The sequence below is a fragment of the Aplosporella prunicola genome (genome assembly GCF_010093885.1).
Source record: "Aplosporella prunicola CBS 121167 unplaced genomic scaffold K452scaffold_54, whole genome shotgun sequence".
Lineage (NCBI taxonomy): Eukaryota > Fungi > Ascomycota > Dothideomycetes > Botryosphaeriales > Aplosporellaceae > Aplosporella > Aplosporella prunicola.
This window is the reverse complement of record NW_022983582.1, coordinates 1-62,084: the sequence shown is the minus strand read 5'-3', so window position 1 is coordinate 62,084 and position 62,084 is coordinate 1. Positions and strand designations below refer to the sequence as shown.

The 62,084-nt window shown below is 56.5% G+C and overlaps 25 protein-coding genes across 25 annotated transcripts in view; 13 read left to right on the top strand and 12 right to left on the bottom strand.

The window, feature by feature from the left end:
* K452DRAFT_237806 (uncharacterized protein) overlaps positions 1-1,749 on the top strand; it is a gene marked incomplete at both ends in the record, with an annotated part of 2,652 nt that extends 903 nt beyond the window's left edge. Inside the window, 3 exons of the mRNA XM_033537620.1 lie at positions 1-1,208; positions 1,261-1,595; positions 1,645-1,749. The exon at positions 1-1,208 is cut by the window's left edge and continues 98 nt beyond it. Of these exons, the coding sequence (XP_033391988.1) occupies positions 1-1,208; positions 1,261-1,595; positions 1,645-1,749 (1,648 nt within the window). The remainder of the gene's footprint in view (positions 1,209-1,260; positions 1,596-1,644) is intronic.
* An 820-nt stretch (positions 1,750-2,569) lies between these two features.
* Positions 2,570-3,592, bottom strand: K452DRAFT_139074 (uncharacterized protein). The gene has a single exon (XM_033535385.1). The coding sequence runs from the start codon at positions 3,132-3,134 to the stop codon at positions 2,622-2,624; it is 513 nt and encodes a 170-aa protein (XP_033391987.1). The 5' UTR covers positions 3,135-3,592; the 3' UTR covers positions 2,570-2,621.
* Positions 3,593-9,009: 5,417 nt separating this feature from the next.
* On the bottom strand, positions 9,010-10,469 carry K452DRAFT_139090 (uncharacterized protein). Its single transcript, XM_033535386.1, has 2 exons — positions 9,656-10,469; positions 9,010-9,588 (listed from the first exon to the last, which is right to left on the bottom strand). The coding sequence occupies exons 1-2, from the start codon at positions 10,288-10,290 to the stop codon at positions 9,315-9,317; spliced, it is 909 nt and encodes a 302-aa protein (XP_033391986.1). The 5' UTR covers positions 10,291-10,469; the 3' UTR covers positions 9,010-9,314.
* Positions 10,470-10,472: 3 nt separating this feature from the next.
* Positions 10,473-12,986, bottom strand: K452DRAFT_259365 (carbohydrate-binding module family 20 protein). Its single transcript, XM_033538494.1, has 3 exons — positions 12,488-12,986; positions 12,024-12,414; positions 10,473-11,945 (listed from the first exon to the last, which is right to left on the bottom strand). Exons 1-3 carry the CDS (start codon positions 12,723-12,725, stop codon positions 10,649-10,651), a joined length of 1,926 nt encoding a protein of 641 aa, XP_033391985.1. The 5' UTR covers positions 12,726-12,986; the 3' UTR covers positions 10,473-10,648.
* Positions 12,987-13,236: 250 nt separating this feature from the next.
* K452DRAFT_139065 (uncharacterized protein) lies at positions 13,237-13,822 on the top strand. Its single transcript, XM_033535383.1, has one exon. The coding sequence runs from the start codon at positions 13,285-13,287 to the stop codon at positions 13,723-13,725; it is 441 nt and encodes a 146-aa protein (XP_033391984.1). The 5' UTR covers positions 13,237-13,284; the 3' UTR covers positions 13,726-13,822.
* A 98-nt stretch (positions 13,823-13,920) lies between these two features.
* K452DRAFT_237802 (uncharacterized protein) lies at positions 13,921-16,411 on the bottom strand (the record flags this gene model as incomplete). The annotated part of the gene is made up of 5 exons (XM_033537619.1): positions 13,921-15,408; positions 15,458-15,569; positions 15,615-15,661; positions 15,713-15,997; positions 16,136-16,411. 5 exons carry the CDS (start codon positions 16,409-16,411, stop codon positions 13,921-13,923), a joined length of 2,208 nt encoding a protein of 735 aa, XP_033391983.1.
* A 567-nt stretch (positions 16,412-16,978) lies between these two features.
* Positions 16,979-17,547, top strand: K452DRAFT_139066 (uncharacterized protein). Its single transcript, XM_033535384.1, has one exon. It carries the CDS (start codon positions 17,033-17,035, stop codon positions 17,369-17,371), a length of 339 nt encoding a protein of 112 aa, XP_033391982.1. The 5' UTR covers positions 16,979-17,032; the 3' UTR covers positions 17,372-17,547.
* A 99-nt stretch (positions 17,548-17,646) lies between these two features.
* K452DRAFT_322537 (uncharacterized protein) lies at positions 17,647-19,026 on the bottom strand. Its single transcript, XM_033544519.1, has 5 exons — positions 18,779-19,026; positions 18,593-18,726; positions 18,066-18,540; positions 17,959-18,015; positions 17,647-17,910 (listed from the first exon to the last, which is right to left on the bottom strand). Exons 1-5 carry the CDS (start codon positions 18,932-18,934, stop codon positions 17,854-17,856), a joined length of 879 nt encoding a protein of 292 aa, XP_033391981.1. The 5' UTR covers positions 18,935-19,026; the 3' UTR covers positions 17,647-17,853.
* A 297-nt stretch (positions 19,027-19,323) lies between these two features.
* On the top strand, positions 19,324-21,897 carry K452DRAFT_237813 (uncharacterized protein; the record flags this gene model as incomplete). The annotated part of the gene is made up of 4 exons (XM_033537622.1): positions 19,324-19,443; positions 19,493-19,605; positions 19,657-20,031; positions 20,079-21,897. 4 exons carry the CDS (start codon positions 19,324-19,326, stop codon positions 21,895-21,897), a joined length of 2,427 nt encoding a protein of 808 aa, XP_033391980.1.
* Positions 21,898-22,140: 243 nt separating this feature from the next.
* Positions 22,141-25,087, top strand: K452DRAFT_139030 (uncharacterized protein). The gene is made up of 3 exons (XM_033535382.1): positions 22,141-22,224; positions 22,283-22,384; positions 22,435-25,087. Exon 3 carries the CDS (start codon positions 22,491-22,493, stop codon positions 24,816-24,818), a length of 2,328 nt encoding a protein of 775 aa, XP_033391979.1. The 5' UTR covers positions 22,141-22,224; positions 22,283-22,384; positions 22,435-22,490; the 3' UTR covers positions 24,819-25,087.
* Positions 25,088-26,013: 926 nt separating this feature from the next.
* K452DRAFT_139003 (uncharacterized protein) lies at positions 26,014-27,275 on the top strand. Its single transcript, XM_033535381.1, has 2 exons — positions 26,014-26,171; positions 26,237-27,275. Coding segments are annotated over exons 1-2 (621 nt in total). The 5' UTR covers positions 26,014-26,170; the 3' UTR covers positions 26,857-27,275.
* A 192-nt stretch (positions 27,276-27,467) lies between these two features.
* Positions 27,468-29,838, bottom strand: K452DRAFT_280232 (uncharacterized protein; the record flags this gene model as incomplete). The annotated part of the gene is made up of 5 exons (XM_033539448.1): positions 27,468-28,487; positions 28,534-29,117; positions 29,165-29,533; positions 29,579-29,691; positions 29,740-29,838. The coding sequence occupies 5 exons, from the start codon at positions 29,836-29,838 to the stop codon at positions 27,694-27,696; spliced, it is 1,959 nt and encodes a 652-aa protein (XP_033391977.1). The 3' UTR covers positions 27,468-27,693.
* A 1,487-nt stretch (positions 29,839-31,325) lies between these two features.
* K452DRAFT_237810 (uncharacterized protein) lies at positions 31,326-33,161 on the top strand (the record flags this gene model as incomplete). Its single annotated transcript, XM_033537621.1, has 2 exons — positions 31,326-31,404; positions 31,537-33,161. The coding sequence occupies 2 exons, from the start codon at positions 31,326-31,328 to the stop codon at positions 33,159-33,161; spliced, it is 1,704 nt and encodes a 567-aa protein (XP_033391976.1).
* Positions 33,162-33,259: 98 nt separating this feature from the next.
* Positions 33,260-33,851, bottom strand: K452DRAFT_138947 (uncharacterized protein). Its single transcript, XM_033535378.1, has one exon. The coding sequence runs from the start codon at positions 33,814-33,816 to the stop codon at positions 33,358-33,360; it is 459 nt and encodes a 152-aa protein (XP_033391975.1). The 5' UTR covers positions 33,817-33,851; the 3' UTR covers positions 33,260-33,357.
* Positions 33,852-34,466: 615 nt separating this feature from the next.
* On the bottom strand, positions 34,467-35,018 carry K452DRAFT_292535 (uncharacterized protein). The gene has a single exon (XM_033541394.1). It carries the CDS (start codon positions 34,704-34,706, stop codon positions 34,539-34,541), a length of 168 nt encoding a protein of 55 aa, XP_033391974.1. The 5' UTR covers positions 34,707-35,018; the 3' UTR covers positions 34,467-34,538.
* Positions 34,858-35,567, bottom strand: K452DRAFT_138920 (uncharacterized protein). The gene has a single exon (XM_033535377.1). The coding sequence runs from the start codon at positions 35,352-35,354 to the stop codon at positions 34,944-34,946; it is 411 nt and encodes a 136-aa protein (XP_033391973.1). The 5' UTR covers positions 35,355-35,567; the 3' UTR covers positions 34,858-34,943.
* A 4,001-nt stretch (positions 35,568-39,568) lies between these two features.
* Positions 39,569-40,368, top strand: K452DRAFT_237799 (uncharacterized protein; the record flags this gene model as incomplete). Its single annotated transcript, XM_033537618.1, has 5 exons — positions 39,569-39,589; positions 39,646-39,728; positions 39,779-39,861; positions 39,908-40,278; positions 40,333-40,368. The coding sequence occupies 5 exons, from the start codon at positions 39,569-39,571 to the stop codon at positions 40,366-40,368; spliced, it is 594 nt and encodes a 197-aa protein (XP_033391972.1).
* Positions 40,369-40,428: 60 nt separating this feature from the next.
* On the bottom strand, positions 40,429-41,855 carry K452DRAFT_292531 (uncharacterized protein). The gene has a single exon (XM_033541393.1). It carries the CDS (start codon positions 41,809-41,811, stop codon positions 40,702-40,704), a length of 1,110 nt encoding a protein of 369 aa, XP_033391971.1. The 5' UTR covers positions 41,812-41,855; the 3' UTR covers positions 40,429-40,701.
* A 308-nt stretch (positions 41,856-42,163) lies between these two features.
* K452DRAFT_138884 (uncharacterized protein) lies at positions 42,164-42,653 on the bottom strand. Its single transcript, XM_033535376.1, has 3 exons — positions 42,423-42,653; positions 42,336-42,367; positions 42,164-42,272 (listed from the first exon to the last, which is right to left on the bottom strand). Exons 1-3 carry the CDS (start codon positions 42,592-42,594, stop codon positions 42,195-42,197), a joined length of 282 nt encoding a protein of 93 aa, XP_033391970.1. The 5' UTR covers positions 42,595-42,653; the 3' UTR covers positions 42,164-42,194.
* Positions 42,654-43,948: 1,295 nt separating this feature from the next.
* K452DRAFT_322531 (uncharacterized protein) lies at positions 43,949-46,214 on the top strand (the record flags this gene model as incomplete). The annotated part of the gene is made up of 6 exons (XM_033544518.1): positions 43,949-44,133; positions 44,177-44,386; positions 44,437-44,695; positions 44,906-45,430; positions 45,475-45,628; positions 45,679-46,214. The coding sequence occupies 6 exons, from the start codon at positions 43,949-43,951 to the stop codon at positions 46,197-46,199; spliced, it is 1,854 nt and encodes a 617-aa protein (XP_033391969.1). The 3' UTR covers positions 46,200-46,214.
* A 643-nt stretch (positions 46,215-46,857) lies between these two features.
* Positions 46,858-47,608, bottom strand: K452DRAFT_302897 (uncharacterized protein; the record flags this gene model as incomplete). The annotated part of the gene is made up of 2 exons (XM_033542652.1): positions 46,858-47,146; positions 47,193-47,608. 2 exons carry the CDS (start codon positions 47,606-47,608, stop codon positions 46,858-46,860), a joined length of 705 nt encoding a protein of 234 aa, XP_033391968.1.
* A 1,407-nt stretch (positions 47,609-49,015) lies between these two features.
* Positions 49,016-51,614, top strand: K452DRAFT_302896 (uncharacterized protein; the record flags this gene model as incomplete). Its single annotated transcript, XM_033542651.1, has 7 exons — positions 49,016-49,061; positions 49,120-49,155; positions 49,219-49,710; positions 49,803-50,280; positions 50,387-50,466; positions 51,197-51,232; positions 51,295-51,614. 7 exons carry the CDS (start codon positions 49,016-49,018, stop codon positions 51,612-51,614), a joined length of 1,488 nt encoding a protein of 495 aa, XP_033391967.1.
* Positions 51,615-53,021: 1,407 nt separating this feature from the next.
* K452DRAFT_313332 (uncharacterized protein) lies at positions 53,022-54,068 on the top strand (the record flags this gene model as incomplete). The annotated part of the gene is made up of 1 exon (XM_033543654.1): positions 53,022-54,068. The coding sequence occupies one exon, from the start codon at positions 53,022-53,024 to the stop codon at positions 54,066-54,068; it is 1,047 nt and encodes a 348-aa protein (XP_033391966.1).
* Positions 54,069-55,417: 1,349 nt separating this feature from the next.
* K452DRAFT_362644 (uncharacterized protein) lies at positions 55,418-56,601 on the top strand. Its single transcript, XM_033546520.1, has 2 exons — positions 55,418-56,228; positions 56,404-56,601. The coding sequence occupies exon 1, from the start codon at positions 55,547-55,549 to the stop codon at positions 56,147-56,149; it is 603 nt and encodes a 200-aa protein (XP_033391965.1). The 5' UTR covers positions 55,418-55,546; the 3' UTR covers positions 56,150-56,228; positions 56,404-56,601.
* Positions 56,602-57,090: 489 nt separating this feature from the next.
* Positions 57,091-58,599, top strand: K452DRAFT_302893 (uncharacterized protein; the record flags this gene model as incomplete). Its single annotated transcript, XM_033542650.1, has 1 exon — positions 57,091-58,599. The coding sequence occupies one exon, from the start codon at positions 57,091-57,093 to the stop codon at positions 58,597-58,599; it is 1,509 nt and encodes a 502-aa protein (XP_033391964.1).
* Between the last annotated feature and the right edge of the window lie 3,485 nt (positions 58,600-62,084).

The window sequence follows — 62,084 nt, the reverse complement described above, 5'->3', positions numbered from 1 at the left end:
CTACCAGGAAAACACGTCGAGTCGCTCCGACGACCACATCTGGGACAAGATCGGTCACGCTCAGCCTAGCAACTATGTGACGACTCCAGGCCACTCGGCCGGCGGGGGAACGCCGCTGTTGAGCCCGCCCGTCAGCCCGCGTTTCCCTCGTAGCACTGAGGACTCGTTCGAGAACCCTCGGGCGCCGCCTCCGGTCCCTCGCGGCGGCGCCGGCGCCTCGCCCGTCACCTCGCCCTCGTCGAGCAGCAGCAACGGCATGGTCCCACACCGTCCCGCGCCCCGCCCTCCGCAGGCGCAATCCAACGTCGTACCGATGCGCCCCGCCCCGCCCGCGCCTGGCGTCGAGCGCATCCCCGAGGACCTCCCTGCCACCACCTACACTCCTCCTGCCACCGACGCAGCAGCAGGCCACCGCAGCCGCGCCAACACCAACGACGCCGCCGCCGGCCCCGCTCACCACGGCGCCCCGGCCACCGGCACCGTCCAGCAGTACCAGGACCAGCAGCAGCAGGCCATGCTCGCCGCGCAGCAGTCCATCGCTCGCCAGCAACAGCAGCAGCTGGAACGCTCGCGCAGCCAGCGCCACTACCAGCAACACCCGTATCAGTCGGCGCAACCCCCGCAGCCGCAGTTTGCGCATGCCGATCCGCACAACGTCCCTATGCCTCAGCAGCCGGCACGCGTTGGCCCTGCGCCGCCTGGTGGTCGGCCTCGCCAGCGCCCGCGCGAGAGCGCGCAGGGCAGCAACATCATCGAGCGCCTCAACGCGATCTGCAATCCTTCTGATCCCACCAAGATGTACCGCAATTTCAACAAGATCGGTCAGGGTGCTTCGGGCGGTGTCTTCACCGCTTACCAGATGGGCACGAACCGCTGCGTCGCCATCAAGCAGATGAACCTCGACCAGCAGCCCAAGAAGGACCTGATCATCAACGAGATTCTCGTCATGCGCGAGTCGAAGCATCGCAACATTGTCAACTTTATCGATTCCTTCCTCGTCAAGGCCGACCTCTGGGTCGTCATGGAGTACATGGAGGGCGGTTCGCTGACCGACGTTGTGACGTTCAACATCATGAGCGAGGGCCAGATTGCTGCCGTTTCGCGCGAGGTGCTGTGCGGTCTGCAGCACCTACACTCCAAGGGCGTCATCCACCGTGACATCAAGTCGGACAACATTCTGCTCTCCATGGAGGGTAACATCAAGCTGAGTAAGTGCTGCGCCCCCTTCCCTTCACCGGTTTAGTACCTGACCACGCGTAGCCGATTTCGGTTTCTGCGCCCAGATCAACGAGTCTGAGCGCAAGCGCACGACCATGGTTGGCACGCCCTACTGGATGGCCCCCGAGGTCGTCACCCGCAAGGAGTACGGCCGGAAGGTTGACATCTGGTCATTGGGCATCATGGCCATCGAAATGATCGAGGGCGAGCCTCCGTACCTGAACGAGTCGCCTCTCCGCGCGCTTTGGCTCATCGCGACCAATGGCACGCCAACGATCAAGGAAGAGCACAACTTGACGGCCATCTTCAAGGACTTCCTTGGCTTCGCGCTCAAGGTCGACCCCGACAAGCGCGCGAGCGCCCATGACCTGTTGACTGTAAGGACGACTCCTTTCACATTGCGCGCCAGTACTGACCAAATCGCAGCACCCGTTCATCCAAACCGCTGAGCCGCTGGCCACTCTGGCGCCGCTTGTCAAGGCTGCACGTCAGGCGCGTGCCGAGGAGCGCAAGAAGAAAGGTGGTGCTTAGTGCTCCATATCCCTTTTTGAGAAACAGCTGATCTACCGCCGCTTTAGTCGAAGCGAGTTTTTTCAAGTGGTATTATTTTATATGAAAAATGTGGCTCTACGACCGGCGCGAACGATGCGAGGGCGAAACAAGGCAGCAGAACGGAACGCCAAGAGGTGCTACCGAGTGCTTCATCAGACCGAGCTGCCGTGCTCTCGCGCCGCAACCCGTACGCTGGAGCCTGCGACCCCGACCTCATCTCAGCATTTGCATCGGAATCTCCGTTCAGATACCCAATCACTGCGAAGCTTTGGCAGCATAGCTAAGTCAATTTGACTCGCACAACATTCCGGAGCGTTTTCGGCTGTAGCCAGTTCAATATACACTGGTGTTGGATGCTTGCCGACATGAAACGACGCATGGGATTCGATCGACTGTCTGGCTATCTCTCCGTTTCCCTTGAGCTTTTCCCCCGCGCCCCCCTTTTGACTTGCGTTGTTGCGTTTTTTTTTTCACGAAAGATATCCTGGCTCACGCTGTTCGAGCGAGCCACGGCGAGGCATGCGTGGCGTTTTACTTCATGAGCACAAACTTGCTTTCGTCGACACACTCCGGGCTAGGGATAGCGGTTTCAGAGAGAGAGAGAGAGAGAGAGAGAGAGAAAGAGAGAGCGGAGACGAGCCATGGGGGCGGTTCGGCAGTTTCTCCCTGATTTTTTTTGGTTTAGTGTTTCACTCTGAAGGCCCCGTCTTTTTTTTTTTCCCCCTTCGATCCCCTTTTTCCCTTTAGACTGTAGCGTTCGGCCGAACAAAGGGGGACTGACTGCGACGGGCTCGCTGGTCGAGGGCCTGTGGGGGGAGGGGGAGGGTGGGATAAGGGAAAATGGTTCATGGTCACGGTTGGGTTCGTCGCTCTGGCGTGGTGCACGGTGTGTGAGTGAGTGAGTGACGTATGTGATGTGATGCGAGCAGCCCGCGAGTCCGGTGAAAGTTTGTCATCAGAGTAGCCCGCGCGGCGGCTCGGCTCATGGTAGGCGAGAGGGAGAGAGTCGGTCGGATCAACATGGCACGGCTGGGGAGAGGGGTGGTGTTGCAGCAGGACTTGGGACAGGCCGACAGGGAAGGGCTGCCGGCGTAGGGACGGGAGGGGCGTGGCGCGCGGAGGCGGTCAGGGGCGGCAACGGCAACGGCAGCGGGGAGAGGCATCCCATCCACCATTGTGCCTGGAAGCTTCACTGCCTCACCGGGCTGTCGATCAATTGCCAGCGGCGAAGGAGAGTCGCGAGCTGTCAGTCGACACACGCACTGGCACGGCTTTTTTTCGCGAAGCTTTGGCAGTGCAGCGCGGGGCGACGGGCGGTCTGGGGGCCCCTGAGGGTGTTGCCCCGTGCTCCGCGAACACCACATCGCGCCTGCCGAAGGAACAATCCATCTTTTTCTCAACGACTCCAGCTGCCAGTCCCGACAAGTCCCCGCCTGCGAGTCGTGTTTTTTCCCTTCTCCTTTTTTCCTGCTCCCTTTTCTTCTGCCTTCTCTTTTCCTCGTCGTGCCCCGCCGTTGTGTGTCGTTGTCTGGTCCCGAGTCCTTGTTACTTCCCTTGACCGCATCTTCACCGAACCCACAAAATGCCAGACTCGGAGCATCAAGAGACCACGTCGACCGCTCCGGCTGACTCGAACCCCTCCAGACCGGCAGCCCCCGCTCATAAGAAGAGCTCCTCCGTCGCCAGCACTTCGAGCTCTGCAGCAAAGAGCGGCGTCACCGGTGCCCCTCGTCGCCCGGCCTCGACCATCATGTCGTCAACTTCTCGCACGCCTGCCACAACGCGTGCCTCGGCCACGAGGCCCACGGCTGCCTCGTCGGCCGCGCGCACCTCCTCTACCAATGTGAACAAACCGCCCACCCGCCCTACATCGACGGCCTCGTCGGCCGCCAAGGCCCGCCCTGGCTCCGTCGCCAGGATGGTGTCGGACGTCGAGCAAGGCTCGGGAGAGGAGAACAAGCGGCCCGGCTCGGTGGCCTCGAAGCGCCTTTCTTCGACCGGCACGGCCACCTCCCGCGCTACCGCCCCGACGGCCTCGACGGCTCGCCGCACGCCCTCCACTACCACCACTTCCGCCACTCCTAGGCGGCCTCCCGTTCCTACCCGCACATCTACAACCGACTCCGCCTCGAAGCGGTCTTCATTGACCTCTTCCAAGCCCTCGACGACGTCGACCACGCGTGCCCGGACAGGCACCGTCTCGACGGCTCGTGGCACCGCCGAGAAGAGGGCGTCGACCTCTGGCACTCCGGCTTCTGTTGGTGACGGGCTCAAGAGGTATGTACTTTGACCCATTTTACCCCGCTCTCGTAGGGCTTTTGCTGACTGTCGATCGCAGCCCCACCATTCCCGAAACTCCTGTCGAGGAGGAAGCTCCCGCTGCTCCGGATGCTGAGGCTGAGACGGCCGACGCGGCCGAGCCGGCCGAGCCAGCTGCCCCGGCTGAGCCCGAGGCTGAAGAAGAGCCGGCCCTCCCCAGCAACGCCGAGTCGATGGATGAATCTGTGAGGAGTCCTGATGCGTCCCACGTTTCCCATGCTTCTCGCGATCAAAATGAAATTATGCACGACCTCACCGCCGAATTTGACCAGCGCAAGGCTCTTGAGACTAAAATCCAAGAGCTTGAATCCCAAATTGAAGAGATGCAAGCTGACAAGTCCTCTTCGGATTCAAAGACTTCGGATGCGTTGAGTGACCTAGAGCGCGAGCGCGAGGAGCACGCCAGTGCTTTGGAGACTGCTCAGCGCGATTGGGAGGCTCAGACCGAAGACATTCGTCGCCGGAACGATGAGCTCAAGCTCAAGGCCGTCGAGCTCGAGGACGTCAAGAACCGTCTTGAGCAGTCCAAGGGCGAGACCACCGAGGTCAATGAGCAGAACAAGGAGCTCGTCGAGACTCTCGCCAAGCTTCAGGCTGAGATTGACCGCGCGTCGGACGAACTCGACGAGCGCGAGCGCGAGAAGGAGGAGGAAAAGCGCATTGCCGCCGAAAAGACCGCGCAGCTCGAGGCCGACCTCGAGGCTGAGCGCAAGTCGTCGGCCGAGAAGCTCGCCGGTATGGAGGCTGAGCTGTCTGAGGCCAAGAAGCTTCAGGCGGAGCTCGATGCCGAGAGGAAGTCTTCGGAGGAGCGTATTGCTCGCCTCGAGTCGGAGCTGTCATCTGCGTCTGGCAACACCAGCGACGAGGTCAGCCGTCTCAACGATGAACTCGAGACCGAGAGGAAGGCCTCTGCCGATAAGATCAGCGAGCTCGAGGAACAGCTTTCGCAGGCCAAGAGCGGCGTCGAGGAGCAGCTCAAGGCTCTGCACGAAGAGATGGACTTTGAGAAGAAGGCGTCCGCGGAGAAGATCAGCCAGCTCGAAGGCGAGCTGTCGGCTGCCAAGGAGGGCTCGAGCGACGACGCTGCTCGCCTCAACGAGGAACTCCAGATGGAGAAGACCAAGTCGGCCGAGCGCATTGCTCTGCTCGAGGCCGAACTCTCCACCGCCAAGGAGGGCGGCAACGACGAGGTCAAGCGTCTCGCCGAAGAGCTCGAGACTGAGAAGAACCGCTCCGCCGACACCATCAGCCAGCTCAAGATCGACTTGGCCGCCGTCAGGGAAGACTCGGAGCACGAGGTCAACCGTCTCAAGGCCAACATTGAAGGCTACGAGCAGAGGCTTCAGGGCGAGCGCAACAGCCTCACCAGCAAGATCGAGGAGCTCGAGGGCAAGGTCTTTGACCTCGCTGCCGAATCCAACATGCACAAGCGCTCTCTCGACGAGGCTGCTGCCGCCCACAAGGAGAAGCTCGACAACGAGCGGACCGCTGCGGCTTCGGCCATCGAGGCTCTCGAGGCTAAGCTCTCGTCGGCCGAGATGGAAGACAGCGCCGCTACTGGCCGCCTTGAGGAGGAACTCAAGAAGGCCCGCGGCGAGCTTGAGGCTTCGACCGAAAAGATGGCTCTTCTCGAGAAGGAACTTGCTGCCGCCAAGGAGGGTAGCAGCGAGGAGGCGAACTTGCTCAGGGCAGAGCTCGACCAGCACCTGAAGCAGCTTGAGGAGGAACGCGCTGCTGCGTCTTCTCTCCAAGAGAAGCTGGCCAGCCTCGAGAAGGAGAACTCTGAGAGGATTGCTGCTCTGGAGGCTGAGCTTGCTGCTGCCAAGGAGGGTAGCGGTGAGGAGGCTTCCGCTCTTAAGGTTGAGCTTGAGCAGTCCCAGAAGCAGCTCGAAGAGGAGCGCGCAACTGCTCAGGCTGAGATTGAAAAGTCTCACAAGCAGCTCGAGGAGGAGCGTCTTTCGACCCAATCCTTCCAGGACAAGTTCGCTACCGCCGAGAAGGAGCACACCGAGAGGATTGCTCTTCTGGAGAGGGACCTTACCGCTGCCATGGAGGGCAGTGGCGAGGAAACCGTCGTCCTCAGGGCTGAGCTTGAGAAGTACCAGAAGCAGCTGGAAGAGGAGCGCACCGCTATGCAGTCTCTCAAGGATACGTTCGCTGCCGCCGAGAAGGAGCACGTCGAGAAGGCTGCCAGCTTCGAGGAGGCCCTGAAGCAGCACGTTGACCAGCTCGAGCAAGAAAAGGCTGCTGCCAAGGCTCACCAGGACAAGGCCGAGGAGCTTACTGCCTCGTTCGAGAGCGTCGTCGCCGACAAGACTCGCGCTCTGGAGGAGAACCTCAAGGTCCGCTCCACTGAGCTTGAGCAGGCTTTGGCTTCCCACCAGACTCTCGAGACGAAGCTTGCCACTTTCGAGCAGGAGGCGGCCGAGAAGGCGCGTGCCCTGGAGGAGAGTCTGGCTAAGCGCGCCGAGGAGCTCGAGCAGCACAAGGCCGAGTCCAAGGCTCTCGAGGAGAAGCTTACTGCCATGCGCGAGGATGCTGCCGACAAGACGCTCGAGGCTGGTGACCAGCTCAAGAAGCAGCTGGATGAGCTCGAGCAGGAGAAGGCCGACGCCATTGCCAAGGTCGACACTCTGCAGGAGAGGATCATTGCTCTTGAGCAGGAATCGACCGACAAGGTCACCCGCTCCGAGGGAGAGCTCAAGGCTCTGACCGGTGTCTTTGAGCAGGAGAAGTCTTCCATGGATGCCACCATTTCGGCTCTCCAGGAGAAGATTGCCTCTCTTGAGCAGGACAAGGCCGATGTTTCTCGCAGCCAGGAGGATGACTCTGGCGCTCAGGCCGAGCTCAAGGCCGCTCACGAGCAGCTCGAGCAGGACAAGGCTGCTCTGGACGCTACCGTCACCTCTCTCCAGGAGAAGGTCTCTGTTCTCGAGCAAGAGAAGGGTGACCTCACTCGTCACTTTGAGGCCGAGAACGGTGTCCTTGAGGATCTGCGCAACGAGATTGCCGAGCTCCGCAGCGGCAGCGACAACTTCAACGACGAGAAGGCTGTCCTCGAGGCCAAGCTCTACGACCTTACTAACCGCATCGAGGCTGCTAGCAACGAGATTGCGGCCAAGGATGCCCAGATCGCTACCATGTTCGCCGACCACTACGAGCACCAGCAGACCATCACCGAGCTGTCGACCAGGGCCGACGAGGTCGAGCAGGCCCACGCGCGCGTTGCCGCTCTTGAGCTTGAGCTTAGCACTGCCCACGGCCAGACTTCCGATGTTGAGGTTGTCGAGAGCCTGCAGAACCGCATTGCCGAGCTCGAGCAGCAGCACGCCGATGCTGTCCGCTCCCACAAGGAAGCCCTGAACAGCAAGAGCCTCGAGGGCGCCGAGGAGGTGTCTGACGTCAAGACCAAGTTCCAAGAGGAGCTCGCCCGCTCCCTCGAGGACTTCAGCACCCGCATCAATGAGGCCAACGACATGCTCGAGGCTGAGAAGAAGAACTCGGCGTTCATCAAGTCGTCCATGGAGAAGTCCATGACTGAGACGGCCACGAAGCTCGAGGACCTGCAGGTCAAGTTCACCAACCAGTTCGCCCGCGGCTCTGAGCTTCAGAAGAGGGTCGACGAGCTGCTCTCTCGCGAGGCCGAGCTTGGCTCCGAGGTCCGCACTCTGACCGAGGCCAAGAGCGAGTTCGAGAACGAGCGCGCCAAGCACGTCGCCGAGCTCAAGGCTCTTGCCGAGGAGAGGGAGAACCTCGAGAAGCAGCTCACCGGCACCGACAAGAGCGCCGACATCGCCGCCCTCACCGAGGAGAAGGAGGCGTTGGCCAACCAGATTGCCGAGCTGCAGATTCAGCTCAAGGCCGAGCGCCGCAAGTCGCAGGAGGAGAGCGACGTCATTGCCGCCAGCCTCCAGGCGAACATTGAGAAGCTCAACACCGACATCCAGACGTTCGCCGCCGACAAGGACGCTCTTCAGCAGCAGCTTGCCGAGGCCGAGGATGCCCTCAAGGCCGAGCGTCGCAAGTCCCAGGCCGACAACGAGGCCGCTGTCGCCACGCTCCAGGAGAGCATCATCAGCCTCCAGCAGAGTTTGTCGGACGCCGACTCGAAGCTTTCTGACAGCGAGACCGAGTACAAGGCCACGATCGACGCCCTCCAGGGTGAGATTGAGAAGCTCAAGAGCTCCGAGTCAGACGCACGCAAGTCGTTCCACGAGGAGAACCAGGGCCTCGTCAGCGCCCTCCAGGAGAGCATCGCCAACCTGCAGGACAAGCTCGAGACTGCTGACAGGAAGTTGTCCGAGACCGAGGCGGACCACAAGGGCGTCATTGAGGCGCTGCAGGGCGAGATTGAGAAGCTGCGCCGCCGCGCTAGCGACACCGTCAAGGACAAGGATGCGGAGATTTCGCATCTCCAGCTCGAGTTTAACTCGATCCAGGCCAAGCTCGCTGACGCGCAGCCCAAGCTCGAGGACTACGAGGACAAGTGTCGCCAGGTTGATGGCCTGATGATGACGCTTGACACGCTGAACCAGACGCACGAGGAGAGGGACGGTCACTACGTGGCCAACTCTGCTCGTCTGAAGCAGGAGCACGAGTTCGAGGTTGCCCGCGTCAGGCACGAACTCGAATCTGAGATCGACAGGCTCAAGGCCCGGCACCAGGAGCTGTTGGAAGTTGCTGGAAAGGTAACAGTCACACCTCCGCGTCCGACATTCCAATTTAGACGCTGATGATCTGTGTCAGTCCGAGCGCGATATCAAGGAGATGAAGGAGGAATTCAGCACGGAGAAGGAGAAGCTCATGGAGCACTTTGCCACCGAGATGGAGTCGCTCCGCCAGGAGTACGACGATAAGTACGAAGCCTGCCCTCTGATCGCTGACAATGCTTGCGCGCCAGATTTTCAAATTCATCCGCTGACCCGCAACAGGTACGAGGAGGAGCGCGACGAGAACGTCAAGAAGGTCTCGGAGCTGAAGGAGGCCCACCTATCGGCCATGCAGGCGCTGCAGGGCGAGCTCGACCGTGTCAAGCTTGAGCACGACGACGCCGACCACATGTACGCCAAGGCCATGGAGCAGGCTCTCGAGGAGGAGAGGATGAAGCTCCGCGCCGAGGCCGCCTCCAAGGAGACGGAGATTACGGAGGAGTTTAAGAAGAACAAGGAGGCCGCGATTGCCAAGATGGTGGACCTGCTCAACGAGTCTCACGAGGAGCAGAACGGCTACCTGATTGAGCTGAAGAACCTCCGCAACCAGTACGCGCAGATGGAGGCGCAGCTGGCCAGCACCAAGGAGAGCCCGCGCATTGCCGACCTGATCAAGGAGTGCGAGCACTGGAAGGCGCGCGTGGCGCAGCTCGAGGCGGAGCTGTACTCGTTCCGGCACAGCGGGGGCAACGCGCCGCCGCCGTACGAGCGCGCCGACGGGCCCGAGGGCACGGAGCGCGGCGGCCAGGTGCGCAGCATTGACGAGAGAAGGCCGAGCGTTGCAGCCAGGGTAAGTGAAGCTAGAAACCCTCCTTGTTGAAACATAAGAAATATTGACACCGAGCTGACGATGGAACGACAGATGGCCGGCCTGAACGAGCAGATTCGCCAGCTCGAGGAGCTTAACGACGAGGTCATCAGCCAGAACTCGGGCGTCGCCGACTATATCCGCAACGGCAACATTACCAAGGGCCATGCTGTCACGGCGGTGCAGCCGGTTAACTCTGCGTAGATGCGCTGATGTTGCTACTACTGTTTTGAGTGACGTGTTGGTGGTGGTTTCTTGTGTTGTTGGTGACGGTGATGACTCTCTCGGTTCGGCTCTCTCTCGGATACTTCCTCCTTCTCTCCGTTTAGGATACCCCTCGGGCGGCGGGCGCCTTTGTCGTGCTTCCTTCACTGGCTTCTTCTTGCACGCATGGCTACTGGCTTTTGCGGCTTGTGCTAGGCTAGCTGTGGTTGTGGGCGGGTGCGCGGCGGTTGCTTCGTTTTTCGTTTCTTTCATCGTTTCGTTGTTGTGTGTGGATGGATGGGGTGCGTTTAGGATTGGGTTGGGTTGGGCCTTTTTTTCGTTTTCGTTTCGTTTCTCTTTGTTGTTGAGTGCTATGCGCATGGCTTGTGCATTGCATCGCATCGCATGGGCATGGTCTGGCATGGTTTGGTTGGTACGGTATGATTGATGATGGATTGATTGATTGATGGGGCTATGCATGCATGCATGTTTGCTGGGTGTGCATGGCTGGGTGGGTGGGTATGTATATATTTACAGACAGACAGACTTACGGACTTATACATACGGACTATGGACTATGCATATATGAGTATGGCTTGCCTATGGACTTGGACTTGGTCTTGGTCTTGGTCTCAGTGAAGAAATTGAGTGGAAAATATAGAGGAAGATCAAATCAATTCGGGTTTTCTGCCTGCCTGCCTGCCTGGCTAGGTTGGTTTGGTTTGTATGTACGAAACGAACGTGGTCGTCGGCCTGCTTGCCTGCTTGCCTGCTTGGCGGACTGATGAACTAATAAAAAACAGCAAAAAAGGCTCCCCTCACCCACCCCCTCACCACCCTACCGCCAAGTATCCGACACAGTCGCCTGCGCACTACACCCCCGCGGGACAGCATAACTGCGGTTCGGATCGCTCTCCCATGTCACCGCTCCGCCAGTCTTCTTGATATACTTGTACGCGACGCTGCTCCCTGCGCCCAGCTGCACAGAGCCCTCCCACACGGGGTTGGCGTCCGTGTACTTGGCTGCTGACAACTTGACGGCGTTGGCCGGCGCCCAGCTGCCGAGTGCTGCGTTGTCGCCGACGACGTAGACGTCGGTGCCGACGGTGGTTTTTACTTTGACGGAAAAGGTTACGGCCACGCTGGAAGCGGTCGCGCAGGCTGCTGTGCTGCTGGACGTCGTGCGCGACGTCGTGGTCGTGGGCCTGGCTGTTGTGGAAGTCGAGGGGATGGGCCCCCCGCCTCCGCCTGTCTGGCCCGGCGGGAAGACCGTGTTCGTCGCGGGGCTGTAGGTGCCGCTCGCGGCGCTGGCGGCGCACACGTCGGGGACCGTGTTAGCGGACTCTTCGCCCCAGGAAGCAGGGACGACGGCGTTGCGCCGCGATACCGCGGTCAGCACTGCCGCGTAGCTCCAGGTCAGCTTCGCGGCCGAGAGGGGCGTGCCGTCGCTGCGCGAGTATTGCTCGGCCAGTGCGCCATCGCTGGGCGTGTACTTTTGCACGATGGCGACGAAGCCGTCGGCGAATGTCTTTACGGCGTTGGTGAGGGAGGTGTATTCGGCGCTGCCCGAGGCGTAGGTCCCGACGGCGGCGCTGCTGCTGAGGGACGTGAAGAAGGGCAGCGACACGGCGTCGATGCTGAGGCTGCCCACCTGCTCCCACTGGTACAGCGCGTCGTACAGCTGCTCGGCGCACGCCAGCGTCGTCAGGTACCACGGGTTGCCGCCCATGTACGAGTCCTCGGCGTAGCGGCCGACGGCGGCGGCCTGGCCCTCGCCCAGCCCGCTGTTGATGCTGTAGATGGAGCGGAACGAGTCGACGACGGCTTTGAGGTTGGCTAGTGCCCGCGACGAGCACGGCTGGAACGTCGTGTCATCGCACGCGGCGGCTGGGTCGAACGTGTGGATCGATGCGAGGACGGAGTTGGTGTCTTTGCCCGAGCGCCCGCCGCCGAAGTTCGACACGACGTAGTTGCCTTGGCTGTTCCAGAACGACTGCAGGAAACACAGCGTCTGCGGCGCTTGCGAGTCGCAGTACGCACATGTCTCGCCGAGTTGGGCGGCGAGGGCGCTGCCTTCGACTAGGGCGCGGTGCTGGACGGCGATGGTGAAGAAGGACGAGCCTTGCACTTCTTCCCTGAGTGTGTGTTAGAAGAAGAAGAAGAAGATGATGATGATGATGAAGATGAAGAAGAAGCACACGAGGGCGTCCTACCAGAGATCAAAGCCCGTCTGGTTCCAGTACTGCGCGACGTACGACAAGTCATTGCGAATGACCGGCCACAGGACATCATGAGCCGTGTCCGTATAGCCATTAGCCACAAGCCAGCGAGCGTAGGCAATGACGGCCGTGGCGCGGAGGGCGGGCCCGTCGCGCTGGGGGCGGCCCCACGCGCCCGTGAACTGCGTCTTGTCGACGTTGAACTTGGGCTCGCCCAGCCCGAGCCCGTTGGACAGGTCGCCCGACGGGTTCGACACCTGCTGGAGCTGCGCCTGCGAGATGATGAAGTTCTGGATGTCGGCCTGCAGCGACGTGTCCCCCGCGATGAAGAGGTCCACTATCGCCTTGAACACGAGCGACGCGTCGCGCGTCCAGGTGTAGAAGTCTGCGGGGTGCGGGTTAGATTGGAGTGATTGGCTTGCGGGACCGCGTCGTGTGCTGTGTATGTATGTACTTACAGTCGGGGTCGCTCTTGGACGGGCTGGCCACGACGATGCCCTCGGCCGCGCCTTGGGCTCCGGACCCGTCCGCCCCAATGTTGTCTAGCAGGCTCTGGTACGCAATGGGGCTCTCCGAGGCAAGGTAGCCCTCGACGCCATCCTGTCTCTTGTGGGCGGCTGTGGGCACGCTCGCACCTCCCTGGAAGAGGAGACTGCCCACCAGTCCCGCAAGCGCGAGGACCTTGGACGCGATCATCTTGGGGGAGTGCTCACAGACGAGAGGGGAACGAAGGAAGCTCTCAATTGATCAGAGAACGAGAGCGTGGTGTTGTTTGACTGCGCAGGCTCCCGGGGTCAAGCTTGCTACCGAGCTCAAGACGCTGGCCATGGGCGTGCTTTTTATACCCTTTCTTTCCGTCTCTCCTAGACGCCAGTAGCTATAGCTTTTCTCTCAAGACCTGGCCGTGCATACATACAGACGGACGTCGGGCACAGAGGCGCATCGTGGGTGTCGTCGCGGAGGCAGAGCTGAAGGCGGAAGGTCGACACATGAGCAAGGTGGTGATTGGACGCGCGGGTGAACGACATTGCGCTTGTGACGATCAGGATTTTTCCCCTAGAAGCAGGCCATGGCGATGCGGGGAATGGGTACCTTGCAGGGGCTGTGGGGACGAGGCGTATATTCGGGCGACTCGAAACATAGCACCAGACGGCAGAGCTGCTCTGTCGGGACACGGCGTCACATGCCCACCAAAGCACCGAGGCTTGGAGCTTGCACTTTGCTTTTCGCCTAGCGCGAATTTGTTCTCTGTTCGATGTATTTCTCGTCCAATCACGCCTCGCCCCGCTGCACCTTTCCGTGGATTTTTGCCTCAATGGTGCCTGTTCCTCCGTCTACGCGTCTTCTAGAAGCCCGCACTAGCCATCGTCATGCGGCTGCCTTGGCTTCGCTATACACTTCTTCTTTTTCCCTCTCTGCCTGGCAAGCCGCGGCTCTCCCAACGGCCGCAAGCCTCTGCAGAATCCCCACAACGGATAGTCCTCCGTCGACTGACCCCACACTGCAACCTCATAGCGTGCCGATCACGCTTCCGTCCTGCCATTGTGGCATGAAGAGGCCTTGGCCAGGCGCGCCGTCCGAGGTCGAAATGTCCAGGCACACCACTGACCACTGCTGCCCGTGTGATGTGTATTCTCGACGCCGCCGCCAGACGCCACGCCTTCCAGAAGCATTCGACGGGGGCGCCATGCCGTGATGGAGCCTTTTTTTCCTGCATTCTACCCGCTGCACGCTGACATTGGCGGCAGCCTCCTGCTTCTTCCAGCTCCTTCCTCGCTCCTGTGCGGTATGTCCAGGTGACGGCGGCGGCGACGACATCAGCTTGCTGTCACCCTTGTCAGAACGTCCAGGACGAAGCGAGCAAAGAATTCATCAGCGGCCATCCCGGGTGCTATACAACCTGCGTCACCCGCGTCTGGCTGTCCAATCTATTATGCCCCTGCATCCTGCGGTGGATCCCCCGTAGCGGGCCAGTGTGCCACCACCCCTTCTTCGGCCGGGCTCCGTTTTGTGATTCGCCGTCTCCCTGCCCGCTGCTGCTCTCCTTCTCCATCTCGATGCCCGGCGTCGACACGTCCCCCAGCTCGTCAAAGTTGCTGAGCACCGTGTTGGTCCGCTCAAAGGGGAACTCCCGGTATGCTGTATCTTCCGGGTCCTCGGTCGTTTCCGTGTGCTTTTCGGCCGCTGCCGCTGCCGCTGCCTCTGCTTCCTTGGCCGCTTTTTTCCTGTCCTTTCGCCGCCCGAGAAAGCCAGACATGAACCGTATGAACCATCCAATCGTCTTGAAGAGCGCCTTGCACCTTGTTTTCCAAAACTCGTAGCCTTTCGTCGTGTTCAGCGAGCCGATCAGCAGGAGGAAGGGCACGCAGACGCAGACCATGGTAATGCCAAACGGCCAGAAATGCGGCTCCGTCGGCATGTTGGTCATGCCAAACACGGACGTGACAAACGTCAGTGGCAGGAAGAAGATGTTGACCAGCGTCAGCAGCTTGACGTTGTGCCCTTGCAGAATCGTGATTTCTGCAAGTTCAACCGACTTCCTGCTTTCCAGCACCGACGTGCCGCTGAAAAGCTGGTCACGCAGATCCCTAATCTCCCCGCGCCGCGCGTTGTTCTCCTCAATCTGCGTCCGGAGCTTCCGCATCTCGCGCTCCAGCTCCTTGCGTAGTAAGTACGCCTTTCGTCTAAAGTGGTCGTTGCGCGGCATTTCCTCATCCATTAGTGGCCAGAGGGTCTTGTGTTTTCCCTCCCAAACCTCTTCCGTAAACGTGTCTTCGTAAGCGTCAATCATTGCCTTGATGCTGTCGTTAATGGACCCCAGCGTCTGGTGGGCCCAGAAGTATCCTCGTGTGAAAGTGAAATTCGAATCTTCAAAAAGCCGCCTGTCCCTGAGCTCCTCGTCAAAAATAAAGTCCGGCGGCGGGGTTATCAGCTTGGTGATCCGCCTGTATATCTCTTCGTAGCGTCGCCGCGCGTCACGAAACTCCATCAACACCGTCTGAAGGAACGCCTCGGGTCCGTTGACGTAGTGTTTCGACGAGTCGTGCACGTCCGCACTGCTTTCCCAATCGGGACAGGCCTGAACGTTGAGAACAATCCATGGCGAAAAAGGATCGTATACTTGGCCATGTTTGGTTTTTGCGTTTGTTCTCCTCGACGTGTTGCGAACCTTCTTTATGGGGTCGCCGAGCAGAGCAAGAGCCACGACGGAGCTGCAGCGCGTAAGGGGAATGTGACTCTGAGACTCTCCGACCTGCTTGTCGGAACTCTGCCATGGCATCGGCTTGCGTTCGTCACCAATAATGGTAAAATACTCGAAACAGAATGTAAATGTACGTTGCCTCCGGGGGTCTTCGTCAAAAGCCCGGTGAGGGAAGGCCTGCAAGGTTAGTATGTTGGCTTGGATTTAGCTGGCATCGGCAACTTACCGAGGTGATCTCAGACTCAACGAGATGGCGATATATCTCGTCCATGTCAAAGTGCTCGTTCATGGCGAAGTGTAGGGCGCCGAATATGATCGGACTGGGCTCCTGAGCCACACTAAAGAGGTCAGTTTGATTCACATGACAGACATTGTAGACGTACATGATCCGACCTACGGTGGTACTTTTTTCCTCATCCTGGTTTACTTCCTGGGAACAGTTAGAGTGGTGTTAAGTGTTAAAGTAACAATGCAAACATACCCTAAACGCGTTCCAAAAGCCGGCTGATTTCGAGATGGATTCTTCATCATCACCGGTGATGCTCAGCGGACTGCCGTCCGTGCTCACATCAAAGACTTCATAATGTGCGTAGTGGGCTTTGTCGTTTGCCCGGCTCGGCTTGTGAAACAGCACAGGGTGTTTCAACCGGCCGTTGTGTATGATGTTTTCGAGTATCTTTTGACCTGCCGGAGACCAATCATAGGTTCTGAGGTACTCGCGTAGTTTATCTTCGGCAAGGGTCCTTTTCGGCAACGGCGTTTGGACCTTTATACAAATTCGTTAGCAAGTGGAGTCGTACAAGAGAAAGTGAGGGGACGGGAGCATCTACTGCCGCCAGACGGTGGCTGTGTAGACATCCCGACTGGCCCAAGCGCCTGTACAAAGGAACCTCTGTAAACGTACATAGTAAGATTCATCATCTTCATCATCGCTATCCACGGAGAGCGCCGAGCCCGTCTGCATCAACGAGGCGATGCCAGACGTAGCCTTGCGCAGTGGTTCGGCGATGGAGACGGTCGACTGCCTGCCAATGGCGGCCAAATTCGGTGTCCCTGGACAAGCGTCGTTGCCCTCGGCATCCTGCTTCTCTTGCTTGAGAGCATCGTGCACGCGCTGCTCCAGGGCCAGGAAGGCGGCACGCTGCTCTTCAAGCTGCTGCAAGAGTTCGTCGGCGCTCATCGTGACCGGCAACGCTGTCCCAGGTAGACCGGCTGTCAGAGCAGAGTCTTCAGGAACCCCAAGACCAAGTCCAAGATGCAGGGCCGTTGCTGGTCTATCCTCGGGCTCGGGAAGACCACCCCGAAGGATCGTGCCGCGCGTGGTGTGCACTGAGCCGCAATCGCCGCACTGGGGATACATGATTCAGGTGGGTTTGCGGTAGCCCCATCTGGGCCGTGGAGAAGCGGTGAGAATTTTCGGCCAAACAAAACGCGACATGTACCTCCAGCGGATACGGGCTGGACCGGTGAGGAGCGACTGGCTCGAGATAGCCAAACTTTTTGGAATGCCAAGCTGCTCACACAATACGAAGGGCGAATGGGAATAAGGCAAACGGCTCGGTTATAGGCGACCTGAAGCTGCCCGACGGTCATGATCGTCGCCATTGAGTTGGAAAAGCACCTGCACGTAACCGCCACTGCGACCCGACTGCTTGTCACGAAGTGGGTGGCGACGATAATGAGAGAGATGGTGGGACGTTGAGACGTGAAGTGCGGGCGTGCCTGGCCGTGACGTCAGCCTATAGGGCATGGATGTTGACATTTCCCAACTCCTCACCGTCTCCCATCGGGCTCTTGGAGGATGGGATTGCCTTGGAAGGCGGCGGCTTGGTCTTCGGGTGGCTTTCGGGGCCGCGTGAAGCGCAAGCACGCGTTCCGACCACGGAAGCAAAACCATCATCTTTGCGCCGCTCCCGGCCCTTTGATTGGTGGCCGCATCGCAGCTACGGTTACGGCTCGCAAGTCCTTCCCCGCCATGCATGCCGCGTTAGGACCAGCTTGTCTGATCACTACTTTTTGTTTGGTGACGGCCAGCCTTAACTTCAGGCACCGGACGTGTTTGTTTCTCCGTGGGGCTAGGATCCTCATCCATGGCGTCTCACGGATCTCACATCTCAACTTCACTCAACGGTTCAAGTGAAGCTGGTTCCTGCCAAGACGGGCCGCGTTTCATCAGCAGTGGATATCATCGCTGGCGTTGGTGTCGAACAGGGTCGAAACTTAGTCACTCCCGTCCCACGACAGATGTGTAGCCTGCCCCACATTCAAGTTACTTTCAAGGAAGTCCCGTTGGTCATTAGTGTCGTACATCCGGAGCTGACGCTTGGAACTCAATAAACGTGCAAAAAGCGAAGTTTGTCTTTGAAGTTCTCGCGTCGCTTATAGTAGACGCAGTCGTTTCCGAATATGGAAGGTGTGCGACATATAAGATTTGCGAAATGACCAATGGACTGAAGCTCAGCTCTTGCCGAGACCACTGTGGTCACACGCTGCAAGTCGATCAATTCGGATATACAGAAAAGCATAAGCAAGAATGGCTTGCGCGCCAAGCCAAAAACAATTGTCGATTCTGTTGGACACCGCGAAATAAATTTACAGGATTTACTACAAGTGTCAAACGGTTTATTTCTTCTGCTCCTCCTCTTTCTTGGGCTCAGGCTTGGGCGTGGGCAGCTTGAACTGTGCAAAGTCAGTATGCGCAAAAGTAGCATCGACAGGTCAACTTACGCTCTCCGGCGTCCTGTCCTCACCGGGGCCAACCTGCTCCCAGGCGCTAGTGCCACCCTGCGTCTTGTCAGTACCCTGCATCCAGGCTTGAGACTTGCGAACCATACCCTGAAGTTCCTGAAAGCCTGGGTCATTTCCAGAGGCTCGACAACAATGCGCTTCTTCTCCTCGTCGTAGCGGATCTCAGTGTAACCCGTCATGGGGAAATCCTTCCTCAATGGGTGTCCATCGAAACCGTAATCCGTCATGATTCTCCGCAGATCAGGGTGGCCCACGAAGAAAACGCCAAAAAGGTCGTAGACCTCGCGCTCGTACCAGTTAGCGCCATCATACAGGCTGGTGATTGAAGGGACGGGCGTGGCCTCGTCGGCGTAGGTCTTGACACGGATGCGCGAGTTGTGGCGGACGCTCAGCAGGTTGTAGACAACCTCGAAGCGCTGGTCCTTGGTGGGGTAGTCGACGGCAGTGATGTCGGAGACCTGGGTGTACTCGGCGGCCGTGTGCAGCTTGAGGAAAGTGAAGACGGGAATGACGCCAGAGGGAGGGATGTAGATGGTCAACTCATCCTTCCAGACGGAGAACCTGGGCGGGGTCAGCGGCGGCGCGCATTGACGGCCGGGAACGGGGCGCCTACTGTTGTATGTACTTGGGCAAGCACGAGAGCAGGTACTGGCCGTACTTGTGCAGGGCCTCGCCCTTCTCAGCGTACTTGTCGACGGGGTTGACGACAGGGCGATGCTCGATGGGCTGCGGGGCGCGCTGGGCATACTGGTGCAGGGTCAGCGGGGGCGCGCGATGCAGGACGGCAAGGCACGCGTACCCTCAAGTTTGGCAGCGACGAGACATCGGCCTCGGGCTGCTTGGCCCGCACGACGGTGGTGGTGAAGCTGCGGACGGCATTGGCACGCACGGAGGAGCGGCCGGCGGCGCGCACAGCGGCAGCGGCGGCGCCGTGGGAGAGACGCAGGCTGCTCATGACAATGGCAGGCCTGAGACAGAGGGAGAGTCGGGACGGAGGCAGACCAATTGCTGCGGTGACAGAGGGAATGGCGCAGCTTGTGGTCGTCGAGGTCATCATGTATTGATGCTTGTCGATTCGCTGGGCTGCACGCTCGCGGACTAGCGGCTTGGCACTTGGCACCGGCTGCAGCTTCTTTGCCGGCCGCGATGCCCTGGACTCTTTCCAGGACCGTCTCCTGCCACTTCACCCGCCCGTTCACGACTCTCCCCTTGTCTCCCCGCCGCCGGCGTTCGCGTGCTTTCGTTGCTGCTTCGTTGCCTCTCCTCACCTCCCTCGACTTGTTTCGCCTCCCGCTCTCGCCGTCCTCCTTGTGCGCCACATCGCACGCTGCACCCATAGCCACCATGTCCCGCACTCAGATAGACCAGTTCATCGACGATGAGGAGGAGGAGCTCTGCCCGCTGTGCGTCGAGGAGTTTGATCTGTCGGACAAGAACTTCAGGCCTTGCCCTTGCGGCTATCAGGTGCGCTGGCCTCTGCGTTTGGCTCTGCCTTGCAACTGACACCCCGCAGATATGCCAGTTCTGCTACAACAATATCAAGACGACTATGAACGGCCTTTGCCCTGCCTGCCGACGCCCTTACGATGAAAAGAGCATAGAATGGAAGGTCATCAGCCCGGAAGAGTGAGCCGCCCACCTCCCCTCACTTGCGCGCATAAGTTCTGACCTTTCTAGGATGGCCAACTACAAGGCAGATCTGGCTCAGCAGGCCAAGAAAAAGGCCGCTGCTCGACAAAAGGAGGCTCAGAAGCGCGAGGCCGATTCACTCAGCCGCAAGCACCTCGCCGGTCTCCGGGTCGTCCAGAAGAACCTTGTCTACGTTACCGGCCTCAACCCGACCACGCGCGAAGACAAGCTACTGGAAACTTTGCGCGGCGATCAATATTTTGGGCAATACGGCAAGATTGTCAAGATTGTTGTCAGCAAGGCCAAGGATACGTCACACCCGCAACAATCAGTTGGCGTTTATGTCACCTTCGCTAGGAAGGAAGATGCTGCTACTTGCATTGCGGCTGTGGACGGCTCGATCAACGGCGATCGTACACTGAGGTTGGTCGCGTGTTTGCATGCGCATGGGCGGAGCTGACAAAATCTAGGGCCCAGTACGGAACGACCAAGTACTGTTCCGCTTACCTTCGCAACGAGCAGTGCAATAACCGCAATTGCATGTTCCTCCACGAACCAGGGGAAGAAAACGATAGCTTCACTCGACAAGATTTGTCATCTATGAACGTCATTTCGACGCAAGCTCCTTCGCAATCGCACCACAGTTCCTCTACGTCTCGACACACTCCCCAACCGCAGCCTCCGCCACAACAAGCGCCCCAAGCGGTTGCCGCCGCCGCCCAACCAATGGGAAGGATGGATAGTCACGATGGAAACGCTAGTCCCACGCACGACGGCCCGGCCCTACCATCAACCGCAAGCTGGGCAAACAAACCGCCGCCGACACCACAAGCGCAGAAAGCGAGTCCGACGAACCTCACTGCTTCTCCAGCGCTGCAAGCACCAACTCCTGCCGAGGCCAGTCAGACCAAGCAAAGCGGGAAGAAGGCCAAAGCCAAGGAACAACCGCCGAAACCCGAGGAACCGAAGCCTGTCGAGAAGACGCCTACCCCGCCCCCGCAGCCTGCGCCTCAGCGGAAGCCTACTCACCCGTTGGATGAAGTTTTGAAGAATCTCTCGGGTGATGGCCTGAAGTTTGTATTTTCTTCCGCTACGTTAAGCCCGGAGGATCTTAAGGTTGTTATGAACTTTCCTCCTCTTTTTGATCTGAAAGGAGGTGAGAGAAGGAGATTGCTGCGGGAGAAGGAAGCGGAAGAACGGCAAAGGACGGAAGCTGAGAACCAGGCAATCCGAGAGGCAGCAGTAGCGCAAGAGCAGGAAGAGCAACCGGAGGGTGGCAGTGGTAGTCTGCAGCTCGGCGGTGAGCCGGAGGAGCGAACCGACATGGGCCAGAGACAGCAGCATGCCATTCAACCACCTTCTCAGCAGTCAATCGGTGGTGCCGTCGGCTTGGGACAAAACTTCCCGTTCTCAGAGGACATGGCAAACCTGGGTTTGAACAACCGCGGACTTACGACTCAACAGCAGCAGCAAATTCTGTTGCAGCAGTTCAAGTCGGCCAGCACCCAGAATAGCAGCCTGTTCCAGACCGCGCAGCCTCAGATGCAGAGTGGTATGCAGAACGCAGCCAACCATGCCAGACACACCTCTAGGTTTACTTTTGGCACCGATTCCAACACCGCCACCGCAAACGTCAAGCCCGTCGCCAACGCCAAGCTCATGAACCAACAGGCGTCGATGATGCCTCACAACAACCACTTTAGCCAGCTTTCTCAGCACCAACCGCTCGGCAACCAGTTTTACACGAGCAGCGTTCAGGGACCTCCTCCCGGTCTCAAGACGACTGGTACGCCGCCCATCAGCGGAGGTGGCATGTTCGGACAAGGCCACGGCTTCGCAACTGGTGGTTTGGGCTATGGTGCAAACGCGGTGGGCAGGACCGCCAATGATGACGTAATGAGGGATTTGCTTCGGGGCCGTGGTGGTAATGCTGGCGGCAGCCAGGTGCACGATTCTGGCAAGCGTGAGTTAATGTTCCCTTCTTTCTTGCACCAACATCCCACCGCGACCTCTACGCCCAGCCCAGCCCCTGGCCTTCTGAACTTCCCTTATGGACCTCAGCCTGGCGCATACCAGGATTCTGGCTCCCAGAAGCAGAAGAAGAAGGGTAAGAAGCACAGACATGCTAACACTTCCTCCTCTGGAGGTGGTGTAGTTGATGTTGCGGACCCGAGTATTCTCCAGGCGAGGTTGCACCAAGGCGGAGCCATGGTCGGCCAGGGTCTGTATGCTGGTCAGGGCCAAGGTGGGTTTTCATCCGTGTACAACAGCGGCTTTGGTAGATGGTAGCCGTAGGAGTCCCTTGGCATCAGCACGTTTTTTTTATCTCAGGCCATCCCCTTTTATTGCGTTATGTTGCTTTGGCGTTGCACCGGTGGACAGGCAAGCGATGCATTAGCCCGTACCGTGCCCACGTGGCAGCGGGATGGCTATGGAGTTTCAAGTGGATCTCGGGATTTTCATGTCAACACACGCTGGCAGTAGCGGTCGGCACGAGCATCATGGTTGGGCTTTTGGCATCCAATTCTCTTCTTGTTGAGCTTACGGGCGACGCGTCGCTGCCTTTCTTAGGTCCGACTGCAAGCCTTTCTCTTCGTCTTCGTCATGGCCATCCTTGTACGTAAACGACCCCTCCCGCCCGTTCGACAGGGCCAGTCACTCACAGGTTAATCAGACTTTTGATGGCTTTTATTCAATCCTTTTTTGGCCGTGACGAAGACGAAGTGATGTGTATCTTTTGTATTACATGTTTAGCGCCGGCCTCCATCTACCTTTCGTCTGCCTTTGTCGCCCAGTTTATGAAATAGACTACTGACAGCGACACAGTAGGGGACCAGGACCCACTTTCGCAAAGTGTCGATGCATTGGTCGGCGAAAACGACATGGCATCGATCCAGCCGGCAGAGCTAGCGTACATCCTTGGCCAACCGCGTCGGGCAACACCCACGATTCCTCCGGGATTTTCGGCTCCGTCCAGTAGGCTCGGGACGCCAGGTGGAAGTAGACTTGGAACGCCCGTGACTGGTTCCGTGCGCCCTGCGCTGCCCCCAGGCCTTCCGCCGCCGCAGCACACCATAACGCCCGCCGTTCCGGACATTCACCCAGCATCTCGCTCTTCCACTCCGAAGAAAACCAAAAAAGACTCAACAAGCAGTAAGGCCATTGAGACCCGCCCTGAAGCGGGCAAGACGCCAACAATCGCCAAGCCAGATCTAGATAAGCCAACCGCCGATTCGACTGAGTCTGTCGAAGTTACCGAGGATCGAGATTTTGAGTTGGAGGGGAGGATTGAAAGGAAGGAGGGGAAGGGGAAGACTGAGGGAAAGGCGGAGGGAAAGTCGAAGTCGGAAGGAAAGGGAAAGGCCGGAGAAGCTCTCTCTACAAAGGCCGAGAACCTACCTTCAAAGCCTTCAGCAAAGGCTGAAAAGTCTGCGTCCAAAGTTACTGCTGATACAAAGGTCACTCCGACTCCTTCAACCCCCTCCAGAGGACAAGAGTCTCCGGAAGAAAAGACCGAAGCCAAGTCTTCACTGTCTACTGCCAAGCGTCAACATCCTGGACCTCTACATATTCCGAAGAAGGAAGCTATCATTTCAGATGCTCCCATTACTGCGGATTCCGAACCAGCAAAGAATCCACGAGCAACATCGATATCAGCTTCGGCCTCGTCCCGACCTGTTACACCCACTGGAGTTACTGGGTCCCCGATGAAGCGCACGGCCCCTGGTATCATGCGCATCACCAACACTCCGAAGACAGAGACACCGCCTGTTCTGAGCGCTGCCGCAGCGCCGCCTACCATTCCTACCTTGGCTCAGATTCGTTCAAGACAACCGAGCGTGGCGTCCATCAATCAGCCCGGTACGCCTCTTAGTGAGTTTGTTTCCGATGCAGCTTCGATGACATCCGCATCCATGTCGAGGACCAATTCGCCTCCACCTAATAGCCGTGTTGGGTCTGCGCCTACGCGTTCGAAGACGAAGAGTCAAGCCAGGAAGGAAAGGCAAGAGCGTGCGCGCCAGATGACTGAAGAAGAGCTTGGAGATACCAACACCCCTACGGAGGAGCCTATTAAACAAGAGGCAATTCAAAGTCGTAAAAAGAAGGAAAAGAAGGCCAAGGCCCCCAAGCCTGGAAAGACGGTTGAATCTACGCCTGTTGATAGCAGTGAAGGCACGCCAGCGGTTGAAAAGAAGGTTGAATCGCCAGTTATCGAAGTGAAGGAGGAACCGGCACCGGAGGTTGCCCAGCCAGTGGAGACGCCAAAGCCAGCCCTCACCGCTGCCGGCATTATCGCGAAGCTTGAAGTTGCTGGCGAGATCAGTCATGATGCTGTTGAAAATATTTTTAAGAGCTACCCCTCGGGTCCCAACGATCGTCAGATTGCACTGGCTGACGTGCCGAACCGCGACCGAGAGTACCACATGGAAGACGATATGATCAAAGCTGTTGTGGAGTCTCACCAAGCACAGCGTCTCGGTGGCGAAGACGGCCGCATTTCATCACGGATTCTCGTCACGCCAACAGGCACCATCATGCGCGGCCTGTCCAAGGAAGAAGAAGACCGCTACCTCGAGCTAGAGGCGCGCCTGACAAGTTCGAGGCCGCCAGCCAAGTGGACCCAGACCAAAGACCCGCCGACGCTGGACCTCGACAAGATCATGCGCGGTCTGAACATCAAGACAGTGCTGGAGAGCGCAGAGAAGCTAGCACGCCAACAAGCGCAGCAAAAGGTGCAAGCAGCAGCCGGCACACCCGCCTCGGCCCACGCTGCGCGCGTCTACGACGAAGCCGCCAACTACAACGACGAGTTCATCATGCCAGCCAGCCCGACGACGCCATCGGCCCCCACCGCCGCAGCAGGAAGCACGCCGACAGCGACGTCACTCCCCTCGTCAGCGCAAGCAGCGGCCGTGGTAGCAGCGGCCGCGGCGACGGCTGCTGCGGGCCCAGCTCCGTTTGGCAGCCGCTACGTGCATCTGAACGGGGTGGAGCTTTCGGACGACACGGGCGCAGCGCTGGGCGTTGAGGTTGCGGGCAAGATTGCTGGTGCCGGTGGGTTTGGGCTCGGTGGTCGTGCGGGCGTCTCCGGCCTCGTCGATGTCGAGCGCGAGCTTAATTTTGAAAAGCAGCGCGCGAATGATCTTACGAAGAAGTTGAATGCTGCTGTTAAGCGGAATAGACGCATGGTTGCGAGTGCGGGGCATTGACTCGTGTTTTTGAGGACGGAGGGGCTGGTGTGAGTGTGTGAGGGGGTGTATGGGTATGTGCAGTACAGTTGCTATACATAGAGGAGCTGTGCGATGGCGGTGGTTTTGCTAGATGAGCGAAAGAGAAGGAAAAGTTTTTAGGGATGGATGGGGAGAGTCTCACGCGTTTTGCTGTTGCTGAAAAAAAGGTATTATATATTTGTACAGTATATAGGTGTATGAGTAAATGGGTAAGAAGTGTTGTTGTCTGCTCGAGTGGATTTATCTTGCATTTAATTCTTCCAATAATATTGTATTTCTTCATATCGCCGTTTCGTCAAGATAGTCGATCTATTGTCTTTCTATCAAATAAAATCAAAAAAATAGAATAGACAACTCTCCTTGCGGAGTCCATAAAAAAAATGCCATACTCCTAACCTCCCCTCGTATTCGAAGCGAGAACGCGCGTCCAAAAAGACCATCCCAACTCCCAAGGGAAGTCTAGAAGAAAAGAGCTCTGATTAAAGTTGCAGCCGAGTCGGCCATGACTCTAGGGCTCTAGCCTTTTCGCAGCAGTGATTTTCCCTGCCGGCCTAAGTATGTAGGGTGCTTAAGGATATTCCGATCGACACGAGCTCCATACTTGGCTGCTTCTAAGTATAGCACAATAGCAGCAAAGCCGTTTCCCTCCTGGGTACGCGACGTGGGTTTTGGTTTTGGTTTTTCTCCGATCGCTTGCTTCTAGAACGCCGCCGCGTCCTTGTAGATGCTGCCGATGGCCTTCTTCACGCATTGAAAATTTTCTTCTCGCAAGACCGTACGAACTCGGCCAGCAGCGAGCTGGGGTGGCTGCGTCTCGACTCCCCTCTCCTTCCCCCGCCCTTTTGTGACTAATATCGTGTCTGCTCTGCCTGTGAGCATTGTGTATGCATGCATGCGGGCGTGGGCCGTGCTTTGTGAGCACCACAGGAACGGCACGAAGCGGTCGAGTGGGGTTCGTCTGACGGCTAATTCAATCCAATCCGTACATACATACGTGCCTTGCCCACTTCGTCTCATCTCACGTCGCTGAACTCGCCTCCCCTGCTGGGCTGTAAGCGCACTGCCTGCTCACATCTCTTACCTCGTGCCTAAACGCACACATACTCGCGGCTTGCAGTCTTACCGTGCTGTTTATTCGCCCATTCATCCAGCCAGCCAGCCAGCCAGCCACATGGCCTTGTAGTGAAATCGCGAAACGGCATCACACCCTCGCTGCGCCACCCTTCCGACCGCAGCAGCACGCACAGGCGCCACACCGTCACGCCGTTGGCTATAGGAAGGCACGCACCACCACACCACCACCACCACCAGCGGCAAAATGTGGCAGTGGCAGTGAGTCCAGCGAGCGAGCGACCAAGTGAGCGAGTGAGCAATTGAGTAAGACTAACAATAACTAGTGAGCGCCAGACGCAGCACCCATCCACCCATCCACTCACACCGCACACACGCCCGCAGACATTTTGCATGCACGCCTACCCGCCTGCATCCATCACACGCTCCGGCTCCGGGCTCCCGTCCGCGCACATCGAGCTGCCCGAAGCGGCGTCGTGTCCGCGCTTCGGCCCTCTATTGGCCCACTTGTTCTTTCTGCGACCACGGCCGGTCAACCAATCAACTAACTGGCCATCACCATCACCATCACTATTCCCGTAGCAGACAGCAGACAGCACCATTAACTACCATCACCATCAGCAACAGCACAACAGTACACGTGAGCCATAACCACCATCCCCAACTCATCCCAGCCGCCCATCCCAGCCGCCCATCACCCCAGCCGTCCACGCAGCAGCAGCCCTCCGCGCCAAAAGCGGCACCTCTCCCGCCGCGGCGCAGCAGCAGCAGCAGCACCAGCCAGGGGGGTCCGCCAGGCCGCCGCGTGGTGGTGGTGTGGCTGAACGGACACAGCGGGTCGATTCGATCGCCTCCCGCGGGCCCCGCCGCGACAAGCTGCCGCTTTGGGCATGTCGCTGCTCGCTCGCGTGGTGGTGTGTGTATGACCTCATCGGTGCAAGGGTGAGTTTTTCTCGTCAGGTACGGGACTGGGTCTTGGTCTTGGTCTGGGCTGGGCAGGACAGAGGGTTGCATCGTGGCGGGCCGCCGCCTACCCTATCGAAAGACTGTCGTGACTGCATTGCTCTGCTCTGCTTACTGCTTGCTGCTCATCCTCGTAGTTGCGCTTCGCATTCCTTGTTCGATCTAGCTACCTCCTACCTACTTGTACACGCACGCGCTCCCAGAATTGACACACACACACAAAAAAAAAGAAAAAAACACGACGACGGGGCAGAAAACGAGAAGAGAAGAGCAGAGCCGGGCAGAGTAGGCCTAAAAGGGAGGGAATAGACCAAATTTGGCGTCGAAAGGTTTAAAGACGGGAGGAAAGAAAAGAAAAGAAAGAAAGAAAGAGAGGAAGAAAGGAAGAAAGAAGACAAACCACACACTCCCCAGTTTTTAGTGTTTTTGCTTTCTTCCAAATATGTAAAAGACAAACAACAAAACGGGCCTTTGAAGTCATCATTTTGTCGGGCTGGCGCAAAAACCCGTGACGCCAGGATATTATTTCCGTCCTCCGCCGTAAAACACCGTCTCGAGCCCCCGTATAGCCACGAGTCTGAACGCAACAAAGATAAAAAAAAAAAAAAAAAAAGTTCGTGAAGCCGGTTTTCTCGTTGATAGAGGGGATCAATGCTAAAGCGAGTTGAGACTGAGAAGAGAGAGTGAGAGTGAGAGAGTTCTTTCACGCCCGTGACCTTACGTCATGTCGTGAGCGAGGCAGCACCAGTGCCACGAATACTGGACCCTGTGCATCGCCATGGATAGCTTGCAAACATCAGTGTAGAGAGAGCATCTCGATTCAATGGGCCTCGGATGAAAGTACCTGGGCCAGAACATTCAAGTAACCCCCCCTCAGAAGCGCGTCCGGATCAAAGTGCAAGCTTTGGTTGAGCGCGGCTGCGGCCGTCGCCGCGGCGGCTGCAGCGGCTGCCGCGTTGCTTACGTCGTCCTTGACCCCGGTGTCGGCGCCGCCGCTGCTCGAGGGGCGATTGTCAGCGCCCTTGGAGCCTTGGCGCTCGCCGACGGCCGCCTCGGCAAGGTGCTCGAGCATGTTGGTCGACGCGCCGCCCGTCGACTCGTTGACCGACGCGCGCTTCTTCGCCACGTACTCGCGCACGGTGACGTCCCAGCCGAAACTGGCCTCGGTTTTGCTGCGCGAGAGGAAGCTGTCCAGCTCGCCGAGAGAACGGAGCGCCTCCTCCCGAGTCTCGTCTTTCTCTGCTAGCTCACCGAGAATCAAACCTGCCAGAGCGGCAAAGTGATGGTACGGCGATGTAACCATGACGGCATTGTTGTTGAGTAGCGTCACGATAGCAGTAGCAGGTTGGATAATCTCCGCCGGTGCAGAGTGCGGAAAGAAGCGGACGATAAGCAGACGTACGTGCCAATAGCTGAGTAGAGCCAGAGGATGCGGTCCCTGCGGGAGCGTCTCGTTGAACCTTTCAAGCTCGCCAAGAACAGCCTTCTTCGAGAACGTCAAGACCGAGGCGACTGGACTATGCAAAGACATGATATCGTTTGGAGAAGGATCAGACGCGGCATCCCTTGCAATTTTGGCAAATGCAGACAGTTGCGCCAATATCAGGGAGAGGCCTGAGCTGTCAGCTTGAAACAATAATGAATGAGTTATAACACTTACGGGCCACGGCAAAAACCATTGGAGTGAAGAGTGCTTCATCGTCAATGGTCAAATGATTGCGCTCTTCCGAAACCTTGGGCTCACTTGACGTGCTGACGGCGTGCCAGTGATCGATGATGAACAACACCCAAAAGACCTTGCGGCCAAGGTTCTCGTCACTGTCAAAGTCGATGTTTTCGCGCCTCTGTCCGTATTGCATGGCATTTAGCTGCAATGCACTGCACAAGCCTGCCGCTTGGCCAAGACACATGTCTTTCAACGCACCGGCATGGACGTCCAGCGCCACAGGTCCGTGCTGATCGGCTTCGATGGCCAAGAGTAAGAAACCTTGCACCAGCAAAATACCAGTGCCTTTTGTGAGAGGAGCACCGATGCAACCTGACAGAAGTTGATACGCTTTTCTGGATCTTTCCTCGTGACTAGGCTCAAGCGGCAAACTGGACGAGGGCCAGGCGCGAACGGCGCAGTCAAGCGCAGCGATGAAGGCCTCGCGAATTTTCAAGTCACAATTGCCTAGGCGCAACTTGAGATTCCTGGCATCGAACGGTAAAAGCGGATAAGGTTCCTGGATCACGCGATAGAACCTAAAAGGAATTAGAACAATTTTTACCTTTTGGGAATTTTCACATACTCAGCAACGGCATGATCAGCAGTCTGGCTGAACTCGAAAAAATTGGTAGGATCTTGTTCGAACCCTGTGAAGCTCTCGCGCCGCTCCCAAGGCTGCTGAGCGCCATTTGGCGGTTGTGACAGAGAGGTTCTGTATTGAGAGCCGTCCAGGCCTTCAGACATGGAGTGTGTCCTCTTCCGGCCGTTACCAAACTGCGCAGAAGCGGACGGCGAAAAGTCTTGCAACGATCCAATCGTCTGCTCGCTCAAATTGTAAAGGTTAAGCTCGGGGTGCTGCTGGTGTTGCTGAGTGCCTTGCGGAGAATGTCCGAGCTGCTGCTGCTGTTCGTACTCCAGTCTGCTAAGTCGATCGGCAAGTTCTTTAATGTACCTAGGATTGTCAGCGCTGCTTTTAACGAAGGAGCAATGATTATACCCTTTGCTCGGTCCTCTCTTCATCGGCTGCCTGCTAAACTGACAACGCGCTCCGGTGCGTTTGCAGCTCGTACAAGCTTCAGGCCCATTCTCAGATGTCGCATCACAGCGGATCTGTCCGTTGATCAGCGATCCGCCGTAGTTCCCACTCGGACTACCCACCTTCTTCCTGCGGCACTCGTCGCAGGCGCGTGAAACCTTTGACCGCTTTCTCTGATTGCTATCCTGCTGTCCATAGTGTGGATCCGGCGCCAGGTTCATGGCGTTTTGGGCCATTTGCTGAGGCGTCGACGGCTGCTGCATGGGCGTGTGGACCTGCGGGATGTGGTGAGAGATTGGCATGCCATGCGCCGGGTTTTGAGGCGCCGTCATGGGGGCTTCGGCGGCACGCGCGAGCTGCGCGGTCAGTTGTTCCTCGAGGTGCTGGCCGCCCTGCAACGACAGATGGGGATCCACGGCGCTGTCCTGGGCCGATGGTGACATGTTGCCGTTTGGATGCGCATAGAGGCCGGCGGCGCCAGCGGCCATCTGAGCGGCGTTGGGCGACGGGTACGACTGTGGCTCCGACATGCTTGTCCGACAGCGGCTCGGGACGATTTGCGCGTCGAGGGTGGAGGAGAGGGCGGCGTCGAGGCGCGTTGTGATGGTTTGCGAGCGCAAAGAAGCGCACACGGCTTATGTAATGACGCTAGCCGAACAGGCAGGTCTCGAGGGCTCGCGGGCATGAGCGGCGACGAGAGGGATAGCCATGGTGGCAGCAATGGCACGTCAATTGCACATATCATGGGCACGCGTCAAGAGTGTTGATGACGCGCCGGGCGTCGGAAGCCAAGTTCTTCCTGGTCGGATGGGGAGACGGAGCGGACGCGGATAATAGTATTGCGAGAGCGGCGGGCGCGAGAGCCAGCACCAGCCCAGCCCAGCACCAGCACGCGCAACGCCGTCACCACCTACAGTTTGCTTGGCTGCGGCGGGCCGGCGGCATCATGTTGGTGCTTGCTTGCTTCCCGTCGTCGTCGTCGTCGGGCATCTAAAAATAAGGCAGGATATATTTTTCGTCAAGTAGCAAACACACTAGGTAGAGTTTTAGTTGGTAGGCGGCGTTGATCCGCAAAGACTTGGCAACGGACGGGAGAGGATAGCGTGGCTTCGTCGAGGTTTCGTGTGATCGACGTTGGACGGGCGCGCACGGGCGGCGAGACACGACGCTCTCGACCGGCAAGCGCGGTGGCAGTGTGAGAGCGGTGCCAAAGCAAGCTCTCATCTGAGCGATCGAAGCGTCCTGTGGCCCCGCCCAGGAAGCCCTGGGCGCTACACTAGCCCCAAAAATCAACCGACTCCGCTCGCCCTCAAACTTGCCTTCTCCCCTCGCTGAACCACCACTCCATCCACTCCAGAGAGGAACCGCCTCCCAACCTCGACCCGTGCTGGTAGGCCCTACTCATCTCCGAGTCGAACGCGTTACGGCCAGCGCCATCTGGTGCACGGCTCGGCCCCCTCTCTCTCTCGCTCTCTCTCTTCTCCCCTCCTCGACAAATCGCCCTAAACCCTCCGCTCCCACCCGCCTTGCTGCGTTTCAACCATCCCACCACCACCCCATCCCGCCGCAACCTCCATAGATACCCCTCCCTCCCTGCCTCCCCCCAGTCGCTCGACCGACCCGCCGCCGTCCGCCTAGAGTCTCCACCACCCCGCGCCCGCCGCCAGCAGCAGCAGTCCGCACTCGGCCTGTGCACCCGTCATCAAGCATGCCTATCGTCAATGGCGAGAAATACGCTTGTGATTCGTGCATCAAGGGCCATCGCGTCAGCGGCTGCACGCACTCAGGTAAACCTCTCCGTTCGTCGGTCACGTTTAGCCGGATGCTGCCACCGCGACGATAACTCCATCTGCCTCCTCACTACTGCCGCCAGGCAAGCAGTCTACTTCCCACAGAACCCCTCTCTGACAGGCACGCAGATCGTCCTCTGAAACACATAAATCCAAAGGGCCGGCCTGTCAAGCAATGCGAGCACTGCCAAAAGGCTCGCAAGACAAAGTCTCACCATGCTCGCTGCGACTGCGGCACTAAGAAAGACAAGACAAAGGCCGCCGCCGAAAAGGCCGCCAGCGAGGGCGACCACGACACCACCCTGAACCTGCACCCCGGCCAGGATGACGGATGCCGCTGCTTTCTGGGTCAAGGCGGTCAGTGCATATGCGGGCTGAAGAAGGATCCACTGGACCTGCGCATCGATACGGGCATCCACCGGCTTCCCGCTCACCTCAGCAAGTCCAAGCCGCCGCTCGTCTCCTCTCGATCCGAGGCCCATCTGACCGTCTTTGCCAATGGCCACCACAAGCCTTGCCACGGCCGCCTGAACAACACGGCGCACACGTCGGGCGTCCCGTACAAGATTCCCCGTCATCACACCATGTCGCAGGTCCCTCACCACCAGTCGCACGACAATCTCGGCGAGATCTACAGCAAGACCATGGACCCGGCCCGCCGCTCCGTCGACAGCTTGAACCTGAACATGTCCAGCAACTCTCCCTTTGGCTACTTCACCCCCCAGTCTACGGCCGAAAGCGTTCCCCTGACCCCTCTCGCCGGCAGCATGGAGCACGACACGAACATGTTCGACCCGTCGAAATACATGTTCAGCTCGCAGCCCGTCGACAAGGTGGTCGGAGGGACCAGCATGCCTCACGGTTTGCCCATGTCCGAGAGCGTGCCGGTGCACACGTATCCGTGGATGGACAACATGTACCCCGCTCCCATGGTGCCGCAGTACGGATTGGACAGCATTTCGACGTCGCCCACGGGAGATATCACTCCGGACGTCGAATTCGGCCTTCCCACTAGCCACACAGACATCAACATCAACCCCTGGTCTGCCGGTGATCTCCCCTTGGACCCCAACAAGCTGTCGGAATCTTTCCCGCAGCCCATCTCTCACAGCGGCGATTCTAACCGCCAAAGCATGCCAGGCATGACAACATCTTCAGGCACACAGTCGGAAGTCGGCGAACCCCCGGCCTTTGGCGACATGGACTTGAACAAAATGCAGCAGCCTTTCGGTGACCAGATGCTCGACGGATACCAATTTCGGGAACCTTCGTCGTATCGCTTGAGCACGCAGTCTCTGCAGTCGCTGCAGTCGCAGAACCAGCAGCTCCCCACCTCGGTACCGCCAAACGAAAACCGCCGCTCCCTGGACGTCGACTACATGCGCGGTTCGCAGGGTGGCTTTCCGATGAGTTTCAGCCACAGCCAGAGCCCGGAAAGCATGTTCGTCAGCTCCGCCCCAATGGACAGCCAGCGCATCTACCGGACGGCCGCGCCCACGTCGACGTCCGGATCCTCAGAGTCATCGCGCACCGTCGTGCCAACGACGGGCGAGTACGAGATTTCGTTTCCGCCCGCCATCATCGGGGGTGGCGGCAGCGTCGGTGCAAGTGTCGGCACCGCAGACGCGAGTCAAGGGAGCTGGTTCAACTTTCTCGACAATGGCATGAACAATGGCATGAACATCGATGGTCTTGCGATGCCGGTGGCTATGGACAACACACATACTACACACGAGTATTCGACCTGGTTATAGCACCGGCTGAAAGCAAACCAAATCGACAAGCTGCCAGGCCCCGCCGGCCGCGATCCGCCGCAGCATGTTCCCCTGTAGAACGCAGGCATGCGCGCATGATTTCCTGTTAGAGAGCAGGCATGCAGGGCCGGTCGCAGCGGCAGGGTCTGCCCCAGCATTAGCTGACTGTTTCTTTATCCTTCTGTGCATTTATCCTTCACGACGCCATGACACTATGACGCTGTAGATGCGATGATACCTTGCCCGCCTGTCCTTTCCCCCGACAATCTCGCATATGCACCACCCACACATAGATTTGGTTTTGTTTTGTTTTCAAAGTGCACCGAGTAAGTGAGTTGGCGGATTGGTCTTGGAAAGGAAGGTGCGGCATTCTCCTTGAGTATAACTTTTTGTAGATATTGCATCCGGCCTTAAGCCGGAGTCTGTCTTTTCGGATGTCTGGGCGGAGGGAGTCAAAAGTATAGAGGGACGGCGGTGGGATTTTGATTGGCCTGGCGATTTTGGCCCGGCGAGTTTGGGCCATTTTGCAGCGGAATGCATGCGACGTTCGAATTACGAGTACTTGTGCTGTGGCGGTGCTGTTGATCAGTAAGTCGCGCGGAGGACATGAAGAATAGGCACGGTAACAGGAAGGGCAGGTAGCACAAATGAACATCTAGACTTGAAATCCCTTCATTCTATCGTCTTGTTCTCCATCAGGCAACTCCGTAGGGCCGTCATCAGACGTGTCGTGACTCGACGGCCAGAGGGTCGACAGGGTCAACAGGGTCAACAGACGATCAACAGACGGTCAAACAAACGGTCAACGGTACAACGGTCAACGGCCAAGTCACGGCGACGGCCTCCGGTGAAAAGGCAAGCAGCCATCCCATCGTCATTACGGCGGTTCGCTCTCGCCCGCACTCGTTTCACCCGAGACAAGTCCGAGGCCTTGACGGGGGCAGCAGGCGTCTGACGTCCAGAGTGTCAGATCGGATCTGGATCCTCGAGCCAAGCTGGTCACGCCTACAGCCGCACCTAGGGCCAGGCGGGACAACGGCGGCAGATGGTGGCGCGCGGTCGAATCGAGGCCGGGGACGGCGGCTGGCGGGTTGCATGCGTACGGCATCCGCGTAGGAGCCGCACTGATGGACGATGGATGTCGAAGCAAGCATGCCAAATCAGGATCTTCGACGCACGCCGCCGCTGCCCAGCACACTGCCCGTCCCTTTGGCCTAGGTACCTCCAGACGCCGCTTCTTCTCCACCGGTCAGCGCTCGCTTGGCTCCCGATCTTCCTTGCTGGACGACCATATCGAACTGCACTTCCCGACACGCCCCGACGGGGTGAGAGGCTCGGGCGAGGAGGTGTCCGTGGAGTTTGACTTGGGCCAGAGGATCATCCTTCCTTCCTTCCGCTCGCTCGCTGGCTGGCTAGGAGGTAGGTACTTGGACTAGGCGCTTCGCGAAGGAAGAGAGAACGAAGGAGAACAGACGCCAGGAGCCAAAGCTCGACCACTGCCAGTGCCAGGCCTGCCGCCCCGCCCACGCATCCACTCTTTTCCATCTGCGTGGGCTCCTTCTCTTGCTCTCCCACGGCACAGCCCGCGTGAGGAATTCGGCAAGGCCATGGGTGCCACCTAATCAACACGTAGGACTCGGCGTGTCGTGCCCGCCACCGCCGCGCCAGCACACACACATCGGCACCGTCGCGCCCACGGCCGCCCAAAGCCACTCTCGACTCTCTCTAACACAGCCGCTTCTACTACGTCCCTGCTGTCCGCTCGTCCGCCCGCCCCCGCGCTCAGTCTTCTCCCCTTATCAACCTTCCTTCCACCACGCACCGCACCGCACCGCACCGCACGCCCGCCCGCCCGCCAGGCCGCGCCCCGAACTTTCCGCGCCCTTGCCTACCCCCACCTACCCACCACCTTGACCTTGCCCTTACCTTGTCCTTACCTTGTCCTTGTCCCTGCCTACTCCCTCCCACCCACAGCCCTAGCGATCGCCTTCCGGATCGACGTCGTTTCGAGCCGCTATTGTGTGCTGTGGCAGCGACACGAGCATGCACGCACATACACATACACACACAGACACAGACACAGAGAGAGACGTGAGAGACGCGACGGGAGGCAGGACGTGAGCGCGAGGCAGGACAGGACAAGGCCAGGTAGGCCAGACCTTCAGTCAGTCCGTCTTCCCTAGTCTCTTCCATCTTCCTCGCGAGACAGCTCCCAGCTCGTCTCCTGAGCACAAGCACGCCCCGCGTTTGCCTACCACGTACATCGCTAGCACGTCCCTCCTCTACACTACCTACGCACTACGTAGGCGACGGCCTTGCGCGCCCCGGGGTGCTGGTCGGAGATAGCTCGGGAGAGCGTGGGCTGGGTTGGGTTGGGTGCGTGGGTGTGTGGTGTGCTGCTAGATAGGAATCTCTCTAGCTAGCTGCTGCTGCTGCGGTAGTGGGTGGGGTCCTCGCTGTGGCTTGCTGGATTGGATTGGGTGCGTTGCGTTGCGTTGCGTTGTGTTTGGTACTTGGCTGGGTTGGGCGGATGCGGTGCGTGCGTGATGTGTGTGGGCTGGTGGTGCTGCTGCTGCGAGGGTCTGAGTAGGTAGGTAAGTAGGTAGGTAAGTGGTTGGCTAGGAGCACAATAGGTGCAGTACAGTACAGTACGTTACACGGACAGGGACAGGACAGGACACAGACACAGGCGATAGGGCTGAGGGCTGAGACAGCAGGGCCGCCAGGACCGACGAGCTCGGCGCGCTAGGCTGCTGCCCGGCCGCCGGATGCGACGTGACGTAGGGAGCTAGTACGAGGGTAACAGTGACGGTGACATCGCAGGATATTAGAGGGGACTGAGTGAGTGAGGGCGTTCGTTTGGGAGAAGCGAGTAGTGAGATTGCAGGGTCGCCGGTTTCATGTGCTTGCCGGATGGACGAAAGGACGGAGGGAGGCGCCGGGTACGGTAGCTGTTGCTCGGTTGCTAGGGCGAGGATCGCGTGTGCTGGTTGTGGTTGTGGTGCGCTGGGATAGTGGCGCGTTGGGTAGGTTGGTGTTGAGTGCGGTGGTGGTGCTGCAGGAGACGAGACGACAAAGCAGAAATTGATTGGATGGGATGGGACGGAACGGCGCGGATGCGGGGAAACGTGCTTTGAGACGCAAAATCCTTCGAACAGTACGTAGAGTACGTACATTGAAAAACGCATATATCGACGCTTACCTACACGGGACATCGAGATCAATCGAACCCGCTAGCCATCGCCCAAACATGACGTCACAGAAAAAGCAAACACAGCTAGGTACCTTAGGTACGCTACGCGGACGCGGGCCGAGGCTTCGGCCGACCTGCCCTAGGCACGCACCTTATGGAAACATCCAGACCGCTCGCTCAACACCAGACATCGAATGAAAAGGAGTCTGTCTGCCCACACCCACCCATCCATCCAGATCCAGTTCCAGCCCCTTCCACGCCTGCCGGCACTCCAATCTCTCTGCTTCGAGCGCTCGAAACATCGGCCGCTGCTCGTAAGCTGACCTCCACATGCCGCGGCGCCGAGGTCCTCGGCCGCTCCAGGGCCCTCGTTGCCACGGCGACGCCGGCTGTGCTCGAGTCAGTGCCTACGTACTGTACGGCATCCGATGAAGACAGGACACACACCGTGGTTGACTGGCAACGCTGGCGTGGAGAGGTCGGCTTTCTAGCTGTGTATGCGTGTGTGTGGATTTGTGGGCTAAGCACGCTTCCGGACGCCGTTTTCCCTCTTTCGATTGCTGGCAGTGGCTCGATCAGGGGGGCTTGGGCTTTTGCGTGCTGCGGTTGGCGAGGGGCGGGAATACGACGGGAATAATCCGTATGGTGGTGGGGTGAATGCGTTGGTTGGGGGGTGGAGGGTGTTTTGTGGGGTTTGTTAGCGTGGTGTCGCGTCTGGCTTGGACGGGGCGTGTCGTGGTGTCAGTGTCTATCTCGTAGGTTGGTTCTTTCTTGCTGTCTACTTGCTTGATTTCTTGTCTTTTCTGTCTTTGTCTGCTCTTATGCGGCCGAAAATGTTTACAACGCCAGTAACGGCTTGCAGCTTCAGGGCTTTGGAAAGATATCTCACTTTGCGTCTCATTTCAGCTTTGACTGTCTAAATATTTCCCTCTTCACAAGGGCCAGAGGTGTACAGAAGTTTACGCAAGCCTTAGCCTGACATACCGACAAACGCTTTCGTAAGGTTCGGAATTCGGTATCCAGCTCAAAGATTCTTATCCGTCTTGACTTTATGGGTTTCTCGATTTTCAAACTAGATGATTCAATCTTGAGCATTATGCTAAGGGGCGCGAGAAGTAGTATCGGGTTTAGGTTTTGAGCCGCGGTGTTTTTGAGCAGCGGCGGTAGGACTGGAGTCTTGTGCCGACGAGGAAGGGATTTGGCGGAGTCCGACTTGGAGAGGGCAGCGCGCGAGGTTGAACAAAGGCTACGGACGCGAAGAGCGTTCGGGGAGAGATTGAAAGAAGATGAGTATGGTGGCGGCAAGGCACAGCGCAGTGTCTCTGAAGGGCTCTTTGGTGCGTTGGAGAGTGGGTTCGCTGCGAGGGAAAAATGGCCGAGTGTACTGGCGATGATGCAGTGGTGTGGCGCCAATTTTTGCTGAGGTTGTGGCGTGCTGAAGTGTGCGTGGTTGGGAAAATGGATGAGGAAGGATCAAGCAAAGGACGCGTGCCTTCCTTTCCTACTTCACGTTTGCGCGTGGTCCTCTCTCCGCCTCCACACGCGTCGATTTTTCTTTTCTCTGTCAATTCCTTAAAATTTCTTTGTGCGGTATGCGTCTCAGACTCTTTCGACAGCGCAACGTGGCGCAGTGACTCAGTGAAAGGCATCGAAATAAGTTGACTATCTCCGATTCTTTGACAGCCCGTCGAGCTACGTCAGGCCGCAGCAATGCGGCGGATGTGAGTACACTGCCCCATTTTTTGCCAGCTGCTCTCTCGCGCAATATGAAACTGACACTCTTAGCTTGAGCTGCCGCCGCGACTCCCGGCTCCCGGCTCTTGAAAGCCTGATATCATTCGACACGGCGATTTGATGTACCACGAGACCCGTCAGTGGATGACGCTCCCCAGGGAAATGACGTGGTTTTGTCTGCCCACGGTACTTGACTTGCGAGCAGATGCAGGGTATAAAAAGAATGCGCGAAGGATTCGTTTCGAGATCGGAAGCAGCTTTTGCATATTGTGCGAGACGAACTTACAAGATACATGGTTAACCGGCAACGAGAGAATCAAGGGGTGGTGGAGCCCCGACGTAAAGCAACAGAAGGCAGTATTGCAGCAATCAAGAACAAGAAGCCAGAATCTTTGCTCTCCGACTCATTATTGGCTTCAGAATATGATGCTCATCGGTATACCAGGACGGGAGCGTCGGTTACACAGTTACAGTAGTAGTAGTAAAGGTAAGCGTCACTGACTTGCAGTATCTAATAGGAGCAGGCAGGTTTCATGGAATGAGCGAGTTCCCACGCGGAGCCCGACCAACAGCTCGTCTACATGTTTTCCGCTTGATCTGGATGTGCTGCATCTTGAATGTCGGGTGGAATGTTGATAAGCGGATCTTCCGCGAGTTTCCTGGGAAGAATGCGCTAGATCGAGCCCTCGGTCTTTTTTCCGTTTTCATTTTTATAGTCCCTAAATGCTACCTTTGAGCTTCCATGTGTTATACTATTATATCTCTTAAAATTTCCTCGTCACTTTATATCATGTCTAATAATTATAGTCTTGGGAAATACCCTCGCGCTTTCATACGTGCGTATCTTTTTATTCTTTTGAAGAACTGCGTACCCTCGCATCTTCTTACATTTATATCTTTATAGAACACCCTGGCCCTTCGTGTATTTTCGTAATTGTATTTTTATATATACGATTATGATTATTCCCTCTCGTGTTTATTTTCGTAGGTACTTGGCGACCACCAATTACAGTGCTATAGTATGTTATAACTACCTAAGGAGTACTCGATGGGCATGGCAGATAGAATAATTAAATGGGTGAGTAATTCGTCCACTATCCCTGTTTACTTGTCGTCTTCAGGCTATTATGCGTACGTTCAGGAGACAGAAGAGGGTCGCCGTCTGGTCTTTCAAGTGCACAGGCATGCTCTCACTACTAATTTAAACTGCCGTGAGAATTACAAGAAAATGAGACATGACGTGGCGACGTTGAACAGAAAGCTACGAAAGTGTTGTCGCGGTGGACGGTGTTGCTCGGACCCGCTGCTCCTATCGCTTCACCGCCCGCCCGACTATCATCCCGCTGCGTCAGGGCGCCAAGCATCCAACGCTCTCTAACAACCAAGTTTCAGAATACCCCTCCAGCTACGTGTAGCTCTCGACTCCCTCCGCCTCTAGAACCTTGCCATCCACCTAGCACCTACTCGACCAGCGAGCACAATGAAGATTCTCTACATCGGCGTATGTACGCCCCTCACATAGTCTCCGCAAGCTCTCCGCTGACGTCGCGTGTCCAGATTCTCAAGAATGAGCAGAAGCCAGCTGTCGAGCTTTGCTCGGAGCGCGAGCTGAGCACCTACTCCCGCTTCACCCGCACCAGGTAGGCGATACCAAGGCTGGAGCTTGCGACGTTGCGCTAACCTCGTCTAGCGTCGGCGAGTTCATGACCCTGTTCAGCAAAACGGTTGCCGAGAGGACGAGACCAGGAGAGCGTCAGGACGTGGAAGAGCAGTGTAAGAAACCGCGTATGAAGGTCGAGGAGTATTCTGACAGCTGTAGCCTACACATTTCACGCCTACGGCCGCACCGAGGGAATCGCCGGCATCATCATCACGGACCACGAATACCCCGCATTGGTAGCTCACCAGCTGCTATCCAAGGTCGTCGACGAGTTCCTTAACAAATACCCCCGCAATGTTTTCACTGTTTCCGATCAGGAATGTCCCATGCCCGAGCTGAAGGAATATATCGTCAAGTACCAGGACCCGCAGCAGGCGGATAGCATCATGAAGATTCAAAAGGAGCTGGACGAGACGAAGATCGTGCTACACAAGACTATTGAGAGTGTGTTGGAGCGTGGAGAGAAGATCGACAGCTTGGTAGCCAAGAGCGACGGCCTGAGCGCTCAAAGCAAGATGTTCTACACGCAGGTAAGTCTTGTATTTGTATGAGTGTTGTCGTGGGATGTACTGACATTTTCACAGGCAAAGAAGCAGAATTCCTGCTGCGTGGTCATGTAAATTCCGCTTGGTGTTAGGGAGCACTTTCACGGCAGGTTGCATAATGATCTTGACGACATTCAGACACATACCCGATCATCGCTCATACCCTGTCAAATGCTGACTTCGGTACAATTGCGCTTGCAACATGGTGCGTTCATCCGGTTTGATCATTGCATTTACGTTCAATCCCGCATTCTTTACATTTCAAGTTCGATATCAGCATTCTTTCCATTGGCAACTGAAATAGATCGCACTAGATTAAGCATGTTACCTTTTGTATTGCTAGATGTATTGCCTATCCTACCGTGGTCCTAAAAAGCTTACAATGCCAACAGTACCCCATCACTCACGTCATAAACAGCATCTGAACAAGCTCCAGCCAGCCTGGTTTTCCACGTCCACAGCTTGTGGAGCATGTTTCTCTGAGTCGCCAAAATCCAGCTTCGTCGATGAATCGTACGACATAGCTTCAGGGACGGCACCGCAGTCAGCCATGCAATCGACGTACTGCTCGCGTAGAAACGTTACGAACGCCTCTACATCGGCCAAGATGCTCATGGTGCCCAAGCTCGCGCGCACCAAGCCGACGGGCTTTCCTGCATGGATCTCGGAGGGTGCGCCGCAGCGTAGCCCTTCGGCATACAGCTGGCGCAACCCCGCCCCGCTCCATTCGAGATACGCCGCCGCGCCCCCCGGATTGCACAGACTGCCGCTGCGCAGGTAGATATGCGCGGCGTTGGCGGCGGTCTCGACCGCAGATGGCGCGATGATGCTGCCGTCTGGACGTTGGATGTTGAGTGCGATGGCGGCACCCTGCGTGCGTGCGTCACCATACATGGCCGACTGCTCGTTGTAGATCCGCGCGACTGGCAACCCGTTGCTATGACGCAGACTGGTGAGCCCGGTGTACAACTCACGGACCAGCGCTGCGGTATGAGAGCTAATTTGCGCCATGCTGCCGAACAGCTTCTCGTGCGTGTCGATGGCGGTTCCGAGCGCAATGATCGAGTGGAACGGCAGCGTACCGTCCTCAAGGCTCGAGTGCAGGTTGATCGTCTTCTTGGCGTGGAAGGCGTCGTCACCCAGCACCGTCACCATGTCAACAGACCCACCACCGAAGTACCGTCGGCTTGCAAGAATGCGCATCGTTGCGGGGTTCTTGCGAATAATCAGCCCTCCCAAATCCGGAAAGCCGAATATCTTATAGAAGGAGACGCACGTGAAGTCTGGCGCCGTGGCTGGATTGCGGAAGACATTATTCAGCGGCGCCGTTGTGGCTAAGGCTGCGGCGTCGAGCAAGATGAACGTGTTTGCAGAGTCCGTCTGAGGTGACGCACGGATCTCGGCAGGCCAGGACAAGGGTAGACGACGACCTGTCATGTTGGACTGGCCGGGGTAAGCAAAGAGACGGACTTGGTCGGTCCGCCGGCCGAACATGCCAGACATGCAGCCACCAGCCATGCGGCCAGAATACGAAAGGCGGGGATGCCGACCGCCAATCCACGCTTCCACTTCGCGATCGCTCTCGAAGCAGTGGTGACCGCCTGTGGCCGCCTCGCGCATGCCGACTAGTGAGTTGTGTCCGTCGCGGTGATAGCCGTACCAGAACTCGGCACTGGAGGCTTGTCTTCGTCCTGCGACGTCATAGGACGCCGACACGTGGTCTCTGAAGGCGTCGGCAACGAGCTTCATGGCGGCAGTGGCATTGGCGACGAAGACAATGTCGAAGTCTTCGGGATCTGCGCCGAAGAAGCGGAGGGTCTGCTCTCGGACGCTGTCGACGCGAGCTCCGGCGAGGGCAGACGGCTCAGATGCGGAATGCGGGTTGCCGAAGACGTTGGTGATCAGGTCTTCGGAGAAGGTTTCAATGAGAGATTTGGCGTAGAGCTGTTGGTCAGATAGTTGGTGATGGTTGTGGTTGACTGAGACGATTGAGATGGGTGGTAAGGTCGAGGTGGTGGTAAGGTGGAGATGAGTGGACTTACAGTTGCTCCTCCATGGTCAAGGTACGTCTTGCCTGTTGTTTTCAGTGGTTGTTTGAGTGGTTGTTCTTTGATTTGGGGTTGACAGACCCTTCAATGCTGGGTATTCCTCTTCCCGAATTTTCTCTATGGCAGGGTTGTAGAAAGGCAGCGCCATCTCTTTGTCCGCCGATTCTGTGAATCCTTGAGAGCTGGCTCTTGCCTCAGAACTTGGTCTGTCGATAACACTGGATTTGAAATAGATACAACGCGTTGAATTCATTATGCGATACGGGCATTCGCCGATAATCTGGGAATGTTGGTGCAACTAAGAAAGACGGGGCTTTGAACGTTCAGCTTGAGCTTGAGCCCCGGTGGCTTGAAAGAAATCTGACTCTCATTGTCTCCTATCGACCTCGGACAAGGGTATTTCTGGCCGCAAGGCAAACAATTGACCATGCCGTCGTCGTACAAACAGGTCTAAGCGAGGTGGCTGAGAGGGTTTGACGAATGAGCGAAAAAGAGGCGGGATTCAGGAACTGGCTCGAACAAACGGTTTGTCTTGACGGCGCGTTCCTTGTGAAGTAGTCTTGGTTGGGTGTAGGCCGTTGTAGAGACGGGGAATGAATCGGACCAATATTCTGGAGGTCGCATGGGACTCCCGCGTGAGATCGCCCTTGCATGCTCAGGTAAGTGCGTGCCAATTAGAAGATTCAGAACTTACATAGGATGAGATGCTGGCGACGATGTGATCCGGGTTCTGGTATCGGTCTACAGCAGTCGTAGCAGCTTCTCGCGTTGCAGTACTTCATTAGGAGCACCCGGCGAAAATGCGCCCAGTCGAATGGCTTGACTGTTGGCCATGGTGGCGCGCGATAGACATGGACTGGGGAGAAGGTTTGCGGAGTGCATTCTATGTTGGGGAAAAGCTTGATGACTGGCTGAGACCACTCAGCCCAAGGAAGCTGGAACGCCGGTCAGCACTGGCACATAAAGCATTGACTAGGTGTCTCGGATAATCGACGACGTTGAAGTGGGACAGGGATGGTGCAGAGAGGGTGTTTCTTCAAGATAGGAATTCGGTGACGTTGTCTGGACTTGGTGAAGCGCACTGGATCCCCTCGCCGTTGGATTGGAGGTTGGCGACCAGTTTGCATTCGCTATCTTGGCTGGCTATTGACGCACGTACCTGTTTCTGCTGTCAGCAGCAATCCGGCTTATGGCTGCTCCTACGCTTCCTCCCGCCGGGCAGTGTGGCTGAGCGGCACACTGACAGTTGAAGCGCCTTCGCGTACGACACAACCGCATACAGTCGCACAGTTGGATCCTTCGGTTATGCGACCAAGTACCGTGCCCCGCCTTGGTGTTGCGGTCGAAAAGGACTAGCGCATGTCAGCTCTGCATCCAGTCACCGGACCAGCGTCTTGACATTGGCGACAGCGCTGACATTCGCCTATCCAGGAATGGCGACGAGGACGCCATATCGGGCCAAAATGTTCGCCGGTCACCATGAACACGGGATTTTTCAAGGCTGCCATCCTTCCTGAGATCTGAGGTCGCTTCCGCAGGCTTCATCGCAACGCACTCCATTTCCTGTCAACATCCACACTGTCACCACCCTGACGGGATACAGCTCAATGGAAGATGCCGAGAAGGGTCTGGGGGACTTTACCCACCTCATGAACAACACTGTACGCAGTTATGCCTGGGAAGGTGTCACCGTTGCCGTCAAAGACAGACAAACAAAGCAGCCCAAACACATCTTGTCAGACGTGACGGGCTACATCAAAGCGGGCGAGCTCATTGCTTTAATGGGGCCAAGGTGGATGTCCGTCGAAACAAACAACTAATGCTAACTTTTTCAGTGGCTCCGGAAAAACAACGCTCCTCGAAGTGCTTGCTCGCAGAGAAGCGCGGAATGCGACGGTCAAAGGGTCTTTGCTTCTCAATGGACACCCGACTTCGTTGCGTCATTTTCGCAAAATTTCTTCGTACGTCGAGCAGGAGGACGCGCTGCTTGGCGCCTTGACCGTTGAGGAGACACTGAACTTCTCTGCTAAGCTGTCGTTGCCAAGGTAGCTTGCCTGAAACTTTCAACCTGGATTGGTGTTGACATACAACTTAGTACCGTTTCCAAAACAGAGCGTATCGAACGGATCAACTCCTTGATGGGTTCTTTCGGCCTTCGCCGCCAGGCCAAAACTCTCATCGGCACTCCGATCCGCAAAGGCATCAGTGGCGGCCAGAAGAGACGACTGAGCGTGGCCAGCCAACTCATCACAAGCCCGAAAATCCTCTTCCTCGACGAGCCTACGAGTGGGCTGGACAGTGCGGCGAGTTACGAAGTCGTCAACTTTGTGAAGGACATTGCCAGGAGGAACAACGTACGTATTCGTTCAGTCAAGACTCGTTTGAATGGCCAACCTGGGTAGCAACTTCCCACTCCTGCGAAGGAGTTTATCGGCATATCTGGTTATGTTTCGCGGAGCCGTTCGCACACCCTTACGCTCATGGAGAGGGGAAAGCAAAAAACAGGCAATGTAGAAAGGGAGCGAACTGCAGTGAGCATAAACTAACTTGTTCGTATTTATTAGCTTCTCGTCATTGCCTCGATCCACCAGCCCTCTACGGCAACCTTCGAGCTCTTCGACAAATTGCTACTCTTGTCCCAAGGCAAGACCATCTACAATGGCCCGGTGTCGGCCGTCCAGAACTACTTTGCCGAAATGGGGCACCAGATGCCTCTCTACATGAACCCTGCCGAATTCCTCATTGACCTCGTCAACACCGACTTCACTCAAGACCAGAGCGCCGCCGATGACCGGCTATACGGGATCCAGTCAAGGTGGAAGACATCGGAGAATGCGGTGGTCATCAGCCAGGAGATTGTGCACGAGTCGAAGGGCACACAGCTCCGCAGCTCAAATTTCCAAGGCAGTGCGAACCGCTTAATGGTTCCGCTCACCCTGATCCACAGAGCATTCATCAAGAGCTACCGTGACGTAATCGCGTACGGCATCCGTATTGCCATGTACATGGGTCTTGCGATTTTGATGGGCACGGTCTGGCTGAGACTGAGCACGGAGCAGAAGAACATTCAGTCGTTCATCAACGCTATCGTAAGTTTGCTGCCTGGCCTTCTGTTCTGGTCTAACACCTACAGTTCTTCGGCGGAGCTTTCATGTCCTTCATGGCCGTCGCATACATTCCCTCCTTCCTCGAAGATCGCGCCCTCTACGTCAAAGACCGCGCCAACGGCTTGTACGGCCCAACCTCCTTCATGATCGCCAACTTTGTCACCGGCATCCCGTACCTCTGTATGTTCCATTTTATATTTCCTCTTCCATCCCTCAAGCTAACTTCTTAGTCATCATCGCCATCCTTTTCTCCGTAGTCTCATACTGGCTCAGCAACTTCCAGCCGACCGCCACCGGCTTCTGGAACTGGGTCATGTGGCTATTCCTCGACCTCCTCGCCGCCGAATCACTCGTCGTGCTCATCTCGTCCGTCGCGCCCATCTTCGTCATCGCGCTTGCCGCCACGGCCTTCGCCAACGGCCTGTGGATGAGTGTCGGCGGCTTCATGGTCGCTCCCGCGAACCTCAATGTCTTCTGGCGCTATTGGGCCCACTACATCGACTACCAGGCGTACGTGTTCCAGGGTATGATGGTCAATGAGTTCAAGGACAGGACATTTGGCTGTGGTAGTGGTTGTCGTTGCATGTATGCTTCGGAGCTGGAGGGACAGTGTCGCATCGCCGGCACGGCCGTGTTGAGGGAGTATGGCTACTCGGTGCATAAGAAGGGCGAGTGGGTCGACATCCTAATTGCTATTGTCGTAGGCTATAGGATGTTGGGGTGGTTGGCGTTGTACCTGAAGAAGCAGTAGGAGATGGCGCTGGGGATGAGAAAATGTGAGTAGACGCGTGATTTCGATAGTGTAGTGTGGAATTGTAACATGACAATAGGCAATTCATCCACTTGAAATACTGTCAAAGCAATGTTTGCCCAGGTGGGTTTGTGCTCGTGTGTTGGGGTTTCACTGACTTGGTGGCATATAAACGTAGGCAAGGATCTTGAATATTATCACCCGTTCCTCAATAGACTATATACAGGATCTGGCCTCGTTAAAACCCAGTGGGAAAAAAGAGTGTCAGACTTTAAAGCACTACCGTCGCCATTGCTTCCTCCATCCCTCCGCAAGCAAACGAGCCATTGTATCTTACCTATGTTGTGATCTGCCTCCTCGCTGCAATAGCAAGGCTCCGGCAGGAGCAGTAGGCGCCTGCTAAATAGCAAGGCTCGGCTGCAGTGGCTAAGCCTGGCGATGGGTCAATGCGTCTTACCTACTATGTGATCTGCCTCCTCGCTGCAATGGCAAGGCTCCGGCAGGATCAGTAGACGCCCTACTAGATGACCAGCCCTCTCGCAGCAATGGCAAGGCTCAGCGGCGGTCAGTAGTTGTAGACTTAGCGGTGACTGAAATATGGAGAAAGCAAAGGGAACAGAAATTCGACTTGGACGAGTTGCCTTTTGACTTGACCCGCTCACTCGCGGAGCTTGTGGAGCCAATCAACAATGCTAAACCAGCAAAGACTGCTAGGTTCAGCGGCGACTCTCGTGACGACTTCTCCGACTACGGTACCGGTCACGCGATCTGCTCCGATCGCGGTGGCGGTCATCCCGATGGCGGTCGTCTCGGTGGCGGTCGTCACGGTGGCGGTCGTTTCGACGTCTGGACGTCGAGCGAGGGCGAGACCGAGACCGAGACCGGGACCGGGACCGAGAGTGACGACGGTTGTCGCGGTCAGGTAGCTGCCCATAGGCAGCGTACTCCTGCCCGTAGGGAGCATGAGCAAGCGGAGGGGGGTAAAAGCCATACGGCGGGAGAGGCTGCTGCTGCAGGATTCCGTGGTAGACAGGCTGGTGGTGGTGTACCGCACCGGGGTCGTGACCAGGTGGTGGATGTTGCTGCTGGGCACCATGGCGGCGATCGCGCTCAAAACTGCGACCGACCCTCAGTGCTCGCAGCTCCTCATCCCTGGCACGAACCTCGGTCCTGAGCGCATCATTCTGCCTCCGGAGGGTCCTAATCTGCTCGTTCCTTTGCCTGAGCAGATCCTGATACCTGTCCCTGAACCTGTCTACGTCAGCTTGTGGGAACGGCAGAACCTCCCTTGGCGTGTAGGGTGGCGGGGGATCATCTTGTGGCGTGCCACGGGTTCGCACAACCCGGATGATGATGTTGCTGGACGCGTTGCTGTCCGATGCTTGGTCGTTCATGTTGGCGTCTGGCATGGTTGTTGGTGTGAGAATGGAGAAGAAAAGAGAAGAAGTAAACGCGCAGGCGACATGTGCGCAGCCTTCACTTCATTGCCCAATCGGGTTAGCGTGGACAGAGTGCGGACAACGTAACTTTCAGACAACCCTTTCCCATCTACTCATGTCGTTTGACAACGAGTTCAGCATACTGCCGCTCTTGTCTGGAGATGTGTCAGGATGGATCTGAGTGATTACTCGCCATACTCCCCATGTGGATGCCCACGGCCTCTATATAAGCAGAAGCGTCGCCTGCAGTCATGACAGCTGCTGTATCATGGCCGAAGACAGGCTGCTGTATATGCTCACGCTGACATGGGCTAGAGCTTCAGCTGGCTGCGACAGAGTAGACACGCACGTCAATTACTTCAGTCACATCTGCCAGCTTGCAGTCCCTGTGAACTCAGTCAGTGCAGTCACCTCTGCTTGCTCCCTGACGTCATCCACCAGGCCCTCGTCTATATAAGTGCGCCCTCCCCCCTCCAATCTGGCCTTTTTCCCACTATGCCTCTTGCCCGCGCATTCTCACCCTTCACCTTGCTCGCAGGCGTTCTGTTCAGCACCATTCGTGCGCGCAGCCCCTACGCATTTTGCAGGCGTCATCTTCCCCCAAGTCGCGGAGATTTCAGCCTCTAGCGTAAGTAGCCTTGCGGCGAGATTCAGTTTGTTGGATCCCGTCGCGGTCATCACGCCCGCGTTCTAGTGGAGAGGCTTAACCTTGCGACCCCTGAGCGTAGAGCGGGAAGATGGTGGCCGAACAGAGGTTGCTCTTCGGAGCCTTGAAGTCCTCATCCCGTGGTTGGCTTTTGCCGCCATTACTGGACATTGTGCCAGACTGGTAGTGCCTCCTTAAGAAGCCACCAGTAGGAGGATCCGAATGGTGCTGGCCCTTTCGGCGTTGCTTCCTGCTTTTTTGGCGGTGCTTCTTGCTTTCAAGTCCGGTGCTCTTTTTTCCCACTGGGTTTTTAACGAGGCCGGACCGTGTACATAGTCTGCAGTAGGGGCTGCATTATCCGATTGTACTTTAAAATGATGATTGATTTCCTGAAAACAATGCTCATCTGAAGTGAAAACTGACGCCGTTCGACAACGAATGCCTACATTGTTGTTTTTGGGGTCGTGGTGAGCCGTTGAGGGCGCATGCGGTTTCATTGCTGCGGCTACCGGCGTAACAATGCGAAGCCTTTGTCGCTACATATCAAGCGCAAAACGTGGAGACAAACTGTTAAGGCCAGTACGAATACGCAGGGCTGCGCACCAAAGACACGCGACGACGACGTGAGTTGCCAGCCACCTTCCCGATCTTTCCTGTCCACTCCGCTCCACTACACACCACGACCAGCGATTCAAGTCACGCGCATCAACGGATAATGGTGTAAACGCAACATGGAGAGACGCTACTCAGATCATTACCGTCCGCGGTACGGCGACGGTAAGTCACGATTTCTGGATGATGGTACAGGACAGAACTGACACTGGCACCTTGACAGCGGAGCAAGGAAGGCAAAATGCCGAGAGAGACAACCGTAAGACTTGTCCCATCCTAAATGACATGGTTCAGGTATTTACACTAACAGAATTCCAAGCAGGCTACGCAGCTGCCCTTGCCAACCTCCCGGCGCAAGCGCAATACCAACCAGCGTCGCCTCTACCTCAGCAGTTCGCTCCATACAGTCCATTTCCTAACTACCCAGGATACACCCAGGTATTCGGTCAAGGTTATGAACAAGGTGCCCGCGACACTGCGCGTTATCAGTTTCCTCCGCCCCCTCAGCCGTCTCTACCGCTGCGCGACTACCCGGACTACGACCGAGCGCCATACAAGCACGACACTCGCGACCCTTCTCGCCGCATGAAAGACGAGCCATACCGTGATCGCCGCTCAATGCCACCTCCTGGCTCTCGTCATGGCACCTGGCTTCCTACCGACCCGGGTCACGATCGACTCCACTTTCGCGGTCCGCGTCGCATGAGCCACTATGAAGAGAGAACGCGGGACAATTTCTGCTCACCTCCGCGCTCTCACACGATTGGTCGTCCGCTGCGTGACAGAACTCGATCTCCACCTCGCGGTTTTCGAGGTGAGAGGCGTCGTAGCAGATCCCGGTCAGAACTCCGCCGCCCCGTTACCGGATCAGAACTCCACCCCGTTCCCAGAGACCTTCTTCGCCAGCCGATACGGAGGTTTCTTTCCTAGGAGCTGCTAGGCGCAACCAGAAGACAGTCGCAAGATCTAAAGAGAAGAGTCAAGACGCTATAGCGCGGGACAAGGCTCGCACCGCAAAGGAACACGCCATGGCCATGGGTAAACAGAAGCCGGCAAGAGAGCGCAAGTCGACTTTGTGGAGAGAAATTGCTGAGCCTTGGGCCAAGGGTTTGAATCTTTGCTATTTGCACTTTCGCACGAAAGTTGGCTGTCGCGGAAGAAGCAAAGAATGCCCTAAGATCCACAGTATCAGGTACCTCACGCCGGAGGAACAACAGCGCATCCCCGAAGCCGAAAAGAAACTCATGCTCGCGCAAGTCAAGGCCAGGATTGAAGCCGAAAACAAGAATGCCAAAATCAAGAAGGAAAGGGAAGAGATTGAAAAGACTTTTTCTCAAGCTGCCAACGGACAACACGACGGTGGCCGTGCAACTGATGGAGAATGGTGAGATGCCTATTATGTCGACTCATCACCGTGCAAACTGCCACGGCAAGAGTTGACCCATGCGAAGCGGCAGACATTGCACAGCCACCGTTCACACCCATTCAAGCCTTCAGACCATGGACGAGGCAATGAACAACCCGAAAGAAGCCTGGAAGACAGTGGTTCAAACATGTCTGACTTACGACAGTCTGTTATTTTGAGATCTTCTAATCACAGCAGTCTTATTGAAACCTGCTGTTCCCTCAACACTACGGACAAAGACCACAGTTGCGGGATGCAGGTTAGGAAAATACGGATTGGTTCTATGTTCCTGGACTTCGAGAGCTCTGGTGCTTAAGCGGCGAGCGAGTGGCATGTGTCTTATCGTTTCTGGAAGTTCCTAGTGGCTTCTATGCTTTGTTCTGATCTGATCCTTACTAGCATGATTCTATATTCTCACTGGCATCTTGACGAGCCACAGCAGAGTAGATAGGAACAGGTAGACTTCATTACATCAGCGAATAGAGTGAATATTCGAATTTGTTTCCTTGCCTGAGGTGCATCTCACGGTTGTAGGAGTGAGAAAAAATGGAGGAAAGAGGCACAGAGTACGCATTCCAGCGCCTGCCAGACGGTCAAGGCTGGAGATATGCGCGCAGCTTTCACTTCTGTTGCCTAATCGGGTTAGCGTGGAAGAAGTGCCCACACTTAGGAGCTTCCAGACAACCCGTCTCTCCATCTCCACGACACCCACCTGCGCACCACATCCACTGCAAATGACACACCGTAAGCCAGCTCTCGCTCTCTGCACTAGGAAGCTAGAATCTATCACTGACGCATCCAGACGTCTCCCTTTAAATCCAATAAATACTACGACAGAGGTAGGTGAAGTGAAGCCACTGGCGTGCTGGCTTTGCAAGACCTGACAGATCCACAGAGGCTTTCTTCCGAGAGTGCGCGGAGGAGCATGCGGGTAAGTCTGACCTCTGTTCTAAAGCAGTATGTATGACTGGGGCTCGACTGACTTTCGCATAGAATATGCGGCGCTTCAAGCGGCTCGTCAAGCTCAGTTAGAAGCCGAACTTGCGGCTTACGTCGCGCAACCCTACGTGCCGGAGCAACAGCCGCAGGTATTGCTATCTGTTTATTACCTCTACGGCTATTCGCCTTACCAACAACTTGTGCCGCAGCAGCAGCAGTATGAGCAGCAGCAGCCGCTGCCGTACGAGCATCACCGCGGCCACACTGGCCAGTACCAGCCCCAACAGCAGCAGCAGCAGCAGCCATACGGCCAGCATGGCGGTCATGCTCAACGACAGCATCCTTACGAACAACACCGCGGCAATGTTCCATAACAGCATCCGTACGGTTATCACTACGGTAATGATGAACGACATCATCCGTATAATCACCACAACCGGGCTCGCCGGAACCGGGCACCACCTCCTCCGCGGCAATTCCACCACGGCCGGCGTCCCCGCGGCAGACGCTACCGGCCACGCGCGCAGCCGCCTGCCCATGCCGCCCCGACGCGTCGTCCGCAGATCGCCCCTGATCCCGCTGGCGTTGCAGCCCCGGCCAGTGCTAAGGAGGAGTCGCCGGTCGCGGAAGCCGTACCAACTACCACCGCTGGGATTAAGCGGGAGGAGATGCCATCGCCTCCACCTAGAATGGTTAAACAGGAGCCTGTGGATGACTGAGGGAACATATGGATGGAGACAGAGGCTGGCAATTTGGGTTTTGTAAAGCCTAGGAGGATTTTTTGGTTCAGGTAAAATAGCAGCCTAACGCGCTTTCCCTGCGGAGGACTTGACAGGTCATGGCAGTGCGCAGATCAAAGAACAAATAGAATGATCTGAATCGATTTCTACACATCCGATGCTTGTGTCTTTGCCAGTTTGCGTATTACTTTGTGGTAGGTCTTTCATAACTCTTCTGCAAGCTGTTCTTCTCATCCGCACATCCGAGCCTTATCTCTTTGTCCACTTTCACCCGTCTTTTGGCGGTATCTTATACGTAGCTTCATCGGGTTGTTCGTCCCCATTCACGGGCTTGTGCATGGTGTCTTTGTCTGTACGTATTTGCCTTCTTCCAAAGGTTTATACGCTTCCTCATCGGGCTTATCTTCTCCATCTGCAAACCAGAATATTATAATTTCGTTCATTGTGAGCCACCTAATCTTATGCGGGCCTCTATACAACTTTCTGGGCTTGAAGTCTTAATTTGTAGACTAGAAACTTGTATCTTTGTCTATACGTACCCTTGTTTGCACGAGGTCTACTAGACATCTTTGTCAGTTTATTGTTCTCTATTCACGAACTTGCGCCGTACATTCATATCTATACATAGCTGACTTCCTATGAAGTTCCCTACATATCCCTAAGGTTTCCACCATATACTTTTTCGCGATAAGTTTATATTTCTTCGTGCACATGCGTCGGTCTTGATATGAGGGTTGATTTGGAGCTTAATCGAACCAGGCTTTATTCTCTTGCAAAACGCACAAGTTGCTTTGCGTGTGGTCAAATCCGTAAGACAATGGCTTACAGACTGCTTTTTAACACTCATACATGCACGTACCCGGGACTTAACATGGCACCTGCCAGGTGGTAAGCCTCTGGCGACAGCACGACGACGTGCTTACCCGTTTGGGTTAGACTGATTGCTGTGAAGTTGACGCGCACAACAGTCTTCTTTCCTGCTCATCCCAAAAACCCACTTACAACCCACTTGCATGCGCCTGATTCCATTCCGCCACCACAATGTCTCACCTCGTCATTTACGTGGATAGCGATGAAGAGGGCGAAATCCACTCGCGCGAGCCCACACCCACCGACACCGGCGAAAGCCAGAGACTTGCGACGACAGCTCCCCTCATCACGGGAGAAGACAGCGACGACAAGCCCGTCAACACTGGAAATTCATACAGGCCTGTACACCCCTCGACGACCAGACCTACAGGGTATGTCTCCATTGCGCTGTTCAAAAGGCAGTATGATACACTCACTTTCGTTAGGTACTGGAAAGGCCGTTGCCTTCGCTGTGAGAAGTTTATCGCCAACCTGGAGTCAGGTCATAGTATCAAGAACTGCAGAGGCAAATGCTGGATCTGCAAAACTGTTGGCATGCCTGTCTTAGCTGATTTCAGCCACTTTGGCAAGAGATGCTTCGGGCCATGGAGAGACGACGAATTCCAAGAGATTACAGGTGTTCCGCCCATGCCTTTCGAGTTCTTCCAGCGCCGTGCTAAGATGGAGGTGGATGATGCCCCACCTCCCAACGCGCCATGGGCGAATTTGCCTCCCCAGGACCAAGGATACCAGAACAACAGGAACCCCCAGAAGAGGATGGAGGATGCAATCAGAAGAAGGGATGAAGAGATCAAAGACCTCAAACAGGAGATCGCTTCGCTCAAGAGAAAGAACAAGCTCATGGATAATGCGATCAAGTTCAAGAACAATAAACTCAAGGTCAAGAACGAGGCGCTCAAGCACAGGGACGATGAAATCAGGTTCATGAACGAGGAACTTAGGCTGAAGGATGAGAAGATCAAGCTCAAGGATGAGGAAATGAAGATAGAACGCGATCGGGCGGTTAAGTTGCTTCCGCATGCGGTTGCGTATCCTTCGATGCTTCCACCTCCGTCTGCGCCTGCGGCTTATTACGCCGCGCCGCAGTACGGCGCCGGCCAGCATCATCTCGACCACCCTCTTCCCGGTAAGCCATACACTGGCCAGCGCAGCACTCGCGGCACTCGGTCCCGCTCCCCACAGAGGGGTGGGCCGAAGTATCGCCAACGGGACAACTAGGGTCATGATCGCGGTGGTCGAAGTAGAATTCAAGGACCTTAAAACCAACACTAGCCAGACGGCTTTGTCAAGTTTGACTTCCTCATGTGGATTTAAGGATAAGTCTGCTTCCTGCTAACTGAGGTTCAATTATGCGTGCTCAGACCTAACACTCAAAGGTAATGGGTGTCCTGCTTTTGTTTGCTTTTCAAGCTCTGCTTGGTTCTTTTTTTCTTCGGGCGACCGTAGTACTTTGAAGTCTGACACTCTTTTTCTCTTTGTATTTTAATGAGATTAGGCATAATAAAGAGTTTCCTTTGCGAACTGGGAATGGTTCGTTGTATGAAAGCTAAAAAGACATTACGTCAACGTGAAGAAATGTCCTTGTACAGAGCGTCGAACGGCTGCAGAGCTCTCATCGCGAAGCACCATATCCCGCAACCCGCTCATAACCAGGCCGCACGACTCCGATCATACAGAATGTTGATTATGTTTGAGCATTTTTCACGATGACGAAGGAATTATGCGAATATCTCGACGCATAGGCTGACAACAGCTCAGTGTTTGCCTTGATCCACGGAAAGGTGCACTGCCCGTTGCACAATACATCTTCGCTGCCTTGGCGCATAGATGCAGGGCATTCACACCCTACGCGGATGGTGTTGGTGATGCGAAATATTTGCAAAGACAAGTTGATATGCGGCCTGTCGACGGCTCAGTGTCTGCACGGATGCGCAGAAGATGCATTGCAAAAGGTACATACAGTATACATTCGCTATACCGATATAAGCAAGACATCTGTTCTCTATGCACGCACGCTCGTATTCGAAGACAGAGGAATAAGCAGGCGGAAAAACTCAAGCGTCGCTTGGCGACTTTTCAATGTGTCGGTTTGTTGTTGGTTGCCCGATTGGGTTAGACCGGCAAATGTTAGCGACTTGACGCGCCCGCCTGCCGCTGCGTCACTCTCACACTCTCCCAACTTCACCCTCTGACAACCTTCTTTCCTGAACTTTCTCCCAACACGCGCATCTATCACCACGATGCCTCCGATCAAGAAAGAAGAGAGCGACGATGAGGGCGGCCTCTCGGCAGGCGCTCTCACGCTCACCACCACCCCGGCCACTGCCAGCACTCCGGCTGCCTCCAGCTCTCCGGCTGCCTCCAGCTCTCCGGCCGCCGCCACGTTCACGGCGCGCACCGCGACCAGACCCGCCGGGTAAGCAGCTAATGCGAACTGCAGAGTCAGTATGCTACACTCACTTTTCTAGATACTGGGGCGATCACTGTCTCCGTTGTGAGGGCCTCTTGTCGGACCTCCCCCCGGTCATGGTTTTAGGAACTGCACCGGTGCATGCTGGATTTGCAAGTCGGAGGCCAGCCCCGACGAAGCTACTTCCCACGCTGGCAAGCGCTGCTTTGGTCCATGGAGGGACGACAATGGACGCCCGGCTGCTGGTGCTCCAGTTGAATTTGCCTTCTGGAAGCACTACGGCAAGATGACGCGCGACGATGAAGCACCGCATGTTTCTCATTGGGCGCCCCACAATCTGCCGCGTCCCCAGCCTGGCCTCAAGGAGCAAAAGCTCCACTACGAGGCCAAGTTGCACGACAGGAACGAGGAGATCAAGAACTTCAAGAAGGAGGTCAAGGACCTCCTCAGAGACAAGAAGGACCTCAACAAGGTGGTCAGGGACCTCTCCAAGGACAAGAAGGACCTTAGGTCTGATCTCGCCAAGCAAGAGGGCAAGGCCAAGCACTTCAAGCAGATGTACTCCGGCTTGAGTGACCAATTCAACTGGAGCCAGCAGCCTGCTCAACTGGGCCCGGCCGTGGCACAGCCGGCATCGGTCACAGTGGCCTATGGCCAGCAGTATGGTGCCCCGGCTCCATTTGCCCCAGCTCCCTTCGGCCAGCAGCAGGGCGCTTACGGCCAACAGCTCGGCGTCTACGGCCAGCCTCTTGCCCGTGACGACTGTCGCCAGGCCCGCTCTTGCTCGCCGTCCAGACGGCAGAACGACCACTACCGCGAGCGTAGCCGGTCTCGTGATCGCTACCGCGACCGGAGCAGGTCTCCTGACCGCCGCCGTTACCGCCGCTGAACCTGGGCATGTCATCTGTTTGACCAGTGGGCGCTGTCCTCGCCACGATAGACTGGTCATGTTCCACAGGTAGCAAGAGGTGCGTTTGTTTTTGTTGCTTGTTTTGCTTTTTTCCGCCTTTTCCTCGCCGCTTCGTCACATAGTTGGTACCTACCTCCGGCGATCAGCGCTGTCAACTTGCGGAGAACTCATGGTGATGGAAACATTCACCATAACTGGCAACCTACGGCGATCAGCACTGACGATTATTGCAGCTTGCGGAGGATTTTGACAGCTACCTACGGTGATTAGCGTTGAAGGATGGCTACTTGCGCTTGCGGAGGGTTCCTGGGGAGGGTTCAAGGCGATGGTAGTGCTTTAAAACCTGACACTCTTTTTTCCCACTGGGTTTTTAATGAGCTCAGGTCCTGTATCTAGCTAGTTTCTTGGGTGTAATGATGATGATAATCGAGTTTTTCAAAGCTTCAACAAAGACGTGCCGGGCATTAGTTGCATAAGTCCTTTCAAATTAGTCCATGCTACCAGTTCTCGGAATAGACCCATCCGCCCAGTCCTATTTCTAGGTAGTAGGCAAAGATATGATTAGGCTCTATAAAATATTCCATACCTAGCTAAAATACTACGTCCTCAGTATGTGGGAAGGTCTTAGAGCACATACATACTACAAGTATCTTGAGTGGATTTCTTCTAATCCGTACAATCATCATTACCTCGCAACACAGTGGTTCCTGCTTGACGGTAACGGGCGTTACAATTATCCGGAGCCTTTAACATTTCACTGCCTCTTTCGGTGGCACCACGTGACTGTCGAAGGCCAAGGACGCCGGCCGCCCTGTCCTACCCTCACCTTCTCACAACCTCACCATCTCACAACACACTTTCCACCACCCACCCCCAACCCACGTATACCACCAACATCGTGTGCCAGACTTCTCACCAACATGTCTGCATCAGAAATAGGTGGATCGATGCCAGTGATCCGAAGCATAACGCTGACTGAACCCCAGCTCGGGTCTGATACAACAGGTCTTGACCTCGAGTCTCAACACTCAGTTCCGACTCTCCCAGAGGAAGAAGTAGTGCCAATGATATTTCCGAATTGGCCGCCGCATCAAAGCGAATACGTCAAGATCGTGGAAGCCATGGGCAAGGAAGGATACCCTGGACTACTCAAGGCTGTCTTCGACGAGGAACGAGCCCGCGATCATGCGTCCACCCGAGAGATGGACTTCGATCAGTTCAAGGAGCCTGCAATGCGAATTGTCGGAGCTATGCCTCAGCCGCTGCTAGGTCACATAATCAGCGGCAATGTTCATCAAGCATGGGTCAACGAAGAGAATGGCGTCCGTGACTACATGGACAAGCTCAGACAGTTGATGACACCTTTGCCGTCGCAGGCGGACATCAACGCACCTCCGCCGGGTATATACCAGCTCATGCTAGTAGACGACAAAGGCCTATCGCCAACCGAGTTTCAACTATTTGAAGCTTGTTCGCAACTGGTCATATACTGTGGGGCTGACAAAGATTCCAACGCTGCAGCTGACCAAGAAATTGCGATGAAAATCGACAACTGGAAGTCATCAGATTGGGATATAAACCGTACCCTCAATGGTGCAAGGAGATACTTGTGTAGCGACCAGAACTCCATGGCGGTTGACCAAGTAAAGAAGCAGAACCTGCTCAAATTCCGCGATGCATTCTGTTCGGGCTATTTCCCTGAAACCCCATACGGAGAACTTCTGGGACCACTCAAGCAACCACTCCAATACTTCGGCTATTCTCAGATGCTAGCCGACAGTCTTAAGGACCACATCGAGCATACGGGCGGCAGCTGCATCATGTACGCTGTCGAAGCGGCTTTGAATACCTGCGTGAAGGGGGGGGATAAATTCCGTCTCCGGGGTGGTTGTATCCACCAGTGTGTTGAACCGGAGGATTGTGTTCTGGCCGAAGTGGTTTTCGCCCGCCTCGGTCATGGATACATCGAGTCGGGTTGCGGCTTCGCTGTAGCTCCGGCTGGGGAGCCCAACCCGGCTCCTTCTGACAAAGAACCAACTTGGTGGGGGCATTGGCAGGAGTGGTACCTGGCAAACACCAGTCTCGCCAAGAATGCCGCCTGGGAAGTGGTGCGGACGAAGAAGGGCTCCATCGATATCGACAACAACATATTGGAGTTGATGTCGTGCCGAGACATTGTCAGAAACCACAAAAGCGATATGGAGCAGCTCTTCAAACGTATCCTCGCCAACAGGAAGAAAGATGAGGAATCTTTCGGCAAGATCATCCAGAAATTGGTTGTTGAGTATAAAGAAGAGTTGAGACAAGAGCTCCAACGGGAAGAGGAAGCCGCGATAAACAGAGCCATGGAGATTTCTGCCCGTTATGGTCTCAACTGGGGCCTCGACATTGGCCTCAAATGTCCCACAGAGGTCTGGCTATCCCATTGAGGCCTGGTTCACCACTCATCTGACCAAGGCAATTCCTTCATGAGTATCGGTCAAGGCGAGTTCCTCAGGCTTTCGGCCGGGGTAAACTTCTGCCAGCGATCAAGGCGGTTTCTTCAGGCGTTGAGCCGGGGCAAAATTCTGCCAATAACTAAAGCAATTCCTCGGCTTTTGGGCCTGCGCATGAGTTCCCCAGGCTTTGGACCGGGGCAAACTCCTGCCAGCGATCAAGGCGGTTTCTCAAACTTCTGCTAGGGATTAAGGCGAGTTCCTTAGGCTCTATCTAGGCCGGGGCGAACTTCTGCCAGCAACTGAAGCGAGTCCTCCCGCGGCTCACACCGCCACACTGAACCACTGTCGCGGAGATGGCCACGGAGGTGATCGTGGAGGTGGTCGTGGTGATGGCCGTGGTGGCGGTCGTGACTACCAATACCAGCAGTAGTCGGGGCAGCTTGGCTCTGCGACTCTTTCCACACTTTGGCATTCGGGTTTTGACTGGTTCTGGGTTTTCCTTGGTTTTCGGAGCATATACGTGTCCAGCTTTTGGAGACTTGGGATTTTGCTTTGAAGTCTGACACTCTTTTCCCACTGGGTTTTTAACGAGGTCAGACCCTGTATCTAGTCTGCAAGGGGGATTGACTGGTGATGATAATCAAGGATTCAAGTCTACTGTTTGCGTTTGTGTGCTGTAGGCTTTATATATAGTAAGGCCAAACACTAAATCGTTTGTAATATTACCACAAAGAAACGCCGCTCGCGAAGAAACCCTCCAATAGCTGCTGGAAGCTCTCCGAATATACACGTAAGCACCACGCTTCGCACATGCACTAACTCCGGTGTTTCGACTCAACGGTGGGTGAACAACAAATTGGGAAGATGATTATCATGAACAACCTTGGCCTCGGTAAAAACCCTGTGGGAAAAGAGCGCCAGGTGTTGGTGTTATCTACAGAAAGAGAATACAAAGCAACGCTAAAGGAAGAAACCACCGGCACCAAAGGCCAAGCAAAACCAGCACTCGTCCTCCGTTGTGTATCGATCCGATCCTAGAGCCGGCAGACTACACAAGCAGCTCGGACAGAGTGCACAGAGCAGCAGAGGCGGAGCAGGACGTAAACGCCTACCGCATTCTCGTCCTTTTCCTTACCTAGCGCTTCGCCTGCTGAGCCCTCTTCGGCCCCGTGGTAGCCTCAGCGCCTAGTCGCTGGGGAGGCACGAGAGCCCAAGGTCCGACTGAAAGCATCGGACGCGGCTTCTTCCACGTCGTCGTCGTCGGCTTCAGTCACCGCGGCGCCAGCCGTCGCGGCGACAGAAGCTGCAGGGGCGGTCAATACCGGAACGGTGCTGATCGGTGACTGGAAGCGGACGCGACGTCGCTGGCGTGGCTGAACCGAAGTGGAGGGAGGCATCCCGTCCGGCGAGATGCGACGACCACAACGGAGTTCGGCCGAGGGTGACGTGGGCGGGTTCACGTCGAGACTCGACCGGCTGTCGCTGCTGCGACTCCTCGATGGCGAGCGGCGCTCGTAGCCGTGACGACGCTCGTAGTCGTCACGGCGCGAACGACGGCTGTGCCTAGAACACGAGGGCGAGGGCGAGGACGAGGCCGAAGACGAGGACGAGGACGAGGACGAAGGAGAGTAGCGACGGCGTGAAGGCGACCGACGCCGGTCTGCCCGACGGCCGTGCCTGGAGCGTGAGCGCGACCGCGAGCGACGGTCATCATCGCGTTCCGACTGATGACTGTGCCGAGAGCGGGGAGGGGGAGAGGAAGATACGTACCTGTATCCACGGCCGTCCTCGTAGGCCGTCTGAGCCTGACTGTGACGCGTCGGAGGAAGGGGTTGATACATGAAGCCGTGTCCGTATTCCAGGTATGGCTGGTACGGTTGCGCGAACGGCCCGTACGGCGGCGGGGGCGGCATGAACGCCTGCGGCGGCACGAATTGCTGCTCCGGCGCCACGAACGGCGGTGGCTGCATGTACGGCTGCGGCGCGTACTACTGCTGCACGTACTGCAGCGGCGTCAGGCCTCTAGGCTCGTTGCGATCTGTCCAGAAGCCAGTGTAAGTCTCACTTCAACTCCGCGGTTCAGACATACCGTTGTGCCGGTTTTGCTGGGAGCGGCGCCCGTTGCGGTTACGTCTGGAAGGCATCTGGATCTGTCAGCTTGCGCGTCCTGCGTCTTGGTGTGCAGAGCGTTTCGCGTACGTTGAGTTCGAGACGTTCGAGGAGGTGTAGAGGTGAGGGAGGGACGCGGACGAGATTGGACTGAAGGCTGCGCTCCCCACGCGCTAACCCGATTCAGTAACCAAAAGCTAAGCTGCGCTGCGCTGCGTCTTGGACATCTTCCAGCAGGTTCTTTCAGGCTCTAGCAAGTTCTAGCAAACTACTCCAGAGTTTGCAGGATCGGTAGGTCATGGCAGAGTCAAGCGCGTAATAGCTCGTGGTATGGATTTGCGCGCTTCTGATCAGAAGCCAGACACTGAAACTTCGCCGGACCCAAGATTTAGCTATTTGCCTACTTCCTTCGTTGCCATCAAGCTCATGCATCTGTGACGGCTCTACTGCGTGTTTACGGTTAAAAACCATGCCCAATGTTACCGTTACGGTAGGTAGTTGATGTACCCTCATTTCCGGAATCCAAAACCCTGGACTGTCATTCAGCCACGCATTGAGCTACTTGGACAGTTTCTTGGTCCGATGTACGCTTGTACGACAGAAAAACTGCATATCTACGGAAATATACAAAATTCAAACCGTTCACTGCTTCTAGTGGTGTACCTTCCTGCAAATCTCTTCGCATGCACTGAGTTATCGCAAGGCTACACTTTTCGCATAATATCATTAACACCTATCTAAGAGTAAGGACAAGACTAGATATATTCTATTTAGCCTTTTGGAAGTGCGAAGGTATTAGCTCTTTAAAAATCTACCGCTCGTAGTTTAAAACGGAACCACAGCCCTCCCCGTACCGCGACCCGGAGCGCGAACACTTCCCCTCTACTTAACGACGCTCGCCGATGATTAGACATGCAGCTGACCTATAATGGAAAGATGTCCTCTGTCCGTTTTCCCGTCGTCTCCGATCCGCATGTCGTGGCTTGCAGGTATAAGCCGACTAGCAAATAGGTTCGATCTGGATCGCTGCGCCTTAATCACTGCAATACTTCGGACGCGGTAGAGATAAAAATCAGGCAGATGAATGAATGAAGTGATTTACTAGTAGGAGAACGAGAAGCTATGTGGTTGTGAATATGGAAACCCCCAGGCGTTCCGCTGCAACAGACGGGCGTCAGCTGAACAGCAGATGCCGGGTAGTTGATGGGGGTATCTAGGATTGCATACGAAGCAGGTAGTGGGGTTAGAATGGTATAAATATCAGCTGGATGGCGTTTCGAGATGGTCCTTGTGGAAAGGGTGATGTGTGTATAGAGTAGAGGTGGAATAATAGAGAACGTTGATGTGGGAGAGGGAGTTGGGGGGGG

Excerpts from the sequence above, each read along its gene's own strand:
- K452DRAFT_139074 (XM_033535385.1), bottom strand. The coding sequence starts at position 3,134 with ATGTGGTGTTCGCGGAGCACGGGGCAACACCCTCAGGGGCCCCCAGAC.
- K452DRAFT_139090 (XM_033535386.1), bottom strand. The coding sequence starts at position 10,290 with ATGCATAGCCCCATCAATCAATCAATCCATCATCAATCATACCGTACC. Across the intron at positions 9,589-9,655 it reads GTTCAGGCCGGCCATCTGTC|CCTGGCTGCAACGCTCGGCC; the intron begins GTTCCATCGTCA and ends AGCTTCACTTAC.
- K452DRAFT_259365 (XM_033538494.1), bottom strand. The coding sequence starts at position 12,725 with ATGATCGCGTCCAAGGTCCTCGCGCTTGCGGGACTGGTGGGCAGTCTC. Across the intron at positions 12,415-12,487 it reads GTCCAAGAGCGACCCCGACT|ACTTCTACACCTGGACGCGC; the intron begins GTAAGTACATAC and ends CGCACCCCGCAG. Across the intron at positions 11,946-12,023 it reads CAGACGGGCTTTGATCTCTG|GGAAGAAGTGCAAGGCTCGT; the intron begins GTAGGACGCCCT and ends ACACACACTCAG.
- K452DRAFT_139065 (XM_033535383.1), top strand. The coding sequence starts at position 13,285 with ATGTATTTCTCGTCCAATCACGCCTCGCCCCGCTGCACCTTTCCGTGG.
- K452DRAFT_139066 (XM_033535384.1), top strand. The coding sequence starts at position 17,033 with ATGGGATTGCCTTGGAAGGCGGCGGCTTGGTCTTCGGGTGGCTTTCGG.
- K452DRAFT_322537 (XM_033544519.1), bottom strand. The coding sequence starts at position 18,934 with ATGAGCAGCCTGCGTCTCTCCCACGGCGCCGCCGCTGCCGCTGTGCGC. Across the intron at positions 18,016-18,065 it reads AGGCTTTCAGGAACTTCAGG|GGTGGCACTAGCGCCTGGGA; the intron begins GTATGGTTCGCA and ends GACAAGACGCAG. Across the intron at positions 17,911-17,958 it reads AGGACAGGACGCCGGAGAGC|TTCAAGCTGCCCACGCCCAA; the intron begins GTAAGTTGACCT and ends GACTTTGCACAG.
- K452DRAFT_139030 (XM_033535382.1), top strand. The coding sequence starts at position 22,491 with ATGGCATCGATCCAGCCGGCAGAGCTAGCGTACATCCTTGGCCAACCG.
- K452DRAFT_138947 (XM_033535378.1), bottom strand. The coding sequence starts at position 33,816 with ATGTTCATTTGTGCTACCTGCCCTTCCTGTTACCGTGCCTATTCTTCA.
- K452DRAFT_292535 (XM_033541394.1), bottom strand. The coding sequence starts at position 34,706 with ATGGAAAAGAGTGGATGCGTGGGCGGGGCGGCAGGCCTGGCACTGGCA.
- K452DRAFT_138920 (XM_033535377.1), bottom strand. The coding sequence starts at position 35,354 with ATGGAAGAGACTAGGGAAGACGGACTGACTGAAGGTCTGGCCTACCTG.
- K452DRAFT_292531 (XM_033541393.1), bottom strand. The coding sequence starts at position 41,811 with ATGGCTGGTGGCTGCATGTCTGGCATGTTCGGCCGGCGGACCGACCAA.
- K452DRAFT_138884 (XM_033535376.1), bottom strand. The coding sequence starts at position 42,594 with ATGAATTCAACGCGTTGTATCTATTTCAAATCCAGTGTTATCGACAGA. Across the intron at positions 42,368-42,422 it reads GGAATACCCAGCATTGAAGG|GCAAGACGTACCTTGACCAT; the intron begins GTCTGTCAACCC and ends TGAAAACAACAG. Across the intron at positions 42,273-42,335 it reads TTGACCATGGAGGAGCAACT|TCAACCACAACCATCACCAA; the intron begins GTAAGTCCACTC and ends CAATCGTCTCAG.
- K452DRAFT_362644 (XM_033546520.1), top strand. The coding sequence starts at position 55,547 with ATGACGCGCGACGATGAAGCACCGCATGTTTCTCATTGGGCGCCCCAC.